A 70311-nucleotide genomic window follows, 5' to 3' on the forward strand; every position below is an offset into this window, starting at 1 on the left:
TTTAAAATAAAAAATAAAATAAAAGCTAATAACTTCTCTCGTAGACCAATCAGGATTTTTAATAACTACCCTTTATTTTTTTTATTTTAAATTAAATTTTAAAATTATTAAAATACCCTTAGATTTAAAGTTGTTTTTTTTAATAAAAGCATTTTTGTAACCTAAAACTTGATATACTTTGTCAAAATGTACCAACTGAAAAATTTCCTTACGTAAATTAGTAAACTTCACACACACATATATATATATATATACACATATATATATATATATATATATAAAAGTTATTGGACATTGACAACTTTCATAAAAATAAAATAAAATAATCTTATCAAAATTAACTTTTATATTTTAAAAAAAAAGTTTAATATCATTTTTATTCTCAATTTTTGTTCGACTTTTAATTAAAATTATTTTTTAAAATATTTAAACTGGTTTCAGTTTTGGTGATTATTAATCATACATCTTAATATTACGGATTGAACAACAATATATATAATTAACATGATTATTAAATATGATTATATTGTTACAACTTAAAGGAGATTGAATAATAAAAGAAAGTGTAGTGATACGATCCATAAGACACACTTAATCACCATATTTATGATAGTAGTAAATTTATTCAAAAGTAAAAATAAACCCACTATCATAATTATCATTGAAAAATTGGGAAATAATGCTTTTTATTTAGAATATATGTACATTTTAATTATTATTTAACAAGATGTCAATAAAATTTGTTAATATATTTTTCATAGATTTATAAATACTTAGATTCTTTCTACTTCTTTCCCTTTCCTTTTGAGACTCCTTTCACTCAATTCTATGGAAAACTCATGCTTGTCTTCTCTGCCAAGAAAGTCACTGAACACAGTTTTCATCGTTTTTCCATTCCTAACTTTCTTCTTTTCGGTTCTTCTGACAATTTTCTCTTCCATTGTTTGACGTTTCATTCTACACTCTTCACTCTTGTAGATTAGATAAAACAGTTCTATTTAATAGTATATTCATATCAGTGTAAATACCTTGATTTAATAATTAAGGAAATATGATAAGATCAATATATTTTTAGTTAGTATATGTATTATGTTATATTGTTTAAATTTTAAATATTTTTAGTTAATATATGTATTATGTTATATTGTTTAAATTTAGAGATACCGATAAGATGATTATATTTTGAATTATATATTATGACACATTTTTATATTTATTTAATTTATAATACAAAAGTAAAATGGTTATAAAAAGTAAACTTTTGTATTCTTTAAAAAAAAAATATAAAGTAAATATAAAAAAATTATGTTTTCATATATATATATATATATATATATATATATATATATATATTAATTTATTTTATGTGAATTTAATTGATATTATTCTATTAAAATATATTTTTAGTTCATAAGATACCGTGTAGATTTAGTATTTTCTCAATTGTGTGAGAATTTAATTGATATATGTTAATTGAAATATATTTTTATTTTATATGATAATGTATAGATTTAGTGTATTCTTGATTATGTGATAGTGTTTAAATTTAGTAATAAAGGTAATGATAAGAGAACTATATTCCAATGTTGTCTAAAAGAAAAGATAAATTGCAAATAATATTTCATGTTATGTTATTGTTTTTCGGTAAAAAAGTTACACGACACATAAACTCACTCGCAAACGGGTTTAAGCATATAATAATAACTACCTTGAATAAAAAAATACAGGGCGTTGCTTCCTCCACCGTACTTCCCCAATTTTTTTTCACTTTTCTTTAATTACAATAATAACTTTTTTTTATTTTTTCTTTTACTTTTTTAACCCTGTAAGTAACTCTAACTTTTTACTTTCTACTTCAATCAGACTTCCATAGCAGCTTCATCTCCCCTTCTTGGATTCTCACCCCATATTCCAAGTTTCATTTTCTAAAGTTTTCCAACTCTCCCAGTCCTCTCTTCCTTTATGCGTGTGCTTTTAGCTTTTGGTGTGTACGGCGGTGCGGCGGGTGGCGGTGCGGCGGTGCGGCGGTGTGGCGTGGTGGCTGTTGCTTCATTTCGTTTCTATCTGCGAGTGTGTGCGACGTTGCAGCGGGTGACGTTGCGGCAGGTGGGTGCGGCACGGTGGTTATTGCTTCGTTTCGTTTCTACCTCTTGGTCTACTTTTATTTCGTTTCTTGCGCAGGTTATGTTGATTTCTGCTTCAATTTTTTTGTAGGTTATGTTGATTTCTGCTTCGATTTTTTTGTAAATGTATGAATATAGTGTTTAAGATTGTGTTGATTTCTGCTCTGCTCTGTGTTTGTTGCTCTGTTTTATTTTTTTTTCCTGTTGAGATGTGTGTAGGAGGAAGAAGACGTCCAGCCTAAACGGACGACATCCGTTTGGCCATGAAACGGATGTCGACATCCGTCGACGGATGCCCATATTCGTTTAAGGGAGGTTTCAACATGATTAGGGTTAGGGTTATTAACTATGATTAAACTTCTACCTCCAAGTGCAGAGATGATTCCTCTTTCTCAGTGAACCACTGCGCGCAAAGATAATATGTTATGTGATAGAGTAAGTAAAAATTAATTTTAACCTAAAATAAATTTTTATTAAAGGATAAAATAGAAATAGTAAAATATAATAAAGGATAAAAAAGAAATGGAGAGGTGGAGGGAGGATGGGGGAGGTGGAGGGAGCTAATATTTTTTTATTTAAAATTAAAAGTAAACTATTGGTCATATGTTTTTTTATTTAATAGAAATAAGATACACAGGGATTGGGCTTTGTTTGGGCCTAATATTTTATTAAACCCAAAACTCTCTCACCCATAAGACCGGCTCCAAAGTCAAAACACAAACTACGGCAGAGTAATATGAAGAGTGTCTTTTGTTTAAAAAGCAGCTATAACGAGAAATTGTTTAGGAACAAGAATTAGTCATTTAAATTAATTATTTAAATTTTACACTATAAAAATATTATAAAAGATTATCGTAATTTTAATATCATATAATAAATATGTTGGGGGATTTTGTTTTGTATGATGGCATTCGATCAGATTCATTGAAACTCTGAAATAGTTGATATTATATGATTATCTTTATAACATCATTGAACCTGTATGAATCAACTTTAGGATTTAGTTGTATATGTTTCTAAAATATTATATGGTCATTAAAACGCACTATATTTGATTTATGTAACGCAGTTATTTATAGTGTTAAAAGAAAAAAAAAGGTTGAGAAAATGTTTGGTTATTATATTATAATTTCTTTATTTATATTTAATTAAACTTATATATTATATTTAAAGTTTAATTATTGTTGTGTACATAAATGTATATTTTTTTCTTTCATTTCTTTTAGTATTTTTTTTAACATTTTTAGTTCATCTATTATTATGATAAAAAAAAAATAGTTTAATAGTTTAAAAGAACATATACTTATTATTTATTTTAATAATATAATAGTATATTAATACTTTAAATTAAAAAATTAAAAAAAATAATTAAAACATAAATATATTGAGTGTAAAGTGGCTGGTTTTGATTGATACTTAAAATATGGCTTGAATGTTGAAATGTAAAATGATTGAGAAAGTAATACATTTTAAGGTTATCATGCTATATATTAATTTTATGTTCTATTAAAGTGAGAATTACTTTCTAATGGTTTGTCAAGTATTTATATATACCATTATCATATATTTTAATAGCTGTTAACGTTTAAATAGGATAAGATTCAGCTTTTCACAATTACGCTGAGAAATAGATATCTAAAATGGTTTAAATGCCCAAATAATTAATGGAGAATTTTTTTTTTAAATAAAGTGTAAGGAATTTTAGAACCCTTGATATAAACTTAAAGCAAGTAAGAATCTTAAAATCCAACAAGATACAAATGCTGTCTATTAATGTCATTATTTTAAAAAGAAAAATAATTTACTGGACTATTACATTATATATACTTAACTGCTGTAGCTTCTTCTGGCAGAGTATATTCATGTATAGAATAAGCTATTTGTATATATATGCATGAATGCATGTTATAGAGACTGAAGGCAAAACCTTCTTCTCTCTTTTTTCCATGCATTATTCATCATTAGAATTTTTCATCTCGTGAGACTTTTGTTTTTTCAGATTTTTCATAAAATTCTAATTTTTATTTTAAAATTACAGAAAAATATTAGTAAAAAAGTCCCACAACTATGAAAAAGTTCTGATAATGATTATTGGTAGTATCTGAAGATGAACTTTTGATGAGTAATTTCTTCACTCTATAATGCTACATTTCCTAATAAACTTATGGGAGAAATTTACGTATCTATTCCATAAAGTTCGAACCTGAGGTAAACCAATTTCGAGCCAGGGCTTTGCTGGGCCATTGAAATGAACAACAGCAGCACCTTCAACTCTCTCTAAGCTATTGCTGATTTCTTCTTCTGATCGATACTCATAACCCAAATCATTGACCAGCCATAATGAATCTATAGGCTGCACTTCACCCTCAAAAGCAATCAAAGAAGGTGCAACAACTCCAGGATTCCATAATGTCAACCCAGACTTCACGTTCTGCAACAAACCAAATCATATGCATGTACGTAGTTTAATATCATAATCACAAAATTAACAGAACTAAACCGCACCCTTCAAGATATAATGAATTTAATGAATATCTATGCATGTAGATACAATACTTACAAGCTTCAACCAGTAATGGTAAGTCTCAGTAATATCGGATCTCCTCCAAGCTTCAAGATCGAATATATTCACGCCAAAGAGCCATGCACACTTCTCACCATCAAAGTTGGATGATATGATAGGATGCGAAAAGTTCAACAAGTTGACGTATTTGTTTCCACGGCAGCAGCTGTTCTCACACCACGACTTGAACACGGAACCACTCACTTTGCCATTAAGATCTAGTTCCCACAAAAAAGATATGTCCTTCTGTACTACAACATCATCGTCCACCAGTACAACCTTGTTTAGATCTGGAAACAGCTGTGACGGACCACAAAAATCACGAAACATGTCAAGTTCTTACTAAGTCCTTAAGACAACACAAAAACCTTGACACTGCTGCAATTACGGTCGCTGACATTTTTTGCCTTGGTCCATAAAATTCACATTATGAAACAATCATGAATAACCACTGACCATTTGTTTTGTTTTATCACTAAAATCATAGGAAAGGTTTTATATATATTGAGGTAACAGTGATCTCATATCATTCCTTAATATATTGCAGATATTTGTGGTGGCAGACGCCACAAAATACTTGAAACTGATATGCGGACACCATTTTCAAAATTCTCGATGTTAGGGCTAGCAAGAAAAAATAAGAAAGAAAAGAAAACTAATTAGTTACCTCAGGGATATAGAGACGGAGTTGATTCAACAAGGAAAGGCTGCTTGGCATTAAAGCTTCTACATATCTGTTATCCTCTTCATTGTGCTCAAGCTCCTTCTTTTTGTAGTTGTTGTAGTAGTGCTTCCAAATTAAATCATTAGTTTCCAGTATCTCTGTGACACCATCATTCACTTCTTTAGACCAATCATATTGGTGTAACCCCCTAACCTCAATAACTGCTGAATTAATAGAGTTGATGGCAAACCAGGTGTGCATGGGAGTATAAGTTTTCTTGTCGGTGACAACGTGAAAGACTAATCTTCCAGGGTTGGCTGAGTTTTCAACGGTGGAAGTTACAACGACTGAAGCTGCAAGGACGTTGTCTGTTAGGAGAACTATATGGTGAAGGGTAGGGTCAACAAGGCGAGAGACATGTAGAGGAGAAGGTAGACGAGATCTGGCCATGGCATTTACAGTGTATTCTTCAGCCAACTTCAGACAAAGACAGTGCAAACCTTTGGGAACTCCGTGCGACGCTATATGCCAATTAAGTGACTCCTTCTTTCTAGCTGATTGCACCTCACGTTCCATCTCTGATAGCTACATATACATATATATCAACATAGTCATCAGTGACATTACTCTAAGTACAGTACATATTGCAACAACAGTAGCAGTACAGTACAAGCTGCATGGCAGTCCATAATTGAAGGAAGAATTACATATAGAATAATAGTTAATAAATGACAAATGTAAGAGCTAAAGATAATTTCTAAACACTGATTTTTGTCTCACCAATATATTCGATATATCGAAAATTTTCAAAAGAGCTATCAACTTGATGTTTATATTATTTTTAGTACATTGCAAACTACCTTCTGGTGGATCAAAAATTATGGAATAGTGAATGATATATACGTAGTTAACTTAAGAAGGAGTAGCTAAAATAAAGTGGATATTTGTGTACCGTGGCTTTAGTCTTGAAAGCAAATGCCTTAAGGTCTTGTTTGGACGCCAACACTTTGACAAGCTCGTTAAATGACTGTGTTCCTCCGTCATTTGCATTATTACCATCATTTGCCTCTATCAGTGCTCTGATCAGCTCTTCTCTCAGTTTCTTCATGCATGTATATAATACACACAGTATCATCGTAAAAACGGGAATGTAAAATATGAGATTTCATTATTCATTATTTGTTCATGCACACATCTTTTTTTTTTACTATAAAAATTTAAATGCATTATAAACTTCACTTATTTACAACATATTATTATAAATAAAAGCATTCCTCTTCTTTTATCAAAGAGTTTAAGTTTTTCCTATCAGCTTTATAAAATGGATAATGATATTTAGACAACATTTGAACATTGACAACTATTATGAAGTAATTTAGAACCAATAACAGATTCACACGTAATCAATGTTCAAATGTTGTAAAAAAATGTTGTATAAATATCATTATCGTTATAAAATATTGAGATAGAAAAACTGTTTTATAAGGATGTAAAAAGCAAGTACTTATTTCATCATAACTATCTTGTGATACTTTTAATATTTGAATTTACTTCTAATAACATACCATCTTAAAAATTAACACCGTAAAATTTAATTTTACGTTACAAAGAAATTATGAAGATTTGATATTTTATTTAATGTTTTCTAAGCATGGCAATCTAAAAATTAAAATAAAAAAAAAGTTCTAAGGGCAACGGAAATGGAAAAGTAATTATCATTATCAAAATACATCTGAATCTTGATAACCAAATTTCTGAAGTTTAAGTTATTGAAATTTTGTGTCAAACAATGGATTGCACTTGTTGTCACCTATAATTATCATTTGAAGTCTCTCTTCCAATATCTTATCTTGCCTTATTAATTTTCATTAATCTCATTACCATATTTGAAGAGATTCTGAATTCAGTTAACTCTTTCACGTACTTGTTTATAGTGCTCGTATTAAAATCCAATACTAACATGTTATAATGTTTACTCTTCCTTCAATATAATTAGACTTCAATATAACATTAACTAAATAATGCACACAGTTAACTATATATGTATCTATATTAATAAAATAATATAGCAAAAATAATTATTCAAATCATATTAGAAATTATTCATGACTGCACATTTTAATAAATACGAAAGTTAAATAAAAACTTGTAAGAAAATAACAAATATATATTCTAGTGTCCTGCTGATTTCATAAAAATAAACCATAAAATATTAATTTCAACATTATCCAGCTCACCCTAAAACGAATTAATGATAATAATTTATTAAAATTCAAACAATAGGAATAAGCTGGTTATGATGATACAAAAACTCCATCAGAAAGGATTAAAAATATAGATTGGGTCTACCAGATTGGCGTCACCTCCCCCGAAAAATGTCGATCCCACGCAATCTGCAACAATTACAATGGTCACAAATGTGAGCTCAGTTTAAAGATGATTTTATCATGTCTTTTTTTTTTTTAAAGATAGAAGAATAGAGGGAGGTGACTTTGAAAACTGTGTGCGTCAACTTTCGTTTTATATAAACTCATAAAAATAAATACATAATATGATACATTTATAAAGTCGATTGTAATTAATTTGATTCTAGTCCAATACTTCTGTAATCATAAAAAAAAATTATTAAATTATAAAATAACTCAATGCAAAAATAAATTAGGAGAATGTTCTAATATCTTTAATTTTTTTCATATCTCTAACATTTTTGTCTAATTTTGAGTTAGACGAGTGAAATATGAAATTTGGAGATAAATGAGTTAATATGTAATTTGATCTATTAGATTTTGTATACCGTCAACTAAAAGATTATTATTTAAGTATAAATTTAAGATAAATTATTTGTTTACTATTATGTATTTAGCTCCTCGATGTTTTTTTTAAGGGCTTTTGATTCTTGATGATTATGTTTAACAAACTAAACAAAACTTTGAAAAAAAAAAACATTTTCTTCATTTCTCAAATTTAATGTTTAAAGATTAAAATTACATATTTTTTTAAAACAGATGGAATTATTTTTTATAAAAAAATTAAAGGATTAAGTTTTATTCTAAATTTTAGACATTTAAAAAGTATATGGAGATGCATATAACATGTTAATATAAAATTAGCACCAAGACGAAAGAAAATACTATATATATTTCTTTTTAAAACGCATTTTTATTTTATTGTTGATTTTAGTTATCTTTTTAAATAACAAATGTTGTTGCAATATGTCCTGTTAATTAATTCTCCAACTAATTGTTTGGTTCACCAAGAAGAATTTAACAAAGTGACTTTAATGGAAAATGGATCTCCATACATATGTAGTTTTGTCGTTGGAAGAAATGACTTTGAGAAACACGATACTCTGTTGACCAACGCTATTCCGAAATATTAAAAATTAAAGATATTCGTATACATGAAACTTAAACTATTATTTTCACTTTTTTAGTAAAAGAAATATAACATTTTAAAATGCAAAACGTATTTAAATAATACTATCATTTGAAAATATAATAACTGATTTAAAGTTTCAACGTGTTTAATTTTTATATTTTCGTATTTAATTAAACTGTGTACAAAATATTTTTTTATCTAATTAAATTGAAACAAAAAATGTGAATGCATGTGTTTAAAAGCTCGATTTATACAAAAACATATTCAATGCATTAAAAAATATACTTCTCATTAAACAATTTATTTAAAAAAGTTTCCAAATAATATTATAAAAAGAAATCGTCAACAGAATTTTAAAAATGGTAAATTAAAACATTATGTTTGACGAAGAGGAGAAATGGGGAAGAAAAATAAAATAGTAAGTTTTTGCATTTATTATCTTGGAAAATAAGTTGAAAGAAGAGGTCTTCTCCATCGTCATATGGTGCGGTAGGTCGTTACAGATTCGATGGTACTATTCTCAACACTCAAATTCATGTGTACTTTACTTATCCCATAATTAGGTTAACCGTAAAAAAAAATAGATATAATTCAAAATTATGAGCGCAAAATTAAAAGGAGTGAAAATTTTACCAATGGTGGAGCACGCCGCAGAAGATTCCAGCACCAAAACAGCTACTCTCACAAAGCCCAGCAGCAACACGATTCCGAGAGCCACCACAGTCCGGTTGGAAACCCGGCGACCGACGATGGTGTCGGCAGGAGCAGTTGTCTTTGCGGCGGATTTGGTAACAGCGACAACTCTTTTTATCTCCTTCGCAGATACATAAAACTTCATCTTCCGAATTCCATTCGTCTCTCTAACTTTTTTCTCTTAGTTCCTCCAATATCAAATCAGCACCAGATCTGAGCCACTTACACTCACAAGGAGATGCGCGTGTTGCATTCGCATGATTTCACGGTTTCGATCGGTTTTTCTGTGAGGACGACGAATAGAGGATATTGAATCGAATCGAAATGAGGTTGAGTTCTTAGGGCGATAAGATAATAGTTGTAGTTGCAGACAAAGAGAGCTAGAAAGCGAGTGGAAAATGCGAAAATCAAAGTCGCGGGAAATGATTATATTGCATAGACAAGTTGGTGTTTGAGGGGATTTACAAAATTACTTTTGCCACTGCTTTTCTCCTTATTTACTCTTTTGACATTCCTTCACCGACACCTCCACCAATTCTTTCTTTCCCTTCAAATCTTCTTCTTATTACTACTATTTTCATTTTCTACATTTCTCAATTAATTTTATATTCTATTTTTCTTTTATGATAATTCTCCTTATTTTACATGTAATAAATGATAGTACGATGCCAAAAACTATTTACTAACTTCAATTAAATTTAATCATTTTCTTGTTACATGAAACTCCCAAATCGTTACATTAATTTGCAAATATTCAATAAAAAAATTAATAATTTATTCGCTTAGAATTTCTTTAAAATTTCCAAATGATATAGTAAGTTAAATGTTAATTTAAATAAACTTGTAAGACTGTATTTTGGAAATCCAATGTTTTAAGGATGGAATAGTGACAAATAAGTACCGTCACTGTACCACTTTAACTTCTTTATCATTTTCGAAACTAATGTTGACAGGTCGGTGATTCTATCTGAAAGCTCCACGTTGGTCCATTTTTCAATGCAGAATTGTGCTCTTGTATATCATGGGAGTATTATTGAAGTGTATGAGCAGACTGTAATAACGCGCATGATGTTCTCAGATAAAGGTAGAAAATTATCATGAGCAAAATTTAAGTGCTAAATATTTTTATTTTATTTTAGAATGAAATAAGCAATATTATTAGTTATTGTACAAAAAGATTAATACATTCAATAATACGAGGGTTTTAAACTACAAATTTTAATATTTTTTCCTAAGTTATACCTATCTTAGAGAAACTAGCCACATTTATATTCATATAATATGATACATATTTATAATATTAAACAACATTTTAAATTTCTGTCATGTAAAGAAATATTTTAAACTAATTGAAGTTGCTAATTGATTGTCACGAGCTGTACAACTTGGCATGGATTTTACCAATGTTCTAGTAATTAACAGTTGAGTTTTGGTTGGAGATATGAGAAGGAAGAATCTACCCCTTAGTGGTTTAATTATAATTAAATTAGTAATACTTACATGACACTAAACAAAAATAAAATGATATCTATGATTTGTAATATTTAAGAATAACTCATAATACTTCAATTTAATAACACATAATGACATTTATTTCCATGTATAATTAATATAAGGATAAATATGTTTTTAGTCTATTTGGGTCGATTTTGGTTTTAGTCCTTCAATTTTATAAAATTCTGGTTTTAATACTTTTTATTAAATTTTTTAATTTTATTTACTGTTTAAAATGCGTTTTTTAGTTAACATTGAAATAAAAATGTAAATATTCTAATGAAACGTGCTTGTATAATATCGGATTGGAATTGTTTCGATCATTATGATTATGAGTTTTTAATTTTAAGAAAAATATATAGAAAGGTTTTTTTTGGATAAACAGGTACAATCAATATTAGCCAATTAATTCATTTTCAAATAAATTAGTTTTATGGCAGTTTTTGGATAAAACGATGCGTAAATGAACTGGTTTGATAATCAGTTTCTGCTTGAATCAGTCTAATAAAAATAATACAAAAAGGTGATTATTTCGTTTTGTTAAACATTCTTAACTATCCTTTAAGGTAGTGCTCTTTTCATCTTTTCAAATATAAAACTATTTAAAAAAAAATCCGTAATTTATAAAATTGTACAGGATAAATTAATAAGTATTAAAATTAAATATATAAATAAGGTTGTTAAAATAAGCCTCACTTAACGAATTAATCACATGATTCAAAGTCTGATTTCAAAAATAATTAACTAAATAAAAATAAAGTTAATAACACTCTTTATACATATTAATTGAGGGTTATCTTAGTAAACAAATGTCGAATTAATAGATTGTTTAGTTACTTTTACAGTGCTTAATTCTTATTTTGTAGTGTTTTAATCAATTTCATAATAATGTTAGACTTTTGTCTGCTTTTATCAATCTTTATTTATTTCAATTATCCATGGCACTAACAAAATAGTTTCAAGTGGTATTTAAATTTTTAAATAAGTAATAATGTTATAATTTTGTTATAAACAAGTTAATTAGATGAAAAAATGACTCATTGATCTCTAAACCTAACGTAGAGTAAGGTTAAACAATATATATTTTGATATATAAAATAGGGTGGAATATCAAATAATTTTAACTTAGGATGAGACCAAACTGGTCAAACATAACATCAATTTTATGGGCACCTCTCATACCTATATTTTATCTAATTATAGTAATTATAGTAATATTTATCCCAACCAAAAAAATTATTACAATTAATGCGTGTTTAGCTAAATTTTGAAAAAACGTAGAGTTCTAAAACTTACGATAAGTGGTAGTGATTGTATACCTAAAAAACTAGATAGTGCTGCAAAATCAACCCAAATATAACATTGCATTTTGTAATATGTAAAAACAAGAGGAGGAAGAAAAAAAAATGTACATAAAAATAAAGAAATTCTTTTGCGCGATTTAGTAGGTTAAACACAAAATTAAGTGTGCTAACTTTATGTTTGAGACCTAATTTACGTTATATTTAAATTTAAATAAGGGTATAATTCCCTATTTCACTCTACCCCAAAACTATATGTTTCTAACTGATATTATAGCTAAGCATTGATATAATATCTAATTAGTCAAATTGCGTATATCATATTAACACTTCTCTAATAGGTAGGTTGAGTAAGTACTTTTAAGTATCTTATTAATTCTTTATTTAAAATAATTTAATGCCTTCATAAATATTTTTTCAATATTTCTTCTTTTTGGACCACTCAGGTTGTTAAAAACTCTCTACCAGAATGAAATACCACCATAGTCAGTATCATTGTTATAAGCATTTTCTCACTTTCTCCTGTTCAATATGAATTAGAGTAACAATTATTTAATCTGCAATAAAAAGAATTTATTATTTAATACTCTTTTCATTATCTATTAAATATTTATTTAAAAATATTTGAGTATTTTAAAATTTACGTATTCTCATGATATTCACAAATATTTCAAAAAAAAAATATTTTATAAAGTTTTAAAATAAAATATAAATAAAATTACATTAAAACATAAAATATAATATAAATTAAATTTTAATTTTAATTTTGATTTAATAAAATATAATTAAAATTTAACTTCATAAAATAAAATTTTACTTTTATTTTTATTCTTTAAATAATGAATATATCTACAATGCAAATAGTATAATATGATACATATAGTTAATCTAATTATAAATAAATGTTAAAATACTCAATATCTATAAATAATAAATATTCACAAATATGTTTTTGACAAATTTTATCTATAAATATTTATAATATAAATATTTTTATCATTCCTGATCGAAATGATTGTATGCATTTGATGAATATGAAAATTAATCAGATAACATTATTATATATCATGGACACGTTGATGTGACGAGTAAAAATGGACAAGGATGTTATATATATTATGTAAAAGAAAAATAAAATAGTCAATTCACAATCAATTTATAAGAAATTTTAAATATATAACCTTACGTTGACAACTTACTTTTACGAATATTTTAGTCATTAAAAAAAATTATATTTATAAAATAAGGGAAAAATTGAAAGATAAAATGTGTATAAAAATTTGTTGAGTGGCAAAATAGTAGTATCCAGTTTACAAATAAGCAGAAATTTCGTAATTTGTTTTAGTTACTGTGTAATAGATTTTGCTCATATTAGAAAAAGAAAGAAGAAAAATGCAGTTATTTTTAGTGAATGAAAACTTTAAACTCCATGTAAAAATTTTCACACTTTTAAGCTTATTAACGAGATAGTTATACACATTAGAAGTCTTGATTTGTTCATAAAGATAATAAGTCAGTCAATTAGTTTAATTTACTAAGTTTATTTTTTAATAAATTATTGCTTTTAAAAGTATGTAAATGCTTTTTTTTTTTAGTTTTAACAGATTAATCAATGATTTTTACTAGATGAACTAACATGAATATTACTTGTTTTATATGTTAAATTATTTGATCGAAGTTTAATCTGTAAATATTTATTATTTAAGCTATAATCTCATTATGTATTTTCATATTTCAAATAACATAATAGAAAATTGTAATATTATGTAGTGTGTTTTGACATATATCTACTTAGAGAGTGATGAGCTATCATTGTCTGTGGCTTCATCTGATGATGTTGTATTACGTCACCGTTTCAATGATTTGTTAGGCATTATTTATTGGCTGAGAAATTTTATTTTATATAATTATTTATAAAATAAGATAGAGATTTAAATAGTTATAGTCATTTGGATAGATATTTAAAGGAAGAATGACAAAAATGAAAAAAAAAAAGGAGTAACGTGATTGAGGACAAAAAGTCAAAAGGCAAAATTTGTGGAGTAAAGGATGCACATGATTGAGATTTTTTCGTCTTTGGTGCTTCTCTTAGTGTGTAAATTTTTTTTAATTTATAGTATAAACTAAATTTTACCTCAATTCTTATAAACTTTATTTCAAAATTTATTCTCGATTATTTTCAAATTCATTCAAATAAACAACAAAAAATAGTATTCTTAAATTTACTCAATCACTCTCCTCCAATCACCTTCGATCATCCTAAGTAAACACACATTAAATAAACACATAACATGCCACTTTCCGCTGGGCCACCACTGGCCCACTAAACGGTTAAGTACTCTATGTCCCTACATTCCATTACATTTTCATCTCGATCATCGCTCTCTGCGAATGGTTGAGATAAGAAGGGGAAGTGATTGAAAGATGATGATTGGTAGTAAAACAATGAGAGGGATAGGATGCATGGAGATGTGGTGCTGCGGCGGCAAAGATGAGAGAGAAAACAAAATTAAAGCTTCTAATGCATGAGGGTAAAAGTGAGATTTTAAGTTAGGTAATGCAGAAAGAAAAAAGGAGGGTGCAGGAAGAAATGGCCATAAATGTATTGAAGGTGCAAGCTGGTCCTACGATGGCATGTTCAGCACAATAACCATTTCACATTAGCATATTTCATTTGACATGTTTTAAATTTTGTGTCATAATTTAAAAATATTCTGAAAATAAAACAAAATAAATAAAAAATATGTAACGATCCAAGACGTCTTTAGATCTCGTGGACAACTCCGATCTCGTCGCCTTTCTCTGACGTTAATTCTTGTTTTTTTTTTATTCACTTTTTCTCTTCACAGATGTGGATTCGGTGCAGTTAGAAGATAAGTGCAGGGTAAGCAGTTAAATCTCTGACCGTCAATTTTCTATTTAATTTTTCTATATCTATTTTATTTAAGTTCAACGACCCTGAGTGCAAATAACACAACATTTCTGCTATTCACCTAATGGATTTACTTTGCGCTTGGAGATTCAACAATTGCAGCTTATAGATTGTGGAGTTTCATGGTAGAATTCCATGTGAGTATGTGTTCGACACTGTAGTCTGATTTGAATGATGCAATTGATTATGAATCGACCCTTTCAACCTTCTCTCAATTAATTTTTAGAAAATTTATATATTTTCCACCCTTTATGTCATCCCTTCTTGCAGCATGTTGAAGCGTGGATACAAACCAGCGCCATGGAGTGGCGCTCTCAATTGTCGGGTCTCTGTTTTTCTCATGTTTCTTACATTAATGCTGGTTTTCTTTTTAGTATTTCATAATGACAGTGATGGTGCTAATCCTAGTTTAGCTTATGAACGTCCTAATGAAAAAGGGAATAGCTTTGACTCGTTGGTGCATTTGCATCCTACAAAAGAGTTCCGGAATGGAACTGATTTGATATGGCAAGTGCCAGAATCACCTAAAGGTGTTCTCTTTCTGGCTCATGGATGCGATGGCAGGGCCCTCAACTTTTGGGATAAGTCCCCTGAATGCCCTGATTGCATTGGTTTACCTGAAGAAAGGTTGCTTGTACTCCATGGCCTTGCCCAAGGTTTTGCTGTTATTACAATTTCAAGTGCTCAGAGATGTTGGACTTTTGGAAAAGAGGTGCTGGTTGTTAAAGACATTATAGAATGGTGGACTGGTAGAAGGAAGCTTGAGAACCTTCCCCTTGTGGCTTTGGGTGCTTCTTCTGGAGGATATTTTGTTTCAGTGCTTGCCACCGCTATGAAGTTTAGTAGTATCGTGATCATGATTGCGGAGGGGATGTTTGAGCAAATTGATATTAGAGGGGACTACCCACCTACCCTTTTTGTTCACATGCCCAAAGATCTTTACAGGCAGCAGAAAATTGATGAGTATGTAGAGGTTCTAAAAGATAGAGGGATTGATGTTGGTGTTGTTGAATGTATGGAATTCCCGTTGTCACCCAATACTTTAGCCGATAGAATTCCAGGGCTTGATCTGCCTCTTTCTAGAAAGATATTCGAGTTATTTCAGGAAAAGGGCTTTATTGATAAAAATGGTTACATGAAGAAAGATGGGCGTAAAATCAAATGGAAAAAGGCTCTTGAGGAGAAGAAAACTCTTGTACTGGATAATAATCTGGTCTCTCATGTCCAAGAGGAGCTAAACCTTGCATTTGCTTACCATGAGATGACTAGCTTGCATTCTGACCAAATTTTTAAATGGTTTGAATCTCACAGGAGCTGATCAAATCTTTCCTGCACTGAAACCACTTGAATATGATGTAACTGTCCTTCTCAATTTCTTTTTCTGAAATTCAACCAGAGATCCATTGACTTCATGTCAAAACTGTTACAGTGGTTTCTTATCAGATACCAAGTCTCAAGGGCTGAACTTTCTTAATTGGGTGTGGGACATGTGAAAGGTATGATTCTGAACCTTTTCACCAATCCCTTTGCGCTTTAGCAAGCAGTGTGCTGAATGTTATCCTAGATTTGGTTAAAATTGTAATATTTCTACCATTTTTCTTGAGATTTGAGGCACCAATCCTGGGTTAATCTTTGAAAATTGAATACTCTCGTGGAGTTGCGTTTTAAATTACCCTTTTGTAATATGGCTGTCAAATTATGAGCCTGACCTTGCAAGCTTGACTACTAGACTTATTTATCCTGTGATCTAAACCCAAGTTGACATCTATAACTGGTGAAAAATGTGGAAATATTTGTACGATGCATTTATAATATGAAAGGCTAAAACATAATGTTTAATAAAAAAGGAAGTTAATTTAATTGAAACAAATTCTGCAGGAGTGCTTATAATTTTTTCGAATGATGAGGGGTGGAAAGGAGAAAAATTATACGATGTATTAAAGGATGACATCGTTGGAATTTGAATGTTTAGAAAGGTCAGCCAACATGAATGGAATCAGGGAGACTCCTTTCACTCCTCTCTGTCCCTACGCTTCCTTTTACTCTCCAAGTTGACAGGGAGGGGAAGAGGATGGAAGAGGTTATGAAGTTATCTTTTGCTTTAAATCTAAAAGTTTAAGGTTTTTGAAATAAGGGAGCAAGGGACTATGAACTGAAACTTTCTTCCCTTTTATCAGTTAACATCCAAATTCTTGTCATGATCTAGTGCTGCTGTTGTTCCTCCAAGTGGAGGTTCTAAGCTCAGGAATGCTCCCGGAAAACGGCAGTTATGTGGCTCAAAACATTGTATTTCAAATTTGCAGTTATATGCATTCTTATGATCCTTGTTAATGGTTCCCCTCCTTTCCAAGTTGACTACCTTAGAGACTTCATACCGTTGTTGGTCATCTTACACATTCAACAGCTTTTGGGTCTTCAAAGTTACATGCACATTGCGATTTTTAAAGTTAGAAGTTTTCAGTTCATTTGGATAAACTATTATAAATGTTTTGCGAGAAGTACAATCTAACTTTTCAAGTTTTTTTCTCCTCGCCATCCAAAACGTATTTAACTCTTACAGTTTTTTACATGGATTTTTTAATTAAAAAAAAAACTTAGAAAACGATGCATGATTTTTTTATTCCTTTCTTACGAAGTATTCTAATGTAGTAGAGGTGTTTTAAGATCTCAGCTATTATCTTTATCAATATTTGGTAAGTTGCAGAAACGTGTAGGGTTTTGCCTGTGTCTGTGTTTTACAACTATAATGAATTTTTTTACATTACACTGGGAACCCTCCTTTTATAGTCTTTACCTACCAATGCAATTGTTTTGGACCATTTTCACAGCCTTGTACACTTCTCGTTGAGGCACTTAAAAGGCATTAATTATAGCCCACATGACGCCTTAATACTTCCTCTGCCACTATAACTCATCATTTCCAATTCACATAGGGGCACCACTGCTAGCATCTTGGTCCATCTGTTGTCTTTGTTTTTTTATATTTTTTGGCAACAAAACCATTCTCCCTTGCTCTTCACTAGGAAACAATTCTAGAAAAATTCAAACTTTATATTGTGGACCTTGGTTATGTTTATAAAACTCCTTAAATCGATCTTTTAACTTGAATGCAATTCATGTTGCATGAAGAATCAACATATCTAGTATAGGCCTAGTTCTAGATTAAACTTTATGGATAATCAGTATCCTTTATAGATTATGCATAAAACAATCGTCAGTTTTTATTTCATGAATAATATCGCAGTTCTGATTTTATCTTCCGTTTCAGCGGAGTTAATGATATTGTTATATAATGAAAATAATCTGACTTAATAAAAACTTATCATTTTATCATATATAGTGAAAAGAACTAACGATATATATGACTTTTATTACAAAATAAGGAACCATAAAGGCTAACATAAACTTGAAAAGTAAAACGATATCCATCCTACCCATGATAAAGAACCTAAATAGCACACTCTTTGAAGTCTTGGATATCACATTCTTAACAAAAGAAACTGACACACAAACCAAATTGACTGTATCATGGTCGAGGCTTCATTCGCCCCTCGTTGGCCATCCTGAAGAGGTTGGCTTGTGCTGCTGCATCCTTGTTTGAGCGAAGAGATGCTACAAAACTGTCTCTGACTTGCTGGGTTGTGTAAGGGAACCTGTTGTTCACCAAGGAGTTAAGAAAGGAAGCTGTCCCTTCTCTGTAGAGTGCTCCTAGTCCATCAGTTCTGGTGTTGGAAAGTGCTTGTGGCAAGCTGAGACTGGCACCAAAAGCTGGCACGTTAGAGACACCGAATACATGGCCTAAGGTTCCCCACCAGCCTAGCAATCCCCAGATGATTCCTGGGTGAGTACTCCAGTAGCTGCAATTTAGAGGACAATTCATTGGTTACTTAACAGTATCTGTATGTCATATGATAGTTTACCGTGCAATGTAATGAAGGGAACTTACTTGCATGTACCAGTGAAAGGAGTTGGAGAAGGAAGGTAAGGGGGTGTGGAGGGGATCGTGGGGGAGCCTGGGTCAATAGGGATTGAAGGTGGGCTCACAGTGATTGGGGGGCTACCACCTCCATAAGTTGGTGGTGAGTTGTAGTACCCACCACCTCCTGAGGGAGGATTTGATGGTGTTGAAGGGGTTGATGGTGTCGTCGGGACTGAGGGCGTTGGAGTAGAGGGTTCTTGTGGTGGAGTTCCACAATTGCTACCATCAGGTGGCGATGGGGTTGGATTGTAACTTCCACCACCCTCAGGTGGCGATGGGGTTGGATCATAGCTTCCACCACCTGGGGGAGTTGATGGGGTTGGATTGTAATATCCACCACCTGAGGGTGGTGATGGGTTTGGGTCATAACTTCCACCACCAGGGGGAGTTGATGGAGTTGGATTGTAACTTCCACCATCAGGGGGAGTTGATGGGGTTGGATTGTAACTTCCACCATCAGGGGGAGTTGATGGGGTTGGATTGTAACTTCCACTTCCACCACCGTCTGAGGGTGGTGATGGGGTTGGGTCATAGCTTCCACCACCTGGAGGAGTTGATGGAGTTGGATTGTAACTTCCATCACCACCTGGGGGAGTTGATGGGGTTGGATTGTAACTTCCACTTCCACCACCTGAGGGTGGTGATGGAGTTGGATCATAGCTTCCACCACCTGGGGGAGTGCATGGGGTTGGAGTGGAACTTCCTCCACCTCCATGCGATGGGGATCCATGATGTGATGGGGATCCATGATGTGATGGAGTTCCATGATGAGAGTGTGATCCATGATGATGAGAATGCGGGGTGCTTCCATGACCACTGCCTCCAGAGCCATGAGATGGAGAGCAGTATGAACCTTCAAGAAGTAAAAGCAACGTATAATGTTAGATTACAAAGTTAAACGTCAAAGTGGTATCTTTATGAGCTTCTGATCATTTCATACTTTCAAATTTAATGGCCTACTGTAGCTATCAAGGAAAGTTGAAGAGCTCGTTAATGTTATCTTTATATATTTTGCACCAACGATGAAACAAAAAGTATTATTCGGTTAGAGAATTACACAGAGAAGAATTTGATAAATCTGTGGGAGGACTTCCTTCTGCATGTGGACGTGAAGAGTGGTTGTTCTTCTGGTCCTCAACGGGGGTAGTGGAACACATCACAGGGATGACAAGGTTCTGGGAAAGCATCCCAACCAGCAATGTGAAGATAGTGATAGAAGTAGGACTACGTTTTTTCCTACCCATTATCACTGACTGCTTAGAACACTCTGAGAAAGAAGAGAAGGGAAGGTTTGAGTGTGGAGAGGGGAGTGAAGTGGGAATGCTATATAAGATGGTTCACAGAGTGGAGTAAATATTAGCAGGTGGAGGAGTATGAGAGTTAGTTGATGTTTTGCAGGTGCATTTACTCCATATTTACTACTACTTCATGCAATAATGCCTGAATTTTCTAAAATAGCTTTAAACGCTGTACGTGAATTCAGTTCAACACGTACCCCTATGATGTGCACTCTCTCTTAACTACGGCATTCTTTCTTGTCGATCATGAGCTTCAGCTGGATTCAACTGAAATTACTCATTACATCCAAGCTTGCTGTAACTTACCAATTTTCCTCCCTTTTCTTCCTTCTTTATGTCTTATTTCTTGTACTTTATCTCTCTAATAGATGTATAAAGTAGGAGAATAAAGATACATTTATTGCTGATTTTTACTAAGATAAGTTAATCCAAATCAATGATGAATATGTGATACATTATTTCATTTTATTTTTTCACTTTACATAGATACCTAGCTTAGAGAAGTAGTTTTGTTGGATGCATGTTTGACTCAGTACACGGTGGTTACTGTTCACCATTCTGTTTCCATGTCAAGCACATAAATGGCAATGAATACCGGTATAGTGATATTTATTAAAATGTATGTGTATTTATGTTATTATCATTTTGCACACCAGCACAAAATTCCTATTTAACTAAGGCAATTGAAGAATTCAAAGGATAAAAAGAAATCCAAATATGTAAAACCACAAGCGAGCCATTTCGAACTAAATGAGAATGGCAGAGGGTAGGTGAGTTTACTAAAATATGTGGGGAGAGTAGTGAATACGAGTGCCCTTTTCCCTTCTTTTATGCCGGTAAGATTACAAGCTGTCCTCACATTTTCATGAAAGTATTATTAATCAAACATCGTTTTAATTTCCACATTACATACTTACTCATGTATATGTATACTCTGTTAAGTCACATCTTATGATATTGTGACACAGTTGTGATTGTAAGACATTCCATTTTCATGGTATTTTGCTGTATGGAAATACGTGTATATACATAACTATTGTGTATTATAAGTACTTAAAAAATAACAATGACCCTATGTTATGTAAGGTTTGTGTGTATGGTATGTTGAAAGTGTATATATATATATATATATATATATATATATATATATATATATATATATATATATATATATATATATATATATATATCTGTAAACCTGCATTAGAACCTGTCAACTGTTAAAAAGATAAGTACTTACTACTTGCAGACAGTTAAAGAAAAATGTAGTTGGTGATAATACAAACATAAATGTGTAGCATATATGAGAAAACAAGTTGACTATGTAGGCAAAGATACAAACGAGAAAGGTGTTGTTAATTGTAAGGAAGTGAAGAGGTTATCGATGTTGTAACTGGAAAGTCTGTCATCAATAGGGTTGTTAAGTTTTCATGGACCGTTACTGTTTTGGAAAAGGTGGTTCGGTCCCTTTTGAGATCATTCATTACCATGGAAGAACTAGGCAAGTCTTTTTATGGAGAGAAGCTAATTTTTTTAATTTCATCCTTGCTTATTTTATTGCTATTCAACTTGATCTGATTGCAACTTGAAAAAATAGAATTTTGATTCTTGACTCAGGAAACAGTACCCTTTTTTGTAGCTAAATATTCATGAAGCATAAACCCTTTTATAACAGTTTAGTATACTAGGGTTGTACATAGGTCGGTTTTTCGAGAAAAACCAATCTAACCACTTCACCATTAAAGATTTAGTTGAGAGTGAACTTTTTTTAATTTATTTCATTTGTTTTTCTCAAATTACTCAATATTTTATGGTTTACTTTACTTTACTTCAGTTTGTTGCCTTTGTGCATAGTTTAATTACAAACAAATCATCATTTTAGTAAACTTTTTTTTTTCCAGACTATTTCTTAAGAGATCCGTAAATACTTCTATTTCTCTATTTTTGTTTTCATCTGTTCACCATCTGTTTGTCACATTGTTTTTTCCTCAGTTATTATTTTTTGTCGTGTAATCGTAGTGTGAAAGTGTTGTATATAATTTGTGAAAAGATAATATTGGTGGTTTGATAAAGAAAATGTTGGGGGGCATTGAATGCAACAGTCTAAAATGTCTGAGTGCATCACATGCAAACAATGCCTATCACATAAACGCTGTTGCTTTCTTCGAAGTCCTCAGTCTCAATCCATTGGCAGCATTTTCGGTGGTTATCATGTATAGATGTTGACATAGAATCCATAACTTTTAATGGAAGCCAGCACAACATTTCATAACTAAGCTATCTTTTCTTTTGCTTCTATTAGTGAGACCACCATAGCTCCATAATTATCTCTTAAACAATAATTAGTTAAAATCTGCTGTCGTTAAGCAGATGCAAATCTTGCTATAAATGTAAACGCAATATTTCTTGTAAAAGAACAACATTTTGTATATATTACAATTCATTCACAGCTTGTGTTTTCTTTCTTTTAAACATTCCCCAACAACCAATTAAATTCGCAAAGTCCAGCTTTCTAACGTGAGAAGATCATGCTGATTTAATTTAAACCACCTCCAAAAACTTTGTTTAAGATAATTCATGGCTTAGGCGGTTCCAAACAACATTATCTCCAACATGATCAGCCTACCTTTCTAATTACTTTAAAGAGATATTGTAAAGTAGATATTTAAAGACGGTGATTCTGCACCATCATCACACATTAATCAGTATTTACATTGCTGCAATGATCAGCAATCATCATGACTAAAACACGATGCAAAGTCACATAAAATAACGAGACTTCACCAGATTTTTAGGGATTCTTGGTTAACTACAAAGCTTCTAGCGTTGACCGGGAAGAGAAAACTACTCTTATTTTCTATAATGAATTTCTCAGGTATGTAATGATGATTACGTGTCATTCTTCTGGAACAATTAATGAATCTATCACTATAGTTCAAGGATTCTACTTTGTATTTCTTTTCACAATAGTATTGTTTTTCGCTTTTCTGTTAATTTGACCAGGATAACAGGCTTGCATATGAGAATTTTATGTGGAAGGAATTGACTTTAAGGATGATCAAGATTATAATTATCATGAATTTCATTTGGGTTTGACTTACTCCACATATTACAGATTCCTATATATATATATATATATATATATATATATACATATATATATATATATATATATATAAAGATGTGCTGAACTAAACAATCAGTATTCGAGTTTACAAAAAAAATATAGATACGAGTTCAGAATTATCAAATCCTTACAATGTTCGGGGACATTATCTATTTTGTTTTGTGGGGTTTGTTTCCCCTACTACTTTTGCTAGTTTCTTTCATTTTCTTGAGGCACGAGCAATGCTGCAAAGACAAAGGAAAGCTGCCACCAGGGGAAATGGGGTTTCCACTGATAGGGGAGACCATGGAATTCTTCAATGCTCAGAGGAGAAACAAGTTATTTGAAGAGTTTTTTCATCCCCGAATTCTGAAACATGGGAAGATCTTCAGAACAAGGATCATGGGGTCTCCAACTGTGGTTGTGAATGGAGCTGAGGCCAATAAATTCTTACTGTCCAATGAGTTCAAGTTGGTGAAAAGCTCTTGGCCTTCTTCATCAGTTGAGCTCATGGGAAGGGACTCTATCATGGAGAAAGATGGTGAAAGGCACCGGTTCCTCCGTGGTGTCATTGCCACAAGCCTTGGTTATGCTGGACTTGAGCTACTGGTTCCAAGATTATGCAACTCTGTTCAGTTTCATTTAGCTACAAACTGGAAGGGCCAAGAGAATATCAGTATTCACCGTTCAACAAAAGTCCTCACTTTTAGCATAGTGTTTGAGTGTTTGTTGGGAATCAAAGTGGAGCCAGGTATGTTAGATACCTTTGAAAGAGTGTTGGAAGGAGTGTTTTCCCCAGCAGTTATGTTTCCAGGTACTAAATTTTGGAGGGCAAAGAAGGCCAGGGTGGAGATAGAAAAGATGTTAATAAAAGTGGTGAGAGAGAAGAAAAAGGAAATGGAAGGAAGCTCAGAAAGAGAACAAGATGGAATGCTGCTGTCCAATTTGGTATGTGGGATGATCCAAGGGGAGATAAGTGAAAAAGAAGTCATAGACAATGTCGTGTTACTAGTTTTTGCAGCTCATGATACCACTTCTTTTGCTGTTGCTATGACATTCAAGATGTTGTCTCAGCATCCTGACTGCTACGGAAAAATTCTTCAAGGTAAACTAACGTCAACAACATATTTAAACCAGTGCTTAGTTTTCATGCCTGTACCTTCTAAATAATCAAAAAAAGTATTTAAAGTTTATTATTGAAAAATTACACTTAATTTCATGCAGAACATGTTGCCATAAGGAGAACCAAAAAGCGGGGTGAGAATCTGACAATGGAGGATATAAAAAAGATGAAGTATACATGGCAAGTTGCGAGAGAAAGCATGAGATTGTTCCCTCCTATCTTTGGTTCTTTCAGAAAGGCTATCACTGATATTGAATATGAAGGATTCGTGATTCCTAGAGGATGGAAGGTGAATACTACTTTCTTCTTTCATTCTTATACATTTTGAATCCATGCACATGGATACATTGTGAACTGAATCATATAACTGGTTTTCTTGGTTCTTCTCAGATGCTATGGACAACATACGGGACACATTACAATGAAGAATATTTCAAGGATGCTATGAATTTCAACCCAAGTAGGTTTGAGGAGGGAGTACCCCAATATGCATATGTTCCCTTTGGAGGAGGACCAAGAGTTTGTGCAGGTTACCAATTAGCCAAGTTAAACATCCTCGTATTTGTGCACTATGTTGTGACACAATATGAGTGGTTCTTACTTCATCCAGATGAACCTGTGACAATGGATCCCTTGCCTTTCCCTTCCCTCGGAATGCCCATCAGAATTTCTCCCAAACATGCATAAAAGCAACCTCAAAATGAATTTGTTTGCCACATCATTAATAAGGCAATAGTTAATGTTACTTTGTTTCCCGTCCAATGTTGTCCTTGAACTGAGGCGTTTGCACATGTTACTTACTTGGATATAGATCAAGTTTTCGATCCCATTTAGAAGAATATTGAGCTCAACATAAAATATGAACATGAGCAGCATCTCTTGAATATACTAGATAAACACAGATACATAATGTTATATGGTAAACACAGATCCATTGAAGATCACAGATCATGAAAAGATACCATTTCTACATTTCCAAGTATCTGGTTGACAGAAAAATTGCTGCGAGTGCTAAAACACATTATTTGTTGTTATATATGTTTCTTTTAAATTATCAAATTCTGAATCTTTTGGAACCTTCTAATTAATGTTTAATTAAAGAAGTTATAAATTGAAACTAAAACTAAGTGGGCACGATCATTGATTATTATTATTATAATACGTGCTAGAGTGTTACAAGGACGCTATTTATAACAGACAAACTCACATGGTCTTTCACATATACTATATAGGAATACGTAATTGGCTTGAAAAAGCAACCAATTTAGACAACTAAAATGGATTTGCATTTCAAAAGATAATGCATTGATGTTATATAGTTTAGAATGAATCTAGCTTCTAGACAGGTGAAGATCCTCACTTATTTCCATCGTCAAGTATTAAATATCAAAACATAATAAGAAGATATATGTGTATTGAAGGTAATGTATGATGAACATGTATATCTTCATAATAAAAGCAATGATAACATGAACTTATTTTTTTAAAAATATCATATTATATTTGTAAGTAAAATAACTTTCTTCTTCTTTTTCATTTTTGGACCTTCTTTTCATTTTTAAAACCTACAGAAACTCTCCCCTGTTTTTGTGAATGATACACATGAAATTAAAACCTTCGTTTTTTTCTAAAATGAATAAAACAAAAATTCCCTTATTACATATGTTGACCATTTTACATATACAATCTCCTCTATTTCTTCAAACATTATAAAAACTTTCTTTAGAAAGACATTATAAAACTCCCTTTTAGTGTAAACACATACCGATAACAAGGCCCTAACTTTGAAAAGATTAATATTTAAACTATAAATATTTTAAGATGAAATTAAATAATAGAGGAAATAATTGTAATAATCAGAAGATAGAAATTACTATGTAAAATGTTTACCAAATTCGATATTTGTGTACAATGAGATCAAATTTATATACTTTTAAATTTAAAGAAAATAAATAATATATATATATATATATATATATATATATATATATATGTATGTATGTATGTATGTGTGTTTAATACTTATTTTGATTCTCCTTATTAGTTTTGTTCGAATTGATTCTTCTATTTTTTGAGTTGTTCAAAATAGTTCCATCATAAAAATGATTCAATTTGATTCTTTTTGCTGACGGCATTTAAAAATGCTAACAGCGCAATGTCAACCTTAGTCAATTTTGAATGACATGTCTAGTTTTGCAATACATGACAATTTTCCTATTTTTGAGTTGTTTGATTTATGCGATTTGGGTTCAGACATTGGGATTTTTTGCGTTTTTTGGTTTCTTGTAGGTTGAATCATGAATAGGAGGTGCGATAGTGGTTAGGGTTCCTATGTGTTCGAATTTGCAAGTCTATTTGTGGTTGCAGGTAGCTCGATGATTGTGGCGACACAATTTAGGAGTTTTGTTGTCGTGCGATTTCATGGTGGAAGAGGGTGGTTGCATGAGAATGGTGTTGCTCGAAGGTTATAAGGAGAACATTGGTTTGCAGTGGTGCTCGTTAGGTTCTTGTGAGCAGAATTTAGTTTCTAATGGATGAGAAAGCCGCGAGATTGATTTGCAAATTTATGGGTTCTCGTGGTTGACGATGAAAGTTTCTAGAAATTGGGGATTTAAGATTTATGGAAATTGGGGATTTGGTTTCTAATAAAGGAGAAAGTCGCTAGATTGATTCACGAATTTTGGGATACTCATGGGTGACGATGAAGATTTCTCAAAATTAAAGATTTATGGTTTATGGAAATTGAAGATTTAGGGTTTGTTGTAGGTTATTGAGGATTCGTGTAACGAAAGAACACTCATGCCATTACAAAATTGGACATGTCATTCAAAATTGGCTAAGGTGAGCAAAATAGATCAAATTAAACTAATTTTACAAAAAAATGGAACCACATTGATATTTCAAAATTGTCTATACACGAAATCAATTGGTCAAAATGAAAGAAAATGGTACCTAAAGTATTCAATAAACGTGTATTTGTATTAAATAAAAGAAATATTACCTTTGGTGGTCACAAAAATGTCCTTCAGAGACCTTTGCATTGCAAAAAAAGGGTTCACATAGAGAAAGTGAAAAAAATGAGATCCTTAAAAAAATAAAATACAATCGGACTCTTGACACCATATAACCATTAGACGTCGGACACCTCTAACTATCAATGTCTAATTAGCTCCAAAACTCATTTCACTTAAATTTTTATTATTTTTTAATACCATTAGACGTTAGACTTGTCATCCACCAAACTTTAATTCATCATAAATACAAATTAAGTCTTTATAATTCATGTTTTTAATGACTCAATATAATTAATATAACATTAAAATATATAGAATATGATGTCAGACATATAGACCATTGACCTCAAACAATTATACAACTGTTAGACTTTCATACTACCAACGTCAAATAATTGATTTTATTTACCAAAATATCACCCATCATTTTTCATATTAACTGTTTAGTAATCTGACGTATAAAGTGGTAAGATGATTTTGCACTAGTGTAAAAATGGAGATAATCCTACAAATCATTACTTCCATTTTCTTCCATTTTTTCTTAAATTCACATATCCAAACATGAAAATTCTGCTTATATCAATATGTGATAATCTCTCTCAAAAATATATGTTCGAACGAACATAGCCTTAGACATCATACAGTGAAAAAACTTGTTCATATGTAATTGAATAGTTTATAGTTACTCAAAGCAAGCTTATACATGATAATTCACAGAATGTTCAAACCTGAATCTTACTAAAAGCATATGTTGCATTACCCTTTTAATCATGTCTACTGTTCAATCAAAAGAAACAAATGTGCTCCCAACACTTTCAACTTACTTCTCGAATGAAAAGACAGTTAACAGTTCCACGAGCCCCCAATAAATTTTGCTGAATAATTCACTCCATTAAATCATATATATTTATAAGTTAAGTATAATTTGAGTTAAAAAATTACATTTATACATTTTTAAATTTTTAAAATGAAATTAGACCAAAATTTAAGATAAAAAAATGAAGTTTAATTTGACGTAAAAATTTAAAAAGTAAAGATGAAAAGCCCCCACCACGTTGGTTTTACTGCATGTGGAGGAAAGGAAGGACATACATATTAATGGGGTGATGGAAGGCATAAAAAGTGAGATTTGGAAGACACATGGAGATGAAAATCAGAATGATATTACTACCTTTTTTGCAGTTGATGTGGGTCTGGGGAGTTTTCTGATATACTTTTGACTAAATGCACTGTACTGCATACTCTGATATCTTCCAGACTTGTCAGTTTTCTCTGATACCATTGTCTGTCATAGTTGCCACTTGCCACCAGCTGGGGGCACTGTATCTAACACCTACCACTGCACAATAACTACTTCACTCTCTAAATTTATATAGATATATATATATATATATATATCTTTTCTCCTTCCACCGTCAAACTCTCTCAGGGTCGCCATCATGCTGCATTAATTTGAAATGGGGACGGAAGAAAACGAGAAGAAGAAGAATTGCTTAGATTTAGATCAAGTACATAATTGATTTTATTGATACGATAATATAAAAAATTAAATTAATTAAATAATATAATAATATTATAATTAATAAAGTACAATCAATTAAAATTCAATAAGAATAAAAATGAATTAAAATTACAAAATAAGTGATTATTTTATAATATCAGAAATTATACTAAACAAATTATTAAAATTTAAAATTTATTTATTTAGAATTTAATTTATTTCATATACCAGTTTTAAGAAAAGATAAACAAATTACAAATAAAAATGGAAGAAATACATTGAGCTGACAAATATTAAAAATAAAGTAAAAATTTTAAATAATTTACACAACAATAATTGAATATTTAAGTAAATCATATACCATTTAAAATAACTTGAATTGTATAATGAAAAATATAAATTTACGTTCTAAAAATATTTAAGTAAATGTAAGTACCGGAAAATTAATGTATAAAAAACAACTATATTTATATTAATGTATAAAAATAATTATATTTATTAAAGACATAATTATGTGAGTTTTCATTATATAATTAATTAATTAGGCAATTATTACGTGAAAAATATCCTATTCAAATTATATACCCCAAATTGTTATACTAAAGGAAGAAGAGTGAAAAGGATGCACTGGTGGAGGAAGAAGATAAAAAAAAAAAAACAAAACAAAACAACGGGCAAAAATGTCTTTTAAAATGGGCCATGGAGGTGAGGCAGAAATGTATGGAGTTGCAGGAAGAAGTAACCTTTTTATAGCTTCAACTATATTTTGGGCTTTAACTTGTTTAGAGTCTTCTAGTTTGTTACGAGGGAGCTATCTAAAGCCCAGAATATTTTTCTTAAAAAAATTGGGGAGCTTTTTCTTACACCCCAAATTTTATTGTCATTCCCATTTTAACCCTACAAATTATATATTAGATATTAAATAATTAGTTAAACATTATTTATTCTCATTGACTATTTGTTCTAATATTTACTCACCTACTCCACACTCCAAGTAATTTTTTCTTTGTTCGCTAAATTTAGTGAGTGTCACTTTAGAATTATGATTTCTATAAAAAGTAGATAACTTCTTACACTTGATTTGTAGAGAAAAAAATAATGAAAATTTAGAGAAATAATTTATAGAATAATGAAATTAAGATAGAATACAAAATGAAACTGTAACAACACATTGGTAGATCTCTTAATTATTTTTATTCAAATTATATCTTTAAAGAAAACTATATATCTTACAAAATTTAATTACTTTACCATACATTCAATACGAGTTAATATAAGAGTTTTGTGAACTAATTTCTTCCTAAATTTTTTTTTTATAGAAGATATATTTTTGAAAAAAAAAAGGTTAATTTCTCTATACAGTAATTGGTGTATTCACGTAGCAGTGGAAATAAAATTGTCTATTTATAATACTCGGTATAACTGAAGATAGGAGTGAACAAAGTATACTGCACTGTACTATACTATGAAAATTTGTAGTTAACTATAAAACAGTTTGTTTAAATTGATATGAACTAAAAAATAGTTCAAGCAAATTGAACTAAACTAGTATTAAGCTCACTTCCAGTAGAGTACAGTGCAGTAAACTGATTTTTTGTTTACTTACAAAACACTGCAATGAACTAGTTCCACTTTCTTCCCAAACTAAAAAATACTGTAGTTTATAAATATTTGTCCCAGAGGACTAAGAAGCTTCTCACAGCTTTTGAAAAATATAATGACTAATTCTTGAAATAAACCAGACCCTACAAGAACTGGAAAACAAATAACCAAAAATGATACTTTTTGATCTGGAAGAGGAACTGTTTGTCTGCAAGAATCAACTTCATCACTCACAGGCTTTTCCTCTGTACTCATTTTTTTTACTGGATTAAGGAAAAATGGATTCAAGAAAAGTTGAAATGAAAGAATTTTTTTTTCTATATTACTATATTACTTGTCAGGAGAAGAATTTGTATATATTATATTACTTAAGAAAAAAACCAGCAAGACTCTTTATGAGTCATTTGGCAGAAGCTGATTAAATAAAAAAACAAAGGGTGAAGCTTTCATAGAAGTTCTTTAGAAAAAGTGATTCTCTCAGTTCATAGAAGTTTTTACATATATATGTGTGAATGACGCTGTCAAAAAAATTCGTGAGTTGTAGTGATAGAAAAAAAGATATTGATGGAAACAGATAAAGAGACTCACGTGGTTAACTAGTTAACTGCTTTAAGTTTGAGTAAGTTTCAGTTCTTTTAACCTGAAGTATAAAATGATTGAATTAGTTTTTAGTAAAAACAGTTCAATTTTTTTAAGTACAAAATAATGCAGTTAACTTTAATTTAAGTTCAGTTTGATGAACTATGCCCATCCCTAACTGAAGATATAAAATTATATATTATATTAGATGATTATACAAATTATTTCCTATAAACAAATAAAAATCAACTCTAAAAATCTGATATTGACATGCAGATTGTTTGAGGGAAATAAACTTAGGGTTTATTTTGCTTTATATGTTATATATGTTGTGTAAATATAAATAAACTGGTTTATTATGTATATGATCTTCTGTAAATATAAACTATTTGTTACTTTTTTTTATATGTATAAAACAATTATATCTGTATGATATGTGTACTATATAATAAATTTGAAAATACTTTTTATTCTATTCTACATATTATGTCGTTTGTAAGTATAGACTATTTGTTGAAATCTTTAGTTTAATTTTTCCCATTAATTTGTAACGTGCTGAAAACTAATTATAACCATTTATTAGCAAAATATTTCAATACTTTCAAGTTAAAAATAATAATTATGATTGACATAGACAGATAAAAGGTGCTCTCGTACTTTTCTATTAATACCTATTCTTTCATTTTTTTAATTTTAAAGAAAATTATTTAAGATATAAACTCGAATAAAAAATAATTTTAAAATATAATTTAAATAAAATGACATTATATATATATATATATATATGACCTTTAAAAAAAATTAAATAATTTACACCACAAACTATAAGTTTTAAAAATTGATATTTCTATAAATTAATAACTAAGTTTTTTTTCGTTGGTAATCGGTCTATAAAACTTGTTTTAATTAAAACTTGCATTATTTTTCAAAACTATAAAAAAAAATAATGCAAGTTTTAAAATATTATAAAATAAATAAATTGTGTTTCCTTACAACTTTAATTAAAATTATATATATATATATATATATATATATATATATATATAATATAATATAATAAAATTGATAATTTAATACACCGTGTATCAAATTATCAAAATTTTAATTAGAATTTTAAAAAAATTATATCACACTTAAGTGGTATCAAATTCATACAATTTGGTTTCAGTGATTCAAAAATTATGTCAAAATATTACAATTTATTCAAGATAAGATCATTAGAAGCTGAGAATTTTGAACCATTTTTATAATTCTTTTTAAAACTTGCACCATCTCAATTTTGAAAAAAGAAATCATCATTTTGATCTTGCGAAAGCTGTTGAAGTACTTGGTAGTTTCATTGAACAGTGATGATGGTAGTGGTAAGCCTCATCATCACTTGGAGTTCCCTCCATGAGCGTTTCAATTCAATTTAAAGGCACTTTTTTTTCTTCATAATGAGTAAACAGAAGAAGCAGAGATACCATTTTCATTGCCATTGACACCACCAATCTTCATCCACCATTCTCTGCAACAACCAGTCAGCATCCATGCCTTCTTTTTCAAGAAGAAAGACAAAACAACCAAAGAAACACAAAACTTGGACCATTCTCAACCACCATTCTTCTCCTTCTCATCAAATCCAAGGCACTCATTCTTCACTCTCCATCTATCTACCATCTCCACCTACTTCTCTTCTTTTTCTCCATCTCTTCTCTCTACATTCTTCTTGGTTTTCCTATGTTTTTTCTGGTTACTTTTCTTTTTGTTTTTCATTCAATAACAATTAACATAATACTGCTCTAGGCTACCCATGCAAGATAAAGGTTTTATGGCACCCATTTGCTAGGCTATTATATCTTTTGTAGTATTTGAGGAGGATAGTTATAAAGCTTCGTTCTTTTTGCCTGCAGGGGAAGCTGTTTTGGCAAACAACACCGAGAAAATGGAAGGATTTGTGAATGGAACAATACAAGAAGACAACCATAAAGCACAATCACAATCTTTGAGTGAAGATAAGGAGGTGGCTGTTGAAGTTGATGATTCCCATGATGGTGATATTTTCATCGCTCATGAAGAGGAGGCGCCACAAAATGAGGAGAAGAAGATGCTGGTTGAGTCAGGCAAAGTTGAGGATGTTTCTGAATCAGTGTCTGAGAAATTTGAGCCTGATACTGTGAAAGATGCTCATGTGGAGAACACAGTGGAATCAGACACTGTTATGTTAGAATTTAATGAAGATTTTGAATCTGGTCCAGATGGGGTTAAGGAAACAGATTTGTATCCTTCAGTTTCGAGGAATGAAGGATTGAGAGAGAGTGAAGTTGCAGAAGAGGAGAAGAATGTTGTGTTTCATGCTGTATCAAAAAAGTTAATTGAGGAAGCAAATGATGTTTGTGGTGGTGATTCTTCTTTAGTGGAAACTTGGGAGACAAGTGTTCCAAAATCATGTGAGAGTGACAAGGTTACTCCAACCATAATTGAAAAATCATTGGATTTGAAGCAAAGTTTGGAAGAGAAAGTAGAGGAATCATCAGGTGGTCTAGAAGAGTCATCCTATGAAAGTGCCAAGGAGTCATTTCAACCATCACCTAGTGTTGTTCCTGATGCTGAAAGCAATGAAAATCTGGTAGGTGATTCACACTTTATGATAGTTTCATACAGACATAGATAGCAAGTGTGCTTGGTTATGCAGTTGTTATTGTTATTTCATATTCTTTTTTTGCTGTGACAGACCACTGTCCCTTTGGTTCAAAGGGAAATCTCCTCTTGGAAAAGTTGCTGTGGACTCATTGAGATTATGAGGGGTGGCCATAGATAATTCAAGGTCAGTAAACCTCAATCAGATAATTCAAAGGGCTCATATGAACCTTAATTCAAACATGTATACCTAATGAAAGTATTTCAGTATATTACTATACATTACATTTCCCCTTTTTTAAGACTCTGTGTTTCCCACTAAAGAGAACAGTCTAGTTGGCATCAGAATCTTTTCTTGCTTTTTGTCTTAATGGAAATAGTAATGCTTTAGAGCTGTTGTGCTTTATTGGATCCAAGCATAAAGGTTTATTTTGATATATTTTATAATCATTCTTATAAAAAATGAACAAATCTATTAGTACTAAATGATAATGTAAAATAGTTTTTGACTATTATAGTTTGAAGCATTGTGAATTGTTTACAGGCAGAGGATATCAGAAGGATGGAGTCATTGCACATTCTTCGAGGGGCATCTTCTATTTCTACTCTGCTTTCCTGCTTCGTTTCATTTCAAAAACGACAAAAAAATGCTACATTTCAGTTGTGGCATTTTGTGGAGTTCCATTAACAACAATTTATTATCTCACATTATATTAAAAATTACTTTCTGTCCATTTTTACATTTTCTTTGATTTTGTGATGTTTTACACTGAACAGTTTCACGCCTTTCTTTTGTTGAGTTGATTATTTTCATCCATGCAGTCACATATTAAACACTTTACGCAATTGTGTTTTCTATAATCATTAAATAATGATTTATAACCTAATAACTATTACTAAACCCAAACCCAACCAAATTAATTTTAACTTGCCATCGCATGTTTTAAGTTTCGGTCAATTCACAAACAAATTGGTGGAACATTTCAAAAAGTGGACTCGAATAATTCGTGAATAATTATAATTTTACAGTGTACTATTTATCAAAGTAATCCATCTTAACTTTCGGCTATAAATTTTTTATAATTTTAATTTTTTAATAAATCTTAATCAATAATAATAATAATCGAAAACTGTAATAATGCTAGCATTTTTTTCACAATTTTTAATATGTACAAATCATGTAGATACATATGTAAAGATCATTGCACGTGCTTGGGTCAGCTTACTAATTTTAAAGTTAAAAAGGAAAAGCTTGATAGTCACAATGGGATTTTATCAATAAAATTTTGGTTAAAACCCTCTTTTGGTCCTCATATTTGTTTGTCAATCTCAATTTGGTCATCATATTTTTTTTTGTCTCAATTAGGTCCTATAACTTATAAAAATGAGGCAATTAAGTCCTCTCCGTTAACTAATGACTAACGGCGTTTATTACTGATGACATTGTGCACAGAGAATTAAGTGATTTGTAATTATTTAATTACGTGGATTTTAATGTTAAAAATTAAAGCTGACATTGGGAGTTTTTTATTGAATCAGAAAACAATAAAAACAATAAGTGGATGAATTAGGGATTTAAGTAATTGGGATTTAAGTGGTGAGTATCAGAAATTAGAAGAAACCTAGAAATTGGGAATCAAGGGAACCAGAGGAACCCAGAAGCGTTCATCTCCTCCGTTCATGCGTGTCCGCCTCAGCCTCCACCCAATCGGCCACCGCAAGTCACGGTCCAAGGCGTCGACAACACCGTTGTTCACCATCGGAAGCATCGCAGGCCATGGCGTTGGGTCCTCCCTTCTCCTTCTTCTCTTTGCGCGTGAGAGAGAAGCTCTCTCGTTCCTCCGTCAAGCGCCACCAGTGACTGCCAAGCTCGCCGTCGGTCACCGCATCAACGTCACCAACGCTGACTCCTCCGATTCACTCGCAAGCAGGAAACCCTTTCCCTCTTCTTCTCCTTTCCCTTTTGGTTGTGCATTTTCTTGAAAATAGAGGTTTTCTTATGAATTATTTCCATTTTCTTTTGCATTTAAACTTTTTCATCCAGAAGAAAGTGGAACTGAGACTGAGGATGACAATGAGAGAAATGATGTAGCTGAGGAAGAAACAGATGATGAAGACACTGCCTTTTTTGACACTCGGGATTTTTTGTCGTCTTCGAATTCTTTTAAAAGTAATGCTTTTGATATTAGGGTCTCGTCTTTTTGTTCAGACGATGAAGGACTCTATGCTGTTGAATCAGAGGAGGATGTAGATCCTTCCATTAGATCTGTTGGATTCAACTATCCTTATGTTAAGCGGCGAAAGAAATTACTTGATCATGTTGAAAAGGAGAAATTACCTGATTCATTAGATTGGGAAGGATCTAACAAAAGTTTGCCTTACTGTTTATTTTAACGAGCCTTTCTCCTTTTTTCAAAATTAATTGCTGTGAAGAAATGGAATACTCATATCTTCTAGACCGAGCATATGAATCTATTACTACTAAACCCAATTCTAACACAGAGCGGAAGAGAGAATCTGAACTTCGGAAAGAAAAAGAGAGAGAGACAGAGAGAATGCCGTCGGCGAAGCTCCGACTGTGACCTGCGGCTACCAAGGAAGCCCATGGCCTTGACGAAGAACAGTGGTGGTTAATGTCCAGATCCCTAATTTCCTTTCTAATTCATTATTCTTCCTTTTCAATTCCTAATATATTATTTTAACATAAATTAATTCAATTTTGCCATGTCATACTTTTTTCATTTAAATAAAAATTCCATCTAATCAAACAATGCACGTCAGCAAATACAACTCAACTATATTTAACACCGTCTGAGACCATTAAACGGAAAGAACTTAATTGCCTCATTTTTACAAGTTATAGGACACAATTGAGACAAAAAAAAAATACAATGACTAAATTGAGATTGACAAACAAATATGAGGACCAAAAGAGTGTTTTAACCTAAAATTTTCAACTTACTACACAAATATTGTTCAAAAGCTCCATTTCGGCGGCGTTAATAATTTAAGCTGGGATCGTATAAAATTGAAATTACAAAATTTATAGTCAAATAAAAAATAAGTAATCTATCTAACCTAACCATAGTATTTTGTTAGACATACCACTTTTTAAGATAGATAAGATCTATAAAAGGAAATAAATAAAATATAATAAACAGCTAAGAGGGGGTGTATTTGGACAAATTAAAATGAGAAGAAAGAAAGTGAAGAAAATACTTTATACTACTCATGATGAGTAAAAGATAGACTTTAAAATAATAAATTTTAAAAATTAACAGAATATTACTTTTTACCTTCCGATTTCTTATCAAGATATTTTTTTTGTTGTAAGAAATTTATCTGATTCTTAAAAAAGGAAAATTGAAAAGAGTCATTTCCCTCATATTATATTGTCTATGAAACTGATAAAAAATATCTCTCTTTCCTTTCAATTTCACCGTCAAATAAAGAGCATAAAAGAATATTTTCATGTTGTTGCTCTGTTTTTCTGTATCTATTTTCAGCCACCTAAACGCGATGCAAGTGTGAAAGGTGGTCTTAGTGATAAGATTTATCCTGGCCTGGGCCCAAAAATTAAAGGCTGATACTACCTAACCTACAATTCTCTCCGCTTACCACACACTCACCAATTCAAAACGAAAAATCATCATTCTACTTATCATGTAATTTACAGTAGCTTTGTTTTCCGTTTTCATTCCTTTTGGTAAAATGACTTGATTTTGGTGCAGTTGTCTGGGGTATGGAATCTTACACATCAGAATCAAATTAAAAGATAGATAATACAAATAGTTGGCGCATTGGATTTAGGTTAAAAAAGGCACAAAAATTCATTGTGTTTCACTGCAGAAACCAAGATAAATTGCAACAAACATGTTATTGACACAGAATTTGGCCTCCTAAGAACTCATTCAAAAGTATCTATCTAACGACACTGTTCGACATTCATATTAAAACTAACAAAATGGACTATTGTGTCTCTTTAACTTAAAGCAAAAGGTTTGATAATACTATTCAAACTAATAGAAAACATTAAAGGGTGGATTGAAAGGGAGCAATGCAAGCCAACTACAATTGAAAAAACTTTCAACTAAATCCGAACTTCTTCGGAATACAATCGCCACAAATGGGGTATAAGCAATGAAAAAAAAAAGGAACAAGACCAGAAAGAGAAAAACTCTCTCTGAGCATATTGCAGTGATTTCTCCAAAGTCATCAAACCCAACCAAAATGACACCAAGCAAGACAAAAAGGCAATTGGGCAACAGCACTAACAAATCAGCGTTATCATTTAATCCTAAAAGATCATATGATTCACCGGGTGGGTTCTACATTCAAAGACATCACTGTGGAAAAGACAAATTGCAGAGAAATCAACTTCAGAAACTGCCGAATGCTGCCTTAAACTGCCAGCACTGCCGAATGTCTATCCTCCAAACAAATAAGGTGAAACTAAACACAAAGAAACATCTAATATCAATTTTGAAACCTATTTATTAAATGCAACACACAGTGGTTCGATCCTCGTCATAGGAAACTAACAATCAAACAAGTATGCCAACTTCAACATACATGAAAATTCCACAGGCTCCAAAAATAAAAGCCAGAGAACAAGCGTTATTTTATGAAAAACAAAATTGCAGCATATCTGTGACTAAAGGGCTGGTAAATCTAACCTCTACAACCTCCTCTTCCAATCGATGATTGGTCATATGAAATCACTTCCGTTTCCCATAGCACACATAGATTACGGCAGCCGCCGCAACAAAAGCTCCTGTAGACCCTGCTGCCACCACCGGCCACTGCAACTTCAATCCTTTCCCTTCATCATGTATGCCATTTAAACCTCTATCAATATTCTCAACAGTCTTAACCGCCTTCTCATTTAGCGATAAAATCACCCTCTCAGCTTCCTTTGCTTCCTCACGCAATTGAAGAATACTTGATTCCAAAGCCGATACTTTCTCATCAGATTCTTTAAGTGCCTCCTCCAACCTTAGTTTCTGCTTAACCGACTCTTCCAACTCAGATTTTTTCTCAGCAGTAACCTTCTCCAATTCCACCAACTTCTGTTTGAAACCATTGATCTCTTTTTCCTTTTCATCGACCTTATCTCTCATCTCCTCCTCGAACCTAATCCTCTTGTTCCTTTCCTCAATTTCTTTGGTTTCCAGAACTCCAATCTTCCTCTCCAAATCCTTAATCCTAACCTCACCCTCTGCCTTCACCTTCTTCAAAGATGTCAGTTCCTTCTCCAGAGATTCAACCAACGACTCCTTCTCCCCTAAGTCCTTCCTCAACTCAGAAGCATCCGCCCTCGCCTCCTCCGCCGCAGCCATCTCCGATATCAAATCGTGCTGTAGTCTCGCCACATCCGTCTCCAGGTCCGCTGCCCTCGCCGCGATAACCTCGGCCGCCTTCGCCGCGTCGCGCGACTGCGCCACCTCTCGCTGCATCTCCTCGATCTTCTCGCTATTCGCCGCGCCGTCTCTTCGCAAAATGTCGAGCTCCGCCGTCAGCTTCTTGATCTCCTCGTTCCTCGTGGCGTTCTCGTTCACCAATTCATCGCGTTCGCGTTGCAACACTTCGATCTTCATCGCCCATTCCTCACCGTACTGATCATCTACGCCGCCGTTGGCAATACTGTCATCCGCCATGACTGATTCTGCAAAACAAAGAAAAATAGCACGCGGTCAGTTCATCAACTAAGTAAGCAGAAATCAAAATCGAGAATGAACACGCTGTTCATAATTTGAAAAATAATGAAAAATAAACTGTAAAAAAATATTAGAAGTAACTGATGAATTATACGAGCAAGTAAACAAAATTATCAATATATAAATACATAAATATATTATTGCAGATGTGTAAAGGACAGTACGAAGAAGGGAGGGAAGGCGTTTAGAGGGTGTGCGGTGGTGTCAACGAGAACAGAAGATGAATTTTCCTGAAAAAATGGACAAGATTTTCCGTAAAAGGGAAAGAAGAGGTTGTGTTTACTGAACGATGTGTGACTAGGGTTTTCAGTGATGTATGTGAAAAATATCTTTAACTTTACCATTTTCTTTTCACCTTTTCTCATGGAAAAGGCAGAATAACACAGAAAGTAAGAGATCAGAATCATCAATCAACGGTTCAGATTTTAGGTTGTCAAATTGCATCGGTGTAACAATATACTTTTTCTTACAACAAAAAATTATAGATTGAAAATTTATTAAAAAACATAAAAAGTGTATGCCTTTTTCTACTCTCTAACTTTTTATTTATTTATTTCATGTTTGGAATAAATTCTAACTCAAGTTTGAAATATCATGTCATGTAACAATCAATAGATAAAACAAAAAATAACATAAAAAAATCAAATAGTCGCAACTTGTAATCACTTGAAAAATAAAAGGAAGAAAAATATAATATGTTGCCACAATATAATATTAAATTACTATGATAAACACAAGTTTTATCGATTATACCATCGGTATGTTATATGTCAATTATAACTTTATAAAAGTTAATAAGAAATATTTCGTTATTGTTTTCTATATTAATATATTTATAATTGTAATATAACTTTTAGTGATTTTTATTTTAATAATTATTATAATATCAAGGTTTTCAAAAAGAAAATATTTTTTACTGTCTAAAAAAGGTAGATATACTAGCGCCTACAAATTTACATTTTATATTTTTTACACATTTCAATTAATTTTATTAGTGGTAGAAACACGGTATTCATTATTCATTATTTTATTAAAATGGGAAGTTTAAATAGTGTTGCGGGGTGGCGATAGTAATCTTCTAAGTCCTTTACTTCTCTACAAATACTTTATTCCAGCCCAATAGGCCCAAGCCACAAATTATCCAACGTGTCTATTGCGTAAAATTGAAATTATTTGGTTTGCTTTTCAATCTAAATCTCCATCAATTTTGTTAAAACGGAACTGTCAATTATTTTTCTTAATTACTACCATTTGTTGTTTTAATTATTACTTTTACCTGTTAATTTCACTTTTAAGAAACAAACCTAACTAACGTAATGCTTAATTTTTTGGATAATAATATTTAGACAACGTTTTTTTGACAATATTTCAACATTAATTACGTGTCAATCTGTGATTGGTCAAAAATTATTCCACAATCAATAATAATAATTATAAACATTATTGTGGAATAATTTTTGACCAATCACATATTGACACGTAATCAATATTGAAATGTTGTCAAAAAAATATTGTCTAAATATCATTATCCTAATTTTTTTTATCGCTAGCAATAAAAATAATACTTTTATAACATTTTTCAATAATGTGAACTTTATACCATTGATTAAGAAAACTTTAGTAATTTAAATTACAAAATAATTTCTATCACTATTAATAAAAAAAAAAACTAATCAACATTAATCAAAAGTAGTAATTCTGAAAATGTTTTGATCTTAATTAAGTTGAAGAAAACCAAATCAAAATGGAATGAAGAAGAAAATAAGAATTTTAAATAAACAAACACAAATTTCATAATATAAAGAATTGAAATTCTTAATTATTTAGATAGAATTTAATGTCCTAATTTTAAGTAATTCAATTACTATGTAAAAATTGTATAATTTAAATTTCCTTACTATAGTTAATCTATTTTGAGTCGATAATTATGAAAAATTATTGTTGTGGATGAAGTGACACCGACAGTCATATAAGAGATACGGGAATGCTAATTCCCTAGAATTTGGTACATGAAACAATGTTGATGGTGTTTGGTTAATAGATTATGCAGATGAGATAAAGTTGCATGATCTGTCTTGATGGTGATGCAGCATTTATGCATGGTTTCTGTGTAGTGATGGATACACATTGTAGTTGTGCACATGCCCAATAAGGCTTTTCATGATTCTCCAAAAAATTGTGGTGGCTGTGACTGTGATTGTGACTGCTCCAGGAAGTTGGCAATTGGAGAATGCAGATGAATGTGTTGGATCTCCAAAACAGTACACAGATTGCAGTGGAAGTGCCTGTAACTGTAGTCTCAGACCACCCTTTGGTTTTATCTCATTATTACAATCACCTCAATTTCTTTCATAGGACATTACATTCTTAAATTTAAGGAAACAATGATTTTGTTGGAATCTTGCTGCAGAACAAAATCACTGCTTGAAAACGTTTTCTTGAGTTGTGATTATATGTTTGAAAGAAAGAATTAAGAGAGTTAAGAGTGATGATAACGGGTTGTTGCTTTTAGCTTAAATCATGGAAGATGATGGATGATGATACTGAGGCATGTGAAATTTATAAGCATTGAATTCAAGTGGGGTGGTCTCTTTTTTGTGTATACCGCATTGTAAGTGTAAGTTATTGTGGTAGTAATGGCTAACTGCCAAAAAAGTCAAACAACCCTATTCCAAAATCCCCAAACCAAAGTTTTCACAAGAGAAAGTGACCAATGCCAACATGTGTATGTGCCATGTTACTTTAAAAACCTCTGATCTCATCCAGATTTTAAGACCAAATACGACTGGCCCACTGGACCAAGATGAACAAAAAAAACCTGTCACACATAGCCCACGTACATCCACCACAGACACACCATAATGTCATACACTTCCACCCACTCTACCTTCACTCCAGATCATCATCATCATCATCGTCATCCAACACCTTAAGATTCCTACAACACTTCCCCAAAATCAATTCTCTATTACTTATCTGCGGCGTAACATTATCAACTTTCAGAGAGATAGATATAGATAGATAATAAAGTCATCATCAAAAGAACACAGTGAGAAATTGAGAACTTCGAAATAAAAAAATAAAAAAATAAAAATCTAAGAACATGGGGGAGACATTTTCCTTGATCCCAACCTCCAAAAGTACAGCCAAGAACAGAAAAATTAAAAGAAAAAAAAATATCTAACTAATGGGTCTGTGGGAAAAACCAAAAGAACCTAACCTAGGATGCTGCTTCCATAATCCATCATGCAGCAGCTTCATAACCATGGATTATTGATTCATTCATTCATTTTGACGATGATATCAACCTCCAAACTTTGTCTTCTCCTTCTCCAACTTCTCAAAGAAACCAGTGAGAGCCCTCAAGGCTTTGACTTGGTACTGCAAGGCCAGAATATAGCCAGCAGTTTCATCAAAGAGTTTGTCCACCCCTAATGACTCCCCACCTGGCACAATCCTCTGCAATGCATGAATCTTCCTCTCTATCTCTTCTCTGTCATCAACGTCACCATCATCTTCATCTTCTTCTTTTTCTTTCTCCTCATCTTCATTACCTTCCTTGGCAGGCTCTTTCGCAGTGAGTTCCTTCCTACACCGCCTCCTGCTGTGGCGGAAAACATGCAAAGATTTGTGAGAGGAGACGGCGGAGTTGGCCTGGTCGTCTGAAGGTTTTCTGAGTAATGTGGGTATGATAGTGTGCTTTGGGGTGTTATCTTCTTGTTCCATGGATGATGACATGTAGAAGTAGTAGCAGTGTTGGTGACAGTAGCAGTAGTAATGTGATGTGTGTGTAAGAGGGTTGAGAGAGAGAGAGAGAGAGAGAGAGAGAGAGAGAGAGAAGAGAAGAAAGATTAATGTGTGAGGGAGTTATATGAGAGGTAAGGCTGCAAACAAGGGAGGGTGGGAGGGAGAAAGATGTTAAATTATTGTTGAGCTCTAGAAATGTCAATGCCAACGAAGCTGGCCCCACTGGTTTTGGCCTCACAACACAAGAAGAAGAAGCCCCCAAGTTTTGGATTGGGGCAATGAGGTGGCCTTCACGCTCCACACCAACACCCTCTTCCAACTCATCAATTTTTTACCTCCTCTTCATGCAGTAACCTCACATCTATGCTATCAGTTTTTACCATTAAGTACTATGTTACATTTTCATTGCTTATTGTTCTTGTCTTCTTCCAAGGATCATAGAACAGATGAAATATTTATGGTTGATTATAACATGTTAAACACATGCATGATGGTAATAGTCTATGAAGTGTGTGTTGGCATTGGAAAGTGAGGATTCTTAGCTAGTAAGATTGAAATGAGGTAAAGGTGAAAGTATAAAGTTTACAAGTGTGACTGAAAATGCAACCCCGTTGAGAAGTGGAGATGTGAGAGCATAAAAAATGGTCCCACAGGACACAAAACAAAGGGAAGAAAGCACATGTGCTCACATGAATTCCTTGAACCTAACACCCACCCATGTGCCTCTCCACTCTCTTCTCTTCTCTTCTCTTTCATATGCCATATGATCTGCATCACCACCCTTCGCATGACTGCCACGTGTTTTCTTTCCAGTGACCCCACCTTGAGCCCCACAAAACCCCCTTCTAACCCTTTTAGGCCAAATTAATCATGCACAATACTACAATCATATCAATCCCAACCCATATTAAACTAACAACTTGTCATTTCAGGGAAATCAAACACTCTGCTTAGCTAATTCAGGACAACTTGGTTCTGTGGATAAACAAGTTAATTGAACATGACTACAGTATTTTATTAAATGATTGATTATGTCGCATCCATAACAATAAATGCCTGTAAAAAAATCAGTAATACGAACGCAAGCTATCAACTGCCTTGAATGACAGTTTTTTTTTTTTTTTTCATAAAGAAAGTTGTCCAGATGGTAAATTTGACAGTCAGAACACAGATAAAAATTGAGTCATCATATGATGTACAAGCCAAAAGAAAATCATTATTTGATGGTGAGTAAAGGATAAAGAAAAAAATAAAAGTGAACGGTGTTTAAAGCTGGTGTTGTTTGTGAGAAAGTAATTCATACAGATTTTGAAGGCAGTAGCTTTTTAACGTTTGCAATCACATTTGATTATTTTAACACAAAGGGTATTACTTACTAGTAGGGGTGGATTAAAAGATTTAGAAAAATTGTAATTTTGATTGGGAGAGAGTGAAAAGAAAAGATGATTGATGCATGTATGTATGAGTGTTTGTTAATATGGTGGTGATTGGTGTTGCAGCTTTAGTGAGGGTTCCGTAATTAGTGATGGATGGTGTGGCCCTGAGAGAGTGTGGTGGAGAATCAGAGAGGGGAGGTGGTGGTGTTTCCAAGAAGGAAACCAATCGGCGGATTGGGTCATTGGGATTGTATGAGAGATTTGGTTGTGTTGGGCATATGGGACTCCATGTGCTCAGACCCACTCGGATCCCTCTGTTCTTGTCACATTCACACACTACACTACTCTTTTTATTTAATGCCACACAATTTTTTCAATCCTTCATTATTTTTCTTTTTTGCTTCCGGGAGGTAAGGTAATGGGGTCCGTACCACCATTTCTTGTACGAAATTTCAATGAAATTGTTACACACAGGGCCTTGGCATGTATATCATTGATGAGAGAGCTATTGTAATTCAATATCATACATCTAATCTAACTCCAAAACATGTGTGGACATCCTACCTGAGTTTTGTTTCTGTTCACCATTTGCAACAGACCCTGTTTCCCGGTTATTTATTCATCCTCCTCACTCTTCTTTTGGACATATTACTATCTTCAAAATCATCTTACTGTGCAAACAAACGAAACTCTCACATGGTAGGCCTCTATGGCTACCTATTGGCATATTTCCATTATTCCCCCTACAAGCTAATGACCACACAAATATTAACCACATTCAACTTAAGAGCAAAACTTGTACATGATTTTTTTGCTGCTATTTTTATATCAAAATCAGAATTCTATTTTAATAGTTTCTGTGATCCTTTAATGCATACATTTGGTGTACAGCTTTAGTTTAGTGGATGTTTCTTTGTTTTTTGTTTACTTATTTAACTGTGGTGTGAATCATGATAGCCAAATAGTGAATTAAACATCTTTAGTTAAAGAAAAATCTGTGAATAGGAGTGACTAGGCAGGCATGGCATCACAGAAGGTTGTAACAAGAAAAAGGGAAGTTTTTGTCATCCATTTTAGGGTGTGTAGGTGAATGAAAGAAGATATCAGTGGAGAAAAACTTATTACAACAATATCAGCAATGAGGTTTAGAAAAAGAAAAATAAATGCTTGCAGCTGGTGAGGAATATTCATGGAGGGAGGGAGGAATGAGGATTTTCTCAACCTGTTTATAACTTAATGGTCAGCACATGAACTGACTCAGACTTTTATTGGTGAGCCCCGCCTTGTTTGCAGTTGCATATGCAGTAAATGCCAAACAATAAACAAGCGACCAAATCATTCAAATGCATTATCTCAACTGTCTTTCAAATTCAAATTTATCTCATTTTCTAGGACATTCTCGTCCAATGCTTTTAATCCATCACTTAAATGAATGATTAATGTAAATCAACCAACAATGTTTTACATTCCTAGCCATGCAATATTTCTTGTTTTTTTATCTTCAAATCTATTATGTGGGCTGCAATGCAACATTACTGTGACAGGAGTGATCCACCAGGTTTTGTGATAGGATAGTAACTAGTCACAAGATTCTTTGCATTACACTTTCCACCCTTACCGATTTAACTATTCTGAAGTAAGAAGAAGGAAAAAAGGAAGAGTTATAAGTGGATGTACATTCTGAAAGCTAGCCTCCACATAAAGTTAATCTTATCCTGTGTAGGTAGCTAATAGATAGAGCTTCCAAAAGGTAGCTGCAGTAACTTCCTCCACATGGAAGGGCAATGTGGCTCCAAGAGGCTAAAGGTGGCCACATGTTTGTTCATATTTTCAAAACCATATGAAATACAGTGATGTCGCATTCAATCAAATGCTAAGACTATTTGTTCGAGGGATTCCATTTGAATAAAAACCAGTGGTAGCAAAACACACTCTTTTAACATTTTTTCTGACTAAAACTTATTACTTAACTTACTTGGATCACCACCTATCTATAATTTCAACTAAAATTTTCCATATAAAGTATATTAAAAATATGAAGAGTAATCTGAACCATTGATCTAAAATCACTTGGCATATTAATCTGGACCATAAGATCCAGAGTTACATCTTAAAAAAGGGTATGTTACGGGTATTTCTTTTTCAATAAAATAAAGACATGTCTGTTTCTTTTAGTAACATGTAAAAACAAAAATAGAAGCAAATCATGCAAACATCAAACCTACTTTCAAGGATGAATAGTTATTATGAGTAGGTGAGCAAAATTCAATAGGAATTTGAGCCATTGATAATGTTTTAAATGGAATCCAGTTGTTTAAGAAAGTTGTGAGGAATATGTTTTTATAATGGCCAAAGGGGATTAAACCACTATGGTTAAACAATGAATCTCCTTTATATCCCGTGAGCATAACACGCATAAAACAAATAGCAATTTTATCATTTTTACAAGTACATGTACCAGTCTGATTTATTTATTTATTTATGTCAATTTGCAAAATAGGCATTGCAGGAAATTTAAAAAGGAAAAATGTGTGGGGAAAGGGTAGTGTGGATTGAATTACAAGATAGAACTCAATTTCAATTGTTCAGTTTATTGATAACTGAAACCAATGTTTACAAGGTTTGACAAGAGAAAGCTGGTTCTTTCTGGGGAAGTTGCACTAATTCAATCATCTTACACAAAGCACCACCAGAGATTACTACTACTTCTCCACTATAAAGAAACTTCTCTTGTGCTCGACAAGGATTGCTCCATCTGGCCAAACTATTCACAAGCCAACATTCTTCTAGAACAACCTTGTAATACCATACTGTACTGGTCCAACCTTTCTATGAGCAGTTGTACTAATCCCACCATATTGATGAGCTTTTGTTTGCAGCATCTTTGTATCAATGGCTATTCGGTCATCCTGCTCTATCCTGTTCACTCCTGCTCGTGTCATGAAAAAAGGGTTGGAATCAATATTTATAGCTATTTCTGGTGCTATTTGGCCATTCACACAACATTGCTGTGCAAGTTTTGATTGTAAAGATACACACTTCTCAGCTTCTGTTGCTGACCTTTCTTGTTTCCCAGAGGTTAATCTTTGATAATGGTTCGTCGGGGGAGTGGGTTGAGAAGGAGGAACAGAACCTCTCATAAATGTCCTGGGCTCGTATGAACCCTTGACAACACTTGCATACTCGTATGGAATAACCGGCCCAACAACTTTACCAGGTTTTGCTGAAAACAAGAATGTTTGCTAGTTGATTACTGACAATGCTCATAAACCTGACAAAGCACGATGATAAATGATAAGAATAACATACCATGTGAAAATTTTTGCAGACCCTGAATGGACCTTGGCGCAGGATTTTCTGTATCCCTAGAATTATTGCTGTATTCCTCAGCTGTTTGCCTGATTTTGCTGGAAACAATATTTGATTGCTCTTTTGTGGGTACTGTATTTGAATGTATAATTGTTGACCTGTCAATAATTCCAAAAAGAGAATAAGGAAATCAAACAAGAAAAATTTAGTGTGATGTAATCTAATTAAGTTCCCCATTAATGACACTAAATTATGGCTCAGATAAATATCAATAACAGGTTTGAAATAATTGAGTGCATTTGCAACTCGTGCACGTCACTTCATCAACGACATAGTCAAGAACATCTTACATTAATGCATCTTAGAAAAATGTATAGTAATTCCCTATGATCTAAAACCAACACCAAATTCACCGATTTAATTGAAAAATCAGTAAATCCGTATTGCGTCAAGTCCAAATATACCACTAAATCAGCCATAGGACAAATCAGTCAATGAGCAAGAAAATCAATGAGAAAAAGCCAAAATCCAGTTCCCAGTGAACCTATAAAAAATACTTGACAGACACCTTTTTTACTTCTAAGAAAAATGAAAAAAAAAAAATAAACTTCAAATATTAATCATCATTTTTTAATTATAAATGTCAAATTGATACTGTTGTTAATAGACATTGTTGTTTAATGGTGAAATTTAGACACAAGTATAATGATATATTTGATTTGGACTTTTTTTATAAAATGCTGTTTCACCTTTAGCTTTTAGCCTTATAAAATTAAGATATCATGTTTCTTCAATATATTTTATGCATTTATTATATTATTATTTAATACCTTGACCAGTCAAGTTTTAAACAGTGATAGCATCTATTCACATGGAAGATGAAATTAGAACTGGTATCGCGTCAAAACCAGTTGTCTGTATGTGTCAGTTCCTATTTGCACATAGCATAATTTTCTTAAGCATCTCATACAGTCATTAGTGTATTATTCAACAATCATCATAGAATATTCAATCATGTGTTAAATATAATATAATCAAAAGAACTTTTTTCCAACGCGTGATAATAATAAATGACAATTCAAATCCAACAAGTTAGTACATTAACGAATTACCTGGGAAGTGATACATGCTTTCTTTCAGGTGGCAGAACTGGACTACTTTTGCCACCAGTTTCCTCAAGATGAGCAAATTGCTTCTTGAATTGATCAACAGCACTGTGAAGAATAAGGACCAATTAAGATAATGAGAAGAATAATAGGGTAGAACATGAAATATATATATATATATATATATATATATATATATATATATATATATATATATATATATATATATATATTAAGGAAAAAAAGATAACCAGTTGAAGAATGAACCGAAAACAAATAATAAAAACCTTGGGTAAAGAAAATTAGTTCTCTCTGTTCCATTTATGTAGTCTTTCAATAGTTGAGGATGATACTCTAGAATCTCACGAAAAATTAACTCTCCAATTTCTTCCTTTGTGACTCTTCTCCTTTCGAATTCAAACTCCATTTTTGTAATAGGCTGGCACGATGGCTCCCTCTCAACTTTCGCAAGTCCCTTGAAGTAAGGATCAGCTAATGCCTGAAAATGCCAAATCCTTCAAAATTCTTGAGCAAGAAAATCACATATTATTGCACACAATGTAACTGCTGTGTGATTGATTACACATTTCTGTATGTCCAAACTCCAAAAGAAAAAGCATAAGCTCTAGAAACAGTTACTTATGCAACTAGAATAATTTTTCAACACACACAAACAAAGCACAGAGAACAATATAACAAACCTCTTCAGCAGTTGGCCGGTCTTTTGGATCAAAGGCGAGTAACTTTTCAAGTAGTCGTAGGGCTAAAGGATCTGCATTAGGAAACTTTTGTGCAAATGGTATAGGCTGTTTTTTCCTCATACTAGTCAGGTATCTCCGTGCCTTATCATTGCGTACCTGCATTCAACACAGATTCAAAATTGTCACCAAAAGAATGATGTTGGTAAAATGAAGTTAAGCAAATGCTGACAGTTTCCCTCTGCAGAGAAAAACAATTACCCGAGATATCGTATCAAGCGAGGGCGTACCAAGCAGATCTGTCATCAGATCCAACTGATGCACAACATTTTTTCCAGGAAAAAGTGGCTTTCCTATCAATACTTCAGCAAAGATGCAACCTATACTCCAAATATCAATTGCTGGAGTATACTGCATTCAATACCTTAGCGTTAACCCACCAGAAGACACAAAACTAACAGAAACTAGAAACCAGTGGATTAATAATTAATAATAAATAACAGATTGGTCTTGGGTCTTACTTTTAGCTATTGAGGGGAAAGAACATAACAGAAAGCATGTATCATGTGTTGATATGAAATTTCTACACAAAACTATTGAGCATGAATTAGGGTATGGAGATTCAAGACTATGCAGAATTTGGTTCTCTTCTTTTATATGATATACAAAAGAATCTTGAAAAAGTCATACCCTTGAGTAAAAGGATCCACAGAGCTCCGGTGCTCTATACCACCTTGTAGCAACATAATCCTATAGAAATAATATATTAAGTAAGCAAGAAAAACATCAGCCATCTGTTATCTAGCAAAGCTGTAAAATGGGTGTGAAACAAACAGAGGAAATTTTACGATGGAATACCGTCCAAAATACAGTTGTTGGCGTGTCACTAAAAGCAACTCTAGCTAAGCCAAAATCACATATTTTAAGTTTACAGTTTGCATTGGCTAATATATTCTTTGGCTTCAAGTCTCGATGATAGACATTTGCTGCAATGTGTTCACAAATATTAGATGAGCATTAATACTGGCATTGAAGTCAGCAAAATTAGGTTGATTAATACACGGTAAAATATATATAAAAAAAGGAAAATGAATAAGTAAAACATTTTGGTCAAACCACATAAGGAAATCCGGCCAAGAGATGAAAAAAAAAAGTCAACAGCAATAGTTAGACAAAAAAAACTGATATACATAATGCTGACATCTGTGTAAAGAGAAATGCAAAGGAATGATGCAATTTCAGTCATGTTTCATTCAAGTGCTGAAAAAAAGGTATAGCTATTATTAGCAACACAATGTGCATTCTAATAAGATATTGATAAACAAGTAAGTATCAGTTATTGAAAAATACCAGTGTGAATATACTTCAGTGCTCGAAGCAATTGGTACAGAAAAAATTGATAGTGCTCTTTTGTTAAGTCATCATTGGCTTTAATGACTTGATGCAGATCAGACTCCATTAGCTCAAAAACGACATAAATATCCTTAAAGTCCCTCCTCGAAGGTGGCAACATAACATGCTTAATTTCAACAATATCAGGATGTCGAAGAAGTCTAAGCAACTTTATCTCACGGAGAATACGCGCAGTATCAGATACATGCTCGAAGATATCATGTATCTTTTTAATTGCTACTTTCTCGCCAGTATGAGTGTCTATAGCTGAACAAACAACACCATAACTGCCTTTCCCGATGACTTCTTGAATTTTGTACCTGTTGGCATCGCCATAATCGGAGAAAAATTCCATCTCCATTGAGCCCTGTTGCAAAGATATAAAAGTAATCCACATACGAAAATCAGGCATGCCCAAATTTGGTCATCTACAAACGTTAATAAATCAAGCTAAAACAACAAATTGGAAATAAGTTTTCAAAGTAGATAAATTGAAATTAAAATAATAAATAAACAATCTTTGCTATATCTCAAAATCCATGATCCATCCATAAGTTCAATACACATTAAACAAACAAAATTGCGTGTGCCATATAATTTACATTATGGAACTAACTCGGTATTGAAGAATCATAGACTCGGATTGGAAACTATATTTTCAGTAATTTGGTCATGTCAGCAACGTAGATTGGACTAACACAAGCAAAATAACAAACAATAAACATAAAGAAACACATTGTCACCATAAACAGTCTCACTACCCGTCCCCAGCTTGTTCCAGCCAAAAGGAGAAAATATAGCGCTTAAAACCATAAACACCTCACAATTCTTAGACTATAACTTTTCTCTTCCACAATTCACCATTTGTTGTCATTCACCAACGTTTATTTGGGAGAGTCAATCTCGTACAATGCACCTAACGCGTGCGAAACACATCTCAGAAGACGTAGAAACAAAGAAAAGCAAAAGGGTGGGTTGTTTGAGATGGAAGATCAACCCCAGGAATGCAATCTAGCACGTAAAAAGAAGAACCACGCAAAATTCATGAACATATTAGAGCACAGAAATGGTGAAAAAAAAAAAAAAGACCTTGTCAACCAAACGTCACGTGGGGGAGAGAAATTATGTCACTGGTGGACTAAATATAAGAAAGCTAACTAAATCATAAGAAGGCCCCATGGAAGAAACTTGGCAGAGCCTCGCTTCCATGCCTGGACTTAAGTAATCTAAAATTCAGAGATGTAACCCACCAACACAGAAGGAGACAAAATTTTAGTTTTATCATTCATTACTCTGCTTAGATACAAAAAGGGCACCCTCATCATTCATTCAGGGACAGAGAAAGACTTGAAAAAAGCAATATTTTTAGTGAAGCAACTAATAAGAGTAAAGCATAATGAAGAAAGCAAACAACAAATCCACCTTTTTTCTGTGATCTTGCTGCATTCTGAGACAAGAGCCACTACAAATTAAGCCACCAATAGGAAAGACATAGAAAGGTAAGGTTCAATTTTGACATAAAACAAAACCCAAGCACATTTACCCCCCCTACCCCAGCTCCTTCAACCCACACAGAATCCAAATACAACCCCACCTCCAATCCCAACACCAAACTGGCACATGAAGCGACGTAGATCTAACTCAGAGACAAAACTCACCCATCTCTCTCTCACCCCACACTCAGATCCCAGAGGAGCTTCTTCAACCAAAAGCGCGTTTGAGGAAGCTAAAACGAGTGGCCCGGAAGAGAAGTACACCGACACAAGGAGAAAGAGTGAAAATTTTGAAAGGCTTCGTTGTTGGAATGAGTTGTTTGTTGAGTTGTATGAGAGGGTGGCTCTTCTCTCTCTCTCTCTCTCTCTCTGCTTCGCATTCGCTTCTGAGATACGGATATGGTATGGATTCTTATTATACCCAAGTGGCGTATTTGGTATTTAGAGAGACTTTGGAGGGTGTTTTCGTAAATTTAGGTTCCTAAAACCTGGTTACGAAGTAAGATGGCAGATACTGTTCTGGAATTACCTGTCTGTCTCCTCTCCAACTTACATGGCATAGGGAATGTGCCAAACACGTGTCACCTTCCAAAATTTTAATCTCACAATTTTCATTTTCAAAAATATAATATTTTTTATTTTTATTTTGCATGTTTTTAATTTCTTGATATTTTTCACAATTTACAATTCAAAATGTATATCTTCTTTCCAAATAACACTTAAATATTTATAAATAAATAAAACGTCTCCAAAATAATTTTTTTCTTCTACATTTATCTTTCATTTTAAACATATTCTACTTATTATTATTACAATTAAAATATAATTTAATTCTTAAATATATGAACTGAATTGTATTTTAATAATAATGTATATAAACTAAATTTCATTTTAGTGATAACGTGTAAGAATCTATCTGAAATAAGGGACGAGTATAAATAATTAAAATTATTTTTAGAGACTTTATTTTAATTTATTAAAATTCCAAAACTATATTAAAATCGGTGTACAATTTTAAGATTCGAGTTTCCTATTTTACTAATTTATCAGTGTAAAATCACGCAGAACAAATAATAACCATTCTTAAACCAAGATTAAAAATGATATGATGTTAAAAGTAAAAGTACATATAATAAAAATATTAAGAAATAATCATCATAACAAATATAGTGATATTCTTTATAATTAGGGAAAGTATATCTCGTTGATTTAGAATGTTAGTTTAATATTATATTTATCATTTATTTCCATAAGAAAAAAAATTACAAACATATGTCTAGCCATATACTATCATGCTATCATTAGCTACAAATGTCAAAATAATGATCACACTATTAATATTAAAAGTGACCCCAAATAGTTAATAATACCCACGATATTAATAATCTCACAAAAATGTATAATTAAAATTCAACTCTATTAATCCATTCCAAATAGATGTGAATTAGGTCTAATTAAAAATAAAATTATTTTAAATATATAAGAGGTTTTGGATTGGTATCCTAAATCTAGTTTTTACTTAGAATTAGGTCTTTTAAGATTAATTAGTCATGTGAAATATGGATGAGACTTGCTTTAGAAAGATCCCAAGACATTCATCGAACATAATAAAAAAATCACATCAAAATGTTATCTTATACATTAATTAACTTTAACCTTTTTTTTCTATTAAAGTTGTGCATCACAAATAATGCATACATTTAGCAATTAATTAATATATTCGTATAAACTTTAACCTTTCTTTTACTTTACACTTACTTTACTTCCACAACAATACCAGACATTCTAATTAACCACAGGATTTAGCAACACATTCAACAGAGACAGAGTAAATCGTTTTCAAAATCAAAACAATGATATATCCATTTCAAATTCAGACATTTACTATTCCATAAATCATCTTCGAGATCTCGTCAGTGTATCGTTTTGTTCTATTTAAGATATATTAAAACTTGTCGTTTATTAATCTCCCAAAGGATCAAATTCCATATTTAAAATACATGTTGAAAATAAATACGAATAATTCATCTTTGAAATTAAAATATACTATTTGGAAATAATAAAAGTTTACATTTATATGGGTAAATTATTTATCTTTTTACATAACATGTATAATCTTAGTTATACAAATAAAACATTCAATAGTTTTCCACTTTGGTATTAGAAGTAAATTTAGTGATGGAATACATTAATGTTTTCTCTTACTTTAATTTAGTGTAAATTTTAGCAATATTAAAGTGGGGAACAACATGAGCATGCTTACATGACACGTGTAAGGCATATTTCACGCTCACGCTATATGGATTCATGAGTCATGCATCAACATATGGTTTCATAAAACTATAATTATTTTAATTCAAAAAGTCTTATTATCATTCTAGAAATATAGTGTTGCAGGTTATTGGCATTTTAAATTAAAATAAAAATGTAACAAAAGACATCACAGGAATCTACTAACCTGGGTGTTAGGTTGCATGAAAGGTTGTCCATAACCTCCAAAATGGACATTTTATCTGCACTGAAAACGCATTCTTGACGACATTGCCTCCAAAAATAAAAAAGAAAACAATAATATAATAATTCAGGTTTAAATGGATCGAAGGTTATGCAAAGTGACGTAACAACAACAGTAAAATAGTATTAATAAATCCAGCTTGAGTTTTTTAATGCAGACAACAAGAACCAGATTTTATCAATTCGAGATTTGGATTTAAAAATTCTTTATAATAAATACATTATATATTTTAAAAGTAAACTTCCTTAGATTTTCTTAGTAAACAATCAAAATATATATATATATATATATATATATATATACTGACAAAAAAAAATCTTCTATTAGCCAATAATGGAGAAGAAAAGATTGTGACGTGGCACAATAATGAAACACAAGAATTTTGGCATCCCTATAGGTTATTACTTTTAATTTTGTAAGTTTTATAATTTTCTAAGTTATTTATAGTTCATTCCATATTAATTAATATTTAAATTACTTCATTAGTTCCGCTGTTTAGTAAAATTACTTATAATAAACTATAAAATATTAGATATTATGAAAAATTATTGGTACACCAAAAACATTAATCTCAACAAAGGTGGCTTATAATTGTGATTTACGTATTTAACCTTCCCTTAAGTTTGGTGTCTAAATACAGGTAGGCGTATTTTAGTAGAAGAATACACGTAGAGGTATAAATAGGCAGGAAGAATATTCTATTAGGAGCAGAGCAGATGTGGGACCTTCTCACTGTCGGTTGCATTGCACCTACCTACCCGTGCTTGCTATCTCTCTATTGCAAAGGATATCTATCTTATTTCCACCTTCTGTTTTTCTTTTCTTATTCATCTATCAAACTTCACGTAAGTTTAAGGATTCTTACCATGTTTCACCCTTTCCATATTCTGCATTAAAATCTCATATCATGATTGAACAACCCTTCTCACTAATTATCTACACCTAAACACCGGTTTAGTGGCCATTCACAATTGAAAAAAATTGTAGTTTGGACCTGTATAAAAATTCATAACCAGGTGAAGTTTCCTTTAAATATATTATCAAGTTACATTCATAATAACAGACTGTCGATTAGAATTGTACAACACATTACTGTATGAAACCATAACTTTCAATTTCAGTGCAATAATTGTAAGAAAAACTATCACTGTAAAATGTCTGAGATACATTACCACCATCTGCCGACTTTTTCCCTTAATTGCTACGTAATGTGGAACAATCTAGCAGATTCAGCACAGTGAGTAATTACAATCATTTTTTTGTGGGATGTCATGACAACACCTTGCATGGTCATGTACCAGAATTTCTGGAAAGATAATCAGTGTCACTCACCCGTACAGAAGTGTTTTGATCATGCTAATGATTTTTTCCTTCATAATTCAATACCTGGGAAACTATATAATAAATCACTTGTAATCCTTCACAAGACGCTACATTAAAATTACTGGTAATTTCCATTTACTGGCAGAAATATCTTTTACGTAACACGGGCCATCCAAAATTTTATACAGTGGACGAATGGAAAGGTTCAAATTAATTGCCTTTCTCTCACCAGAAGAACGGTTGCAGTTGTATTAAAATACAAGAGTTAAAATGCTTCTTTATAATTCAACAGTACCATGAACATTCCATCTTTTGATTGTGTCCATTAATGTGACCTCGAGACAGCTCTGTCTAACCAATATGAAGCATAGGTGGCTTTACCAACCAAGGGAATTCTTTGACTGCTGCAATTTTACGTTATACGAATTTTCTATCTCTTCCTGCAGTATTCATTATTTAAAACAGTTATGCTAGGTATACTTGAATGCTGAATCTGTAATAATACGGTATCAAGTTAGTAAGATAAACAGCATCAACACAAATGTTTTGATGAATTTGAGTTGTAATGCCACATAAAATACGTATAAATAAACAGAAAATGAGTCACCGTTTACTTCCTTTCAAATATATTATTATTCTAAATGGTTAATAATAATGGCATTGAGGTTAACTTAATGCAGTTCGGTGCAGTGGTAAAAATATACCTTGCAGACTTTTAGTAAAGGATGTAAGAATGACGATCTGAAGAGCGTAATGGCATGTCCAAGCGAAGTTCTATTCAATTCTGCTATCAAACAAGGTATTAAACCACTTTCAATTGTACTGGAATCCAGGTTGCAATTAGCATTAGAGAGAGCATATTAATGTACATAACCTGAACTCGAAGAGTCCAAGACACACTGTGACGGCAATGTGAAGATTTTACAAAAGGAAATTTTGATTGTTCGAGTGTAATTAACTTACCACCATCAACATCAGATCTTGAGCCTTCGTAATTAAGCTCTTCTATCAGCTGCAACGTCACATACAACTCAATATTAAGCAAGATTCAGACACAAAAAGTGTTCAGAAAAAAAAAATTATGGTACAAAACTGCAAATGCAATGGTGAAATACAGGCATATACTTTATACCCCCACTTTAGCCATGTCAAAAGGTGATATTTCCTTTTTCCACATGAAAATGTGTTGGAAAAGGGAGCGAGTTTCACTATGCATGTCCCAAATACTGTCAAGTAATAAATAGGAACTTCCCTCATGAAAAATACGCAAATAACTGAACCAGTTGAAAGTTTCCCCCTCCCTTGAATGCAGGTGAGAAAATTGTCATTGCAGAATAAGTTTACCTGTGAAAGGGTGGGTACTGTAGTAGGATCAAATTCGTCGCACCGATTTGGATCAATTGGGACACAGACACGACCTACAACAAAGAAGAATACCATGTAATGCCAAACAATCAAAGTGAATTCGATCAAACAATTTATACCGGGAGAGAGCTTTATAGTTCAACTTTTCTCTTTAAAAATCAGAAGGCAAAACCATATGATTATAATGCCATCGGTGAAAATCCCAAGCCTCAAATAAAAAATTCAATTTATTGTCAATAAAAATTGTGCATAAACATATTAGACACTGACCTGTTTTAGGATGTACACAGAATGGTGCCTTGAGCAAATGATTCATATGTTTAGAAACCTATAACATAAACAGTCTTAATGAACAACCTGAACTTAAAATTAGCCAAAAGTTGTTAGTGGTAATACATAATAGACATTGCTGGGCACTTCGACTACAGAAACGGTACTATTATGAAAGATAAAAAGAAAAAGGGGATATGGGAAAAAGGGAAGCAGTTGATCGACAAACCTCCATATCCAGCCTCGGATATGTAAAGGAGAACACAATCTCTTCAACACATCGGCGCAGCCCTTGCGCCTTCAAAAAGTATTAGGGAAAAATTAATAATAGGAAACAAATCGTGCTTGTTCCATAAAATTCCGCATATTGCATACAATTTACAGCAAGAATTTCAAGACCAATATTGCTCGAGAGTTCCATGCTCTTTCGACTTTTAAAATGTTCATACAAATATTGAAGAGAGCAGACTGCATTTCCTAAAAGGAAGCTTACATACCTTATGTTTTCCAGATTGCAGCAACTGTTTGAGTTGTTCCCATCGAACAACATTGATGTCTTCTTTTGCACTAGAAGACCGCCTACTATCGTGCCATCTCCCCCGAAGTTCAGAAGCAATAGCTGCAAAAGGAAAACCGCCTAAGATAGTAGCAGGAAATAAAGTAACAAGGTTCATATGAAGGAAGGACAGGGAATAAAAGTACATTCATCAGGAATCATGCTTAGAATTTTCTCATATCTCTCCTCGGTAGCAAGTAAATTTTGTCCGGTAAGCAGATTTTTCTCGAAATAGTCTTTGAGAACGTTAGTGTATGATGTCCTGGAATAATAAAATACAGGTTATGATACGAAATAAGAGATCTGGTTCGAAATGTTAATCATTCGTATTAAGACTTACGCCAAGAAAGGATGAAGAGCAGCACCCGTCAAAGAAACCTTCTTATGACTATTTTCATTGCCCTGGACAGCATATATGAAATCAACAAACACTTCCACATATATTCGAAACCCACTTGCCATCAGTATACTTTACCTTGTAGACACGAAAATAGTCAGCAATAGCACCTCTCTGCTCATTAGACAACCTGTATGAGAAAAGGTGGTGTTTGAATTTATGACTCTGTTCGTCACAAGTAGACAAAGGATAACTTTTGATAGTTTAGTGCCTCACCTTCTTGCCTTCCCATCACAGACCCAGCAATGAACACCTCTGCGTCCACTGTATACCCAGAGAACGTGCTTGAAACCAAAGTCATCTGAAACAGTAGCCCCAAAGCAAAAGTCAAAAAAATTTACTAATAAAGCACATGCTCCCAAATAACGCCCACTTGATTTGTACAATAACTAAGTAGGCTCTAAGTTGCAGCATGCAAAGCTAGTGTATATAAATTTAATGCATGTTGGATATTCTATATCCCTCGGAGTATTTTGACTATTTTTGAATAACGAAGAAAGTCTGAACGCAAAGGACATTAAGAGCTAGGAAAACAAAATCGCAATCTTTGATACGAAGATTAGCACAATGAAAGATCAGAAGTGGCATGAAAACAAATACAAAAGAGATTCTTGATGAACCTGAAAACATGCAATCAGTGTGATTAACATCCAATAGTACGAAATATGGCGGAGTGACTCACTTAAGCACCGAGACTCCTCTAACAAGGTATATGAGGCATTGTCGAAGTCATACATTCCCCAGCAATAAAGATGTCGGGAAATTAAGATGTTGAAATAATGAAATGTTCAAGACACGGCCTAGACTATAGCCACTCTCATTAATTTTCAAGTAGAAATCATGTCTCTTCCTGCTTCGGCAAAAAAAAAAAAAAAAAAAAAAAAAACTATTATGCTTAGGGATGACCACTCCGGTAAGTAAAATCACCTGGTGATTATGAGGCAAACTTTTGTTATCTGATAGGATTTCCACCTGGTGATTTACACCCACTCCATGGTCTTTGTATGTTAAGATATGTACTGCTATCTAATTATTTCAATGCAATGAATATACATGGCAAATTTGCAATGTCTCTCTAGTATGATATAAGATGCATACTAATACCTCTCAAGGAAGTATCAATCACTTTGATTGCTATAGTCATTAACGGCCAGCAAACCAAACAAACGTCAGCACCTGAGCAGCAGTATCTAACATCATCATAGTCTGTCATATCCTACAGAGGCCCAAAAAAAGAAAAGGTGTCAAACGTGAAGAAGGCCACAATAGCTAAAGGCTTCACTAGGAGACTGAGAAAAAATCTTACTATATCGAAAATCAACTCCCTCTCAACTGGGGCAAAGACATTATTTTCACTCTGCGCATAGGCATACCTTTTTGCAGGCTGAACCAAACAAAACACAAAGAACAGAATACGTGAGTGAAAAAAAGCTACATCTTATCATTACAAAAGGATTGACGAAGAAAAAAACACCATTGTAATTCCTGCATGAATTATAAGAACTTGTTGCCTAAAAATGGAGTCTAGCTAGTGAGGATTTGGAGAAGGAGGGCACATTACATCAACAGAGTAGACAGGCCCAATATCTATCTTAACAGGGGACTTCTCTTTGACTGAATTTTCGAGCTCATGTGCATTGTTGAAAGATTGGAAACGCAGATAAATATCATCCACCAGAGTGAAGGAAAACTCTCTCCGTCCCATATAGGATTGATCACAACCAGGGTGCTTCGCATCTACAAATAATCCCCACAAAAATGTAAAATATAAATTAAAAGCAAAGTTAATTGTGTCCTGAGTCACTAAATTAGGAGATGTTCACTTTGTCCATTTATAAAAATTACAAAAAGAGACGGATTTCAGAAAAGAACAAGGACAACAAAGTCTAATATATTTCTATAAACAAGGAAAAGAAACTGATATGATTATTTTAGAGACGGATATCGATTTATTGGTTGGACTACAAACACATTAGAACTAAGAATGTACACTCGTTAGAAACAAACATTTGGCGATATTACCGTTGCCATAAGACACCCATCTGCATAAATCGGCAAAAGGAAACAGCTTTCCTGGGGAAACGAGAAGAGGAAACGTTGAAGAGAGGTCAAACCCAGTTCGAAACAATACAAATTATGATACTTTGATACGGAGAATAAAGGAACAGAAACAACGGGAAGTAACAAACCGTAATATAGCTTAAGGTGATTGAGATTTAAATCGGGTTCTTGTTGTGTGATCATTTGCTTTGCGACTGAAACTGTGAAGTGGAAAGAAGAATTGGATTTGCGAAATGGGAAACCGAGGAATGCAGGAGTACAAGTGAAATGGCGGGAAGATAAAGATATATCAAGCGGGAAACTCAGGCCCTAATGGGCCTACTCCTATTCGGCCCATTCGACTTTGATTGCTATAGTCATTAACGGCCAGCAAACCAAATGAAAAAAAGTAATTAAAAGATGATTCAATTAATTTAATTTGAATTCATGTTCTTTTTTAATTATAATTGTTTACAAATAATAATAAAAACCAGTTTTACTGCTTCCATACAAATATTTAAAAAATTAAAAATTAAGAAAACATAAATTCTATAAATTTAAAAAAAAAATAGTATCTACATAATTAATTATATATATATATATATATATATATATATATAGTATCTACATAATTAATTATTTTTAGTGTCATATTTTCTTTCCTTGTTTACCTTTAAATGATTTTTATAAAATCTAACCGTTTTTGTCTTGACTTTTTTAAAATTTTATTATTTTTTCAAATTAAAAATTACCTATAAAATAAATAACAATAAAATTACAAAAATTATTTATTTGATAAATTTTATAATAAAACACTATCAATAATAATTTTATTATTTTTTATTATCATAAAATAAATATCTTAAATTATGTTAAGTCTAAATAGTTACTTATTTATTTATTTATAAAAAAATCAATGTTTAAAAAATACAAGTTCATTATATCTTTACGACACATAATTACATATTTTTTGTAAAATTATATTTGTATGTGTTAAATATGATTTTTAATCTGTTATTTTTCACTAAAAATTATTTTTTTAAAAGTTTAGACAATTTAATCTCTTTCTCTTTTTAAAAGTAAATATGAATTTAATCATTTTGAAATGGAAAATAAGTTTAATAAAATTTAGATAAAAAAAATTAAATTTACATATTTTAAATTTAAATACTAAATTGAACAAAAGTTTCAAAAAATATTTAATTTTAATTTTTATCAAAAATTAAATAACAAAAATATATTTAATCTTTTTTTATAATAAAAAAAAAGAAAGAAACATAATTGTAAAATAAACTTTTTACTTGGTTTTACTCATAATACATAGAAAACTAGTAATGGTGTGATTGGACTCACTGACTTGAACTTACGATATTAAGCATTACAATCTTCTTCTGATATTCGTTAAGGCTATTATACATACCAATAACCGTGGCCAAATTAGAGAACAAATGAAATACTAGGAGGAAAAAATGACAGGTGAAAATATGTTTACAAACCAAGTTCAAACTAAATCTCAGAAAGTAAACATGTTTTTACTTTGGTAAAAATTACCATATACTTAAATTCTCTGTTCACAATGAAGCAGATGATAGAATCTTCTGAAATATATAATACATTTTAGTAAAAACCTAGTGATAAATATTTCAGTTAATTAATTTGAATTTTTTTCATGATTTAAGGAATCATGTAACAGAGGGAGTGACATTCTAAGGACATATACACTTTTATTCAATTTTAATTATTCAATGAATACAACATGTTGCACTTTTAAAATATGTAAAATTTTATTTTAATTCCTTTACAAAAATTGGACCATTTTTGTTTTTATAATTTTCCGTCCCAAAACTCACTTAAACCTCAATTAATTTTGTTTAGATACTTTTAGAGACAATTGTCTATGAATTGCAAAACTTGGTGTATTTTCGGTTTCGGATTACGATATATATATATATATTCAAATTAGTTGTTTGAGAGTTTTGTTTCTAATAACAATTACAATGCACAAATTACCTAAATGCGGTAAATTAGCTTCTATCTTCTTGAAAATTTTAAATGCGGTAAATTACAGTCAATGAGAAGAGAGAAAAAATAAACTTAGAAAGTAATATAGAAGACAGAAGAAATGAAACTTAGAAAGAAACAGAGAAACCAGAAGAATTGAGACTTACGCGACACGATAAAAAATATGTATAGTTTGTGTTTGAAGAAATGATTGAAAAGAACAAAAGAAAACTATATATGAATGCGACATATAGGTATGTATATGCATACATACATGACATATTCACTATTGGAAAAATAGGATATTATGATCACCTATTATGACAGGTAAAATTTATCTATCATAATAGGTTGATCGGTAGCAAAATTGTAATAAAAGTAAGACATATTATGACGTATTTTTGTATATCAATCATAATATAAAATGTGGTGACAAACTTGTAAATAAGTTTAAAACATATTATTACGTAGTTATAAACACCGGTCATGATATGAAATGTGGTGACAAACTTGTAAATAAGTTCACAACCTATTATTACGGAGTTATGGACACCTGTCATAAGGTTGAAATTTCTCTCGTTGTCGTTATCTCTCGTTCGCCCTTAATTTCTCTTCATTCTCGTTTTCTTCTTCCTCGAAAGCATTTTCCTTCTCGAGAGCTTACCATCAACTGTAAGCTTCCTTTCTCTTCACATATTCATCATCTTATTTCATATTTCTTCATTGCCTCAGCCTATTCAACAACAAATTTCCTCTTTCACCGATTTATTTTCATCTCCTCCTAGGGTTTCGTCATCCTTTCACCATTTTTTTCAAGTTTTAACGATTAAATCCTCTTTTGCTCCGTTTAGAAGTTTTTCCTTCGATTAAAACTCTTTTCTGCTGTTTAATCTCGTTTTTGAACCAATTAATTGGTTCATTTTGAGTTTCCCCCTTTTTTAGGGTTTATTCGATCCAGATTAGGGTTCCTACTCTATTTAGGGTTTCTGTGAGTCCTATCTCTGGTTTGGTTCGTTCTCCTTCAAATTTTCTCTTCTATTTATGCCTAGGGTTAGTGCGAAGTTTATCGCACTTAGGTTTTGGTAAAATCTCTCTCGATCTCTAATCCCTCACTATTCTGCCGTGTTTCATTCTCAAAGAAGCTTCAAGGACCTTTAAATCAGCTCAAGTCGCGTGTTTAGTCCTCTTCCTTGGAGCCTTTTCCATCAGGTGGTATTCAGAGCTCCGGTTGAACTTCTTTAAATATTGTTAGCTCGTGGGACATTACTATCGGATGAATACCTGGCATATTAACAGAGTCCATGGAAACAAGTTTTTGTTGTTTGTTAATGCATTTGCCATCACTCGCTCCTGCTCTGAATCCAACTCACTCCCCAACTCTGTGTTCTAACCATCAAGTTTTCTCAACTTCAACTCTTTGACTTCTCCACGTGGGTTTATTTAGTCTTCTATGTTTGTACAAAAACCAAGGTCTACCATGGTTATTTCAAACTGATGGGTTTTATGTGGAAAAACGAAAGGAGTCATTTTAAGACTCACAACATAACACTCTCAAGCAGTCTTTTGATCAACATATATTGTGTAGATTATGCCCTTGTTATACGATAACTTCATAACTAAGTGAGGCGTGGACACTATAGCTCCAAAGGGATTCAGGCATGGTTGCTTGATCAACACGTTACAGGATGTGTTAGCCTCAACCATAGGTATCTGATGCAGATCTCCCGATTATTCCAACCATATTTGATTCTTGTTCTTAAGTCAAGGTATCCTATAATGTTCACTTGCTCATTAGAGAAATCTACGATCTACTCACTGTAAGGTATGACGAGGTCTTTGAATATATCTATCTTTAAGAATGTTTTCCAGTACAAGACGTTGATCAAATTGCCCTAGTAAATTGGTACCCTTCTTATGCCATAATTAATAATCTCAACAGCTATCACCATAAGATCAAGGACTTTGAAATTTTCGTTAGTGAAGATGATTAGGGGCATGGTTCTTTTCATTTTTTCTCAACCAGATGCACAGTTTTGAGCGCTCTCTTGCGTTCCATCGTCGAGGATCCACCTCCAACAAATCCTTCAGCAATGGTATTGATCATACTTCTTAACACACATTATCTACTTAGACTTCTGCTACTTCACTAAGATAATTCTCTATGGTGGTTTATTCTCAATTCTCGTTGGGAACTTCGTTCAAGGTTATGCCTGCGAGAGGTTATCATCTCCATCCACTCGATTTTAACAAACTTTTTTAAATTTCGTGTATCCACCTCCAACAAATCCTTCAACGATAGTATTGATCACACCTTTTAACAGACATTATTGGCTCCGACTTCTACTCTTTTGCCTAGATGATTCTTTGTGGTGGTTTGTTCTCGATTCTTGCCAAGAACTTCGCTTAGGGCTATTGTATACAAGATGGGATCCTCTCAATCTATTTGATTTTGAATTTTTTTTTGAATGCCCCTCAAACCAATTTTTCAATCCTGTCACGTTGAGTGGTGCACTCTTTAGTTGTATGTCAAAGGTTTCAATGGTGTAGACAATGCATGTTCCCTTCGGCATTTAGAGGAGTTGGCTTCCTTTTGGGAGTGAGCATCAACTTAACACTGAGAGCTTCTTCTAGAATTTTTGCTCGGGGTGTGTTCATAGGAGTATATTGGCGGAACCATGACCCTTTAGTCGACTCCTTGGATCGTGAATAATTCCTTTTGTCGTGCGTTTTTTTCTCAACCTTCTTATCACTTGACGAGGCTTATGCTTGCATGTGTTTCTTGAAATCTCGCATTTCTTCCACTTGCACGAACTTAGGCGTCCTCTTTCTAAGCCCGTCCAAGTTTTCTACTGGTTGCATGCATAAACTATTCGTGAATGATCTTGCCTATAAAACTGTAATCATATGATGCACCGCTACTTTAAGGTTGAGATTTTTGAATTTGCCTTGCTACCTTTCCAAACCTCTCCATAAACACTCAGAGTTGCCTAACATTCACCGAGGCAATTGACACGAGACGACGTGGTTGGCTGGTTGCAAACTGCGCCCCAAAATTTTAACGAATGGTGGAAAAACTATTTATGGAGTTTGAATATAACAAAGAGAACCATGTCAAAACTTTTATTTTTAGTGAGATTGAAAAGGCTCCACACCAAACAAGATCACTCGTGGTGCAAAGTGTCATTTGATTCATGAGCATTCTAATATTTTGATTTTGGGGAGAGACAACATTATTCAATTTAAAGAAAAATAAGACTAAATCAAGTCAAATTTGTAAAAATATGGATTAAATTGAATATAAAACGTAATTACATTATATGAAACATGACAAAAAAAATTAAAAATAAAAAACAAATAGAAATAAAAAATACTACCAACTAACACGTGACATATACCAATATAATGTTAACTTTAATTTAATTGGATTATTTTTAAAAATTATAAAACTTAATTACATCAAATAAGAATTATAGGTCAAATGGAATTTTTTAAATAAATTAAATAATCAAAAGTGTAATTAAGTTTTAACTTTTTTATTTTTATTCTGATGGTCAAAGTTTATATGTGATGCAATAAAATGAACTTTATTAAATTGTAAGTGTTTTTTTTTTTGTAAATGTATATATTTTTTAATTTGTCTTTTATTAAATGCTTTTATAGGATTTATACTTTTTTTATTGTTACAACTTATGTATGGTAATCCAGGAGTTTTATGTGTGTGGAACATAATCGTAAAAGTATATTTCATCCATCACGAGATGAAATATTCAGTTTATTCTCCAAATTTGCTCTTTTCCTCTCTCACAAATTAACTAACACCAACGTAAATGACATCGCAATTCCATTTCACCAAATTTCTATATACACTCTAAATCTACATTTACTCTTTATACTAATTAGCATCAAATACAACTATTTACATTTTACAATTACATGTATTAATGTCTTCTAGTGTTAAAATAATGGATTATATATATTAAAAAAAATTTAAATATTTTTTTGACAACAAAATATGTGTTATTACAATATGTTTGAATTTATTTTTTATTTTTAAAAAATATTTAAAATAAATCAATCACAGGTTAATATATTGTTAAAAAAAATTGTTAAAAGAATTTTTTTTCTAAAATAATTTATTTAAAACCCTTAAAAAAAGTTTAATCCATCAGTTTGACCGTATTTGACGAATTCTTATTGGTTGTAGAGATATTGTTTTGCCCATTGACGGGGCTTGTTTCCAAACTTGTTCTTTGACTGGTCAAATCACTTAGTTTGATCCAATTTTCAAAACCATAATAAATAAGATGATTATTCAAAATTTAAAAGCTAAAAGTTTTATTCAATTTTTAAATTTTTAAAGTTGAAAATTTACAGTAATAAAAAATTATAATATTTACAACACAATTTGTCTATTTAATTATTAACTTATTCTTTTAAGCCTAAGTATTTATAATTAGTTTACATTTGCAAATTATAAATATGTTTAATATTTTGCTTTTTAATAACATATGTTATATACTTTTTACTATTATTTCCTTTTTCATTTTTGAAAAAAATATAATGATATTTGCTTTCTCGCATTTTTCTAGTATGTTATTAATTATATTAGTCTGATTTTATATTTACAAGGTATTGAGTAAGAAACTTGTCTGTCACACAATTACATGAATAATGAGAGAAGTACAAAGGCAAATAACAGACTTCAACTTTTTTTTTCATGTTATGGGAAAGCAATTTGTTATTTGTTTTTATTATTTCTGAATTTATGATATTTTTTATTTATATCCTTATATATATATATATATATATATATATATATATATATAAGTATTAAAATTATGTCAATAAGACAAAGACATACTTAAACATTTATTAACTAAACTCTTTAACTATTCAAATTGTTTAAAATAAAATTGAATTACATTACACGTTTAATGTTAAAATGTTTCAATTAAATAACAAAATGGACTTTACTTTTATTTAACTTTAGTTATATAAATTTTAATAACCAGAAAGTAATATTGTAATGATAAAAAAAAGTATAAAATGATTCATCAAAATCAAGTTGTTCAATGAAAATAATTATACATTATTATATATAAAAATATTTGGTTTTAAATACCAATACAAGACAAAATTAACTAATATAAAATCAAACTATGTTTAATATCAGATAAATTTAAAAGATACGAACAGTAATCCTTTATTATACAAGAATATTTAGATTTAAATACTCGACATTTTAAGGGATAGCGATATCTATCTTCTAAGAAAATCAATTACAATATAAAATATTACTTGCATTATACTTAAACATATATAAAATATTACTTGAATTCTTATTCTTTATTTGTTACTCGTACTAAATAAATCACAATTATTTACATTACATTTTTAAAAGTATTTTATTTTTCACATAAAACTTTACAAATCAATTATCTATCTTTTAATTGAATTAAGAGTATTAAAATTAATCATAAATATTTAAAGTAAAGAATAGCTAATTAATATCCATGAAAAATATCTATTTTAATAAATAGTAGTAAATTTTAGCATTATTATTAGTAATAATAATTTTTAACGAATAGAAAATATAATTAAGATTAGAAACATTTAAATTATGATAGAAAATTATAATAATTTTATAAGGAGGGGTTTAAAATTTTGAGAACCTATTTTAGAAGGTTTTGTTAAAAAAAAAGTGAATAGTAAAACATGAATAGTAAAAAGTGAATAGTAAAAAATAAATAAATAAATAAATTGAGAGGATAAGAATCTCTGAGTTGCATGATTAAGGAAGGATAAGATTTGCAAGTGGTTTTGCAAGTGGTGATTAAAATATTAATAAAATAATATTAAAATAATAAATAATATTAAAAAAATAATTTAAATAGTAGAATTTTTGGACTATAAATAGCCATGGGAAGAGAGCTTATTCTGCATAAAGAGAGGAAGAATCTAGTGAGAAATTTTGAGAAGAAAGAGTAAGGAAGAAAATTTTAGAATAGTAGAGGTTCTAAAGGGTTTTCGGAAGAACAAATTCGGAGCAAGAAATTGGGTCTGAAATAGAGGTAAGGAACTAAATGTCTTCAGTTTTATCTGAAACATCATCTACTCTCGTATAACGACACGAGTTATACGATCATCGTAGACACACAAGTAGGGTGAGCTAACCGAATACAAAAAAACATAAGTTACAGATAAACCTACTTACACACTTTGAATGTTTAATAATATTATTAACGTAAACATACTACCTTCACGTATACTTCAGACACTACTCACTTCTCATATGACTCTAATCACTTCTCATTTCACACGTAGCTATTGGATTTATCTCGATTTTTACGCATTTGTTAAGTATATGCCAAAACCAATCCCTCATATGGATCGTAGATAAGAGTCGTCCTACGCACGTTGCATTGGACATATCTCCCTAATTCTTCAAGGGCTTACGAGTAAAAACATTGGTGAGTAACATCCATTCACCAAGCACAATACTCAGCACAAGTCAGAAACTCTTGGTGAGATATTTGTACCCTCTTGAAAGAGGAAAAGTAACAGGACTGGAATCCACCTATCGCCTTACATAGGCAAAAAGGAAACCATCCTTTTTAACTACCGAAATAGATATAAATTATCCTAATGATACGATAAGATTAGAGAATAAAAAAGGATTATCTATTAGACTCAAAGAACTCGACATCCATTAACTTAAATTAAGTCTAAAAATACATTCAGAATAACGTGTTGTCTACTTTGATCTTTGCTCAATGTTTTACTCGTAATTTTTCTCTACAGTATTCCAACTGAAGTGATTCTTGTTTTGTTGGATTCTAAACTCAAAAATATTTTCTTCGACACCAGACTCGTAAAATATTTTTCATTACAATTTTAATATTTAAAATATTCACCACTCTTAACCTTTTTAATTGATGTGATATAATTATGGTTCATTCATAGACATGAGAAAACTTTAAATTAGTAAATACGATGCAACTATCAATCATAATTTCATCATAGACAACAAAAATATT

General features: G+C 31.8%; 9 protein-coding genes across 18 annotated transcripts; 3 read left to right on the forward strand and 6 right to left on the reverse strand.

Annotated features, from left to right (window-relative positions):
* Positions 1 to 3887: 3887 nt before the first annotated feature.
* LOC106763090 (probable galacturonosyltransferase 15) lies at positions 3888 to 9889 on the reverse strand. The gene is made up of 6 exons (XM_014647267.2): positions 9362 to 9889; positions 7700 to 7743; positions 6303 to 6452; positions 5354 to 5935; positions 4684 to 4986; positions 3888 to 4554 (listed from the first exon to the last, which is right to left on the reverse strand). The coding sequence occupies exons 1-6, from the start codon at positions 9564 to 9566 to the stop codon at positions 4255 to 4257; spliced, it is 1584 nt and encodes a 527-aa protein (XP_014502753.1). The 5' UTR covers positions 9567 to 9889; the 3' UTR covers positions 3888 to 4254.
* Positions 9890 to 14960: 5071 nt separating this feature from the next.
* LOC106763879 lies at positions 14961 to 16900 on the forward strand. 5 transcript variants are annotated; one of them, XM_022781852.1, is made up of 3 exons: positions 14961 to 15100; positions 15236 to 15289; positions 15419 to 16900. In XM_022781852.1, the coding sequence occupies exon 3, from the start codon at positions 15420 to 15422 to the stop codon at positions 16464 to 16466; it is 1047 nt and encodes a 348-aa protein (XP_022637573.1). In that variant the 5' UTR covers positions 14961 to 15100; positions 15236 to 15289; position 15419; the 3' UTR covers positions 16467 to 16900. The 5 variants fall into 5 exon arrangements, with proteins under 5 accessions (XP_022637573.1, XP_022637574.1, XP_014503533.1 ...); XM_022781853.1 differs by having other exon boundaries at positions 15251 to 15289; XM_014648047.2 differs by having other exon boundaries at positions 14962 to 15100; positions 15236 to 15285.
* Positions 16901 to 18452: 1552 nt separating this feature from the next.
* On the reverse strand, positions 18453 to 20420 carry LOC106765349 (protodermal factor 1). Its single transcript, XM_014649931.2, has 3 exons — positions 20185 to 20420; positions 19095 to 19980; positions 18453 to 19005 (listed from the first exon to the last, which is right to left on the reverse strand). The coding sequence occupies exons 1-3, from the start codon at positions 20369 to 20371 to the stop codon at positions 18675 to 18677; spliced, it is 1404 nt and encodes a 467-aa protein (XP_014505417.1). The 5' UTR covers positions 20372 to 20420; the 3' UTR covers positions 18453 to 18674.
* A 2698-nt stretch (positions 20421 to 23118) lies between these two features.
* Positions 23119 to 25462, forward strand: LOC106764387 (taxadiene 5-alpha hydroxylase). 2 transcript variants are annotated; one of them, XM_022781854.1, is made up of 4 exons: positions 23119 to 23300; positions 23746 to 24636; positions 24756 to 24943; positions 25045 to 25462. In XM_022781854.1, exons 1-4 carry the CDS (start codon positions 23288 to 23290, stop codon positions 25339 to 25341), a joined length of 1389 nt encoding a protein of 462 aa, XP_022637575.1. In that variant the 5' UTR covers positions 23119 to 23287; the 3' UTR covers positions 25342 to 25462. The 2 variants fall into 2 exon arrangements, with proteins under 2 accessions (XP_022637575.1, XP_014504161.1); XM_014648675.2 differs by lacking the exon at positions 23119 to 23300 and having other exon boundaries at positions 23584 to 24636.
* A 7214-nt stretch (positions 25463 to 32676) lies between these two features.
* Positions 32677 to 34832, forward strand: LOC106764319 (neurofilament medium polypeptide). 2 transcript variants are annotated; one of them, XM_022781855.1, is made up of 4 exons: positions 32677 to 32976; positions 33243 to 33958; positions 34064 to 34156; positions 34514 to 34832. In XM_022781855.1, exons 1-3 carry the CDS (start codon positions 32880 to 32882, stop codon positions 34148 to 34150), a joined length of 900 nt encoding a protein of 299 aa, XP_022637576.1. In that variant the 5' UTR covers positions 32677 to 32879; the 3' UTR covers positions 34151 to 34156; positions 34514 to 34832. The 2 variants fall into 2 exon arrangements, with proteins under 2 accessions (XP_022637576.1, XP_022637577.1); XM_022781856.1 differs by lacking the exon at positions 32677 to 32976 and adding an exon at positions 33011 to 33155 and having other exon boundaries at positions 34514 to 34831.
* Positions 34833 to 38038: 3206 nt separating this feature from the next.
* Positions 38039 to 40013, reverse strand: LOC106763124 (peroxisomal and mitochondrial division factor 2). Its single transcript, XM_014647317.2, has 2 exons — positions 39851 to 40013; positions 38039 to 39634 (listed from the first exon to the last, which is right to left on the reverse strand). The coding sequence occupies exon 2, from the start codon at positions 39624 to 39626 to the stop codon at positions 38688 to 38690; it is 939 nt and encodes a 312-aa protein (XP_014502803.1). The 5' UTR covers positions 39627 to 39634; positions 39851 to 40013; the 3' UTR covers positions 38039 to 38687.
* A 2703-nt stretch (positions 40014 to 42716) lies between these two features.
* Positions 42717 to 43583, reverse strand: LOC106764277 (transcription factor PAR1). The gene has a single exon (XM_014648541.2). The coding sequence runs from the start codon at positions 43422 to 43424 to the stop codon at positions 42990 to 42992; it is 435 nt and encodes a 144-aa protein (XP_014504027.1). The 5' UTR covers positions 43425 to 43583; the 3' UTR covers positions 42717 to 42989.
* Positions 43584 to 47366: 3783 nt separating this feature from the next.
* On the reverse strand, positions 47367 to 53205 carry LOC106764899 (mitogen-activated protein kinase 20-like). 3 transcript variants are annotated; one of them, XM_014649336.2, is made up of 11 exons: positions 52737 to 53110; positions 51273 to 51681; positions 50781 to 50908; positions 50613 to 50672; positions 50184 to 50333; positions 49926 to 50081; positions 49512 to 49723; positions 49231 to 49332; positions 48119 to 48276; positions 47870 to 48032; positions 47367 to 47738 (listed from the first exon to the last, which is right to left on the reverse strand). In XM_014649336.2, exons 1-11 carry the CDS (start codon positions 52758 to 52760, stop codon positions 47714 to 47716), a joined length of 1587 nt encoding a protein of 528 aa, XP_014504822.1. In that variant the 5' UTR covers positions 52761 to 53110; the 3' UTR covers positions 47367 to 47713. The 3 variants fall into 3 exon arrangements, with proteins under 3 accessions (XP_014504822.1, XP_022637578.1, XP_014504821.1); XM_022781857.1 differs by having other exon boundaries at positions 47367 to 48032; positions 52973 to 53205; XM_014649335.2 differs by having other exon boundaries at positions 47367 to 48032.
* Positions 53206 to 56757: 3552 nt separating this feature from the next.
* Positions 56758 to 61546, reverse strand: LOC106763962 (DNA primase small subunit). Of its 2 annotated transcripts, none has more exons than XM_014648149.2 (16): positions 61423 to 61546; positions 61256 to 61306; positions 60795 to 60970; positions 60540 to 60617; positions 60338 to 60449; positions 59450 to 59534; positions 59312 to 59363; positions 59177 to 59238; positions 58983 to 59098; positions 58778 to 58899; positions 58510 to 58578; positions 58281 to 58338; positions 57990 to 58063; positions 57609 to 57657; positions 57350 to 57429; positions 56758 to 57085 (listed from the first exon to the last, which is right to left on the reverse strand). In XM_014648149.2, exons 1-16 carry the CDS (start codon positions 61475 to 61477, stop codon positions 57023 to 57025), a joined length of 1302 nt encoding a protein of 433 aa, XP_014503635.1. In that variant the 5' UTR covers positions 61478 to 61546; the 3' UTR covers positions 56758 to 57022. The 2 variants fall into 2 exon arrangements, with proteins under 2 accessions (XP_014503635.1, XP_014503634.1); XM_014648148.2 differs by having other exon boundaries at positions 57350 to 57432.
* Between the last annotated feature and the right edge of the window lie 8765 nt (positions 61547 to 70311).

The sequence above is a fragment of the Vigna radiata genome, chromosome 6, assembly GCF_000741045.1.
Source record: "Vigna radiata var. radiata cultivar VC1973A chromosome 6, Vradiata_ver6, whole genome shotgun sequence".
Lineage (NCBI taxonomy): Eukaryota > Viridiplantae > Streptophyta > Magnoliopsida > Fabales > Fabaceae > Vigna > Vigna radiata.

Excerpts from the sequence above, each read along its gene's own strand:
- LOC106763090 (XM_014647267.2), bottom strand. The coding sequence starts at position 9,566 with ATGAAGTTTTATGTATCTGCGAAGGAGATAAAAAGAGTTGTCGCTGTT. Across the intron at positions 5,936-6,302 it reads CTTTCAAGACTAAAGCCACG|CTATCAGAGATGGAACGTGA; the intron begins GTACACAAATAT and ends ATGTATATGTAG. Across the intron at positions 4,555-4,683 it reads ACCATTACTGGTTGAAGCTT|AACGTGAAGTCTGGGTTGAC; the intron begins GTAAGTATTGTA and ends GGTTTGTTGCAG.
- LOC106763879 (XM_022781852.1), top strand. The coding sequence starts at position 15,420 with ATGTTGAAGCGTGGATACAAACCAGCGCCATGGAGTGGCGCTCTCAAT.
- LOC106765349 (XM_014649931.2), bottom strand. The coding sequence starts at position 20,371 with ATGGGTAGGAAAAAACGTAGTCCTACTTCTATCACTATCTTCACATTG. Across the intron at positions 19,981-20,184 it reads TTTATCAAATTCTTCTCTGT|GTTCATACTGCTCTCCATCT; the intron begins GTAATTCTCTAA and ends TACTTCTTGAAG. Across the intron at positions 19,006-19,094 it reads CCTTTCACTGGTACATGCAA|CTACTGGAGTACTCACCCAG; the intron begins GTAAGTTCCCTT and ends TCTAAATTGCAG.
- LOC106764387 (XM_014648675.2), top strand. The coding sequence starts at position 23,685 with ATGTTCGGGGACATTATCTATTTTGTTTTGTGGGGTTTGTTTCCCCTA. Across the intron at positions 24,637-24,755 it reads CTACGGAAAAATTCTTCAAG|AACATGTTGCCATAAGGAGA; the intron begins GTAAACTAACGT and ends AATTTCATGCAG. Across the intron at positions 24,944-25,044 it reads TGATTCCTAGAGGATGGAAG|ATGCTATGGACAACATACGG; the intron begins GTGAATACTACT and ends GGTTCTTCTCAG.
- LOC106764319 (XM_022781855.1), top strand. The coding sequence starts at position 32,880 with ATGCCTTCTTTTTCAAGAAGAAAGACAAAACAACCAAAGAAACACAAA. Across the intron at positions 32,977-33,242 it reads TCCTTCTCATCAAATCCAAG|GGGAAGCTGTTTTGGCAAAC; the intron begins GCACTCATTCTT and ends TTTTGCCTGCAG. Across the intron at positions 33,959-34,063 it reads CTGAAAGCAATGAAAATCTG|ACCACTGTCCCTTTGGTTCA; the intron begins GTAGGTGATTCA and ends TTGCTGTGACAG.
- LOC106763124 (XM_014647317.2), bottom strand. The coding sequence starts at position 39,626 with ATGGCGGATGACAGTATTGCCAACGGCGGCGTAGATGATCAGTACGGT.
- LOC106764277 (XM_014648541.2), bottom strand. The coding sequence starts at position 43,424 with ATGTCATCATCCATGGAACAAGAAGATAACACCCCAAAGCACACTATC.
- LOC106764899 (XM_014649335.2), bottom strand. The coding sequence starts at position 52,760 with ATGCAGCAAGATCACAGAAAAAAG. Across the intron at positions 50,909-51,272 it reads ACTGAAGTATATTCACACTG|CAAATGTCTATCATCGAGAC; the intron begins GTATTTTTCAAT and ends AACACATTGCAG. Across the intron at positions 48,277-49,230 it reads AAGCATGTATCACTTCCCAG|GTCAACAATTATACATTCAA; the intron begins GTAATTCGTTAA and ends AATTATTGACAG.
- LOC106763962 (XM_014648148.2), bottom strand. The coding sequence starts at position 61,477 with ATGATCACACAACAAGAACCCGATTTAAATCTCAATCACCTTAAGCTA. Across the intron at positions 59,239-59,311 it reads ACTATTTTCGTGTCTACAAG|GGCAATGAAAATAGTCATAA; the intron begins GTAAAGTATACT and ends TATGCTGTCCAG. Across the intron at positions 57,086-57,349 it reads CTTTACTAAAAGTCTGCAAG|GAAGAGATAGAAAATTCGTA; the intron begins GTATATTTTTAC and ends TGAATACTGCAG.